We start from the raw sequence: 72,089 nt of genomic DNA, 5'->3' as shown, positions 1-72,089 counted from the left end.
TGCGCCTGTGTTTGTTTAAAAGTGTTAACGTTATATTTTAACTTTAGAAACCAAATTAGAATTATTAGGATAATTACTGAGTTAGTGGAAGAGCTTTCGTATTTGCAGCCCGTCACCCCTCTGGGGCAGAAGCCACCTAACATTCCGTAGTCACCTCTGCTGAGCAATTATTTTCAAATGTAGATAAAACTATTTGAGCCGACCTCTAGTTCATGTCACTATGTTGTTCTTTCGCGGCTTTTCCTTTGCTTGCCTTGTTGGTTTGTCCACGTTACCGCCCAGACGCCCCATTACGTCATGTATGAAAGTCTTGAGAAACCTCCGTAACACTGAGGTAGACACTCTTAGCGTAGGGGCGTCTCGGGCTCTATGAAGAGCTCTGGAGAGCCACCAGCTACACTACCACAGTTGCGCCGGGTACAGCCCCTTGTAGGGTGTAATCACAGAATTCCCTGGCCCCTTTATCCCTATTGTATTGTGTTCTTTAAAATGTATACATTATAGTGCCCGCGGGGTAGCCCAGGATGCCAAATCACACTCTTTCTGGACGCAGCACCTCCAAAATGATTTTTTTTTCCGCAGAAACCTTTGTGGGAGTATTCTCATATTTTTTAGTAACTGTGTTGGCAATATTTTTGTTATAGAGATTTTTTTATCGACAAAGGGAAAGAAGCAAGTTAATTTTTTTTGCAAACAAATTAGCATGGTTAATTCCTTATTTTAATTTATAGGCCATTGTGAGTCGAAATTGAAGTTCTATTTTTGCAAACCATTCCCTGAATTATTTTCAACAACGTCCCAAAGTTTAATGGCGATTGGTTGAAAGTCATAATAGTGCATTAAAGGGAGAGAAACATACAGACAGAGTTTCTTCCAGGCTTCTCTTTGGGGGGGGGGGGGGGGCTTAGCCCCCCCCCCCCCCGAAATTTTTTTTACCGCCCCCCCCCCCGAACCAAATGAAATGTATATATTTATATAGAAAATATATACTTTTAACAGTGTCCCCCCCTCCCCCCACCCCCGTAGAAAGTTTACCGCCCCCCGAAAATTTCAAGTGCCCCAGGAGAAAAAGTCTGGAAGAAACACTGCATACAGAGAGAGAAAGAAAGAGAGAGAGAGAGAGAGAGAGAGAGAGAGAGAGAGAGAGAGAGAGAGAACCACACACACACACATACACATACACATACACACACAAACATACACACACAAAAAAACACAAACATAAACATATTTACATTTATATATTTATAAATATATATATATATATATATATATATATATATATATATATATATATATATATATATATATATATATATATATATATATATATATATATATATATATATATATATATATATATACATATACATGTATATATATATATATATATATATATATATATATATATATATATATATATATATATATATATATATATATATATATAAGTTATTAATTAAACTGAAAAAAAAGTATAACCATTTCGCCATGTTGTTACCCTTGTATATAGTGTCCAATACTCTTGTGTGTGGACAGTGACCGGAGGTGAAAGGTGCACTGAATTTGTTGTTATTATTAGTGAAAACACTGTTGTTTTTTTTTACCACTGCACTGAACATTTTCTAGCATTAGAAATAAAGTGTAAAAAGTTACCTTGTATCAAAACTTTGAGGAGTTTAAGTTCACAAGCCTCTGAGGAAGTTTAACTTAGAAATGTCACCTCCAGTGTGTTTTGCTCAATTCTCGCTGAACTTGGTGGATTGTAACCACTGATATAGTGGGGTTATTACAATAGGGTATTGCAATATGGTAATGTGGTCACGTGGTAGGCATTGTGACGTCACAACGTGTTGCTGATCCTCAGAGGCGTAGCGAGGTGGGACACATGTCCCCGGGCGCCGACTTTAGGTGGCGCCAAAATGGGTTGGAAAAATAAATTGAAAGGTTTAGGGGGTGCAAATCGAAAGTTTGAGGGAGGATGCAAATCGAAATCTTGAGGGCGGGGGTGCAAATCGAAAGTTTGAGGGGGGGGGGGATGCAAATCGAATGTTTGAGGGGGGGGGGGGTGCAAATCGAAAGTTTGTTACCGGGCGCCGGGAAGGGTCGCTACGCCTCTGCTGTTCCTTGCAGGTGACAGGTCGTACCCTGTTGAACATTCAGGTTAGTCTTAAATTAAGACAAAATGTACCAAACACGGCGTTTTGCTAAGCTAAAACCAATCATGAACGCGCCCAATAGATGTGTGATTTGAACTGGGAAATATTCTTCATCCAAAAATAGGCTGTGACATTTTTAGCACAATTTCCATTCTGGAGAATCGCGTTTATTAACTCGTCATTTCTGGGAATGGATGGATGGATGGATGTGTGTCCGCAGCTTTAAATCGTCTTTAAGTCGTATCTCCTCCTCAACGAAGCAATATCGAGGACTAGTTCCAAAGCAAATATGTTAAGCAAGTTTCGAGGATGAACATAGGCCAAAAAAATTCCCGGAATTCCTTCCGAAATTTCCCGGAAAAGCCAAAAAACCTCGAAAAAAATGCAGTTTTTTGCCCATATCTCGGCAACCAGACCACTTAGCGACTTGAAACATTTACCAATCGATTCCTGACATAATTTAGAACAATATTGCTGAAGAAAGTTTTCAAAAATATCCTTTCGTTCGGTCACAAAAAATTAATTTCTTCTAATTTGTATTGGCTAAGATTACTAAGAATATACAAATATTTCTACCACAAGCACACCGGCTGAGGCAGTCGCTAGTGAGAGGTAACATCACGCTGCCATTGGCCAGACTCGCGCAGATCTCGCGAGGGGGCGGGGACTAGCTCTTCTCGTGTAGAGAGAAACGAAAAGGGGTGCAAACATCTACGGGTGATTCGTTCGGTCACCAAAAATTAATTAAGGAAATTGCGCTTAAATTGTCAATAGACTTTTTATTAACTTGTTTTAAAATAATTTTGCACGTGCCATATTTTTATCTGTATACCTAGAAAAAAGATAAAACCTAGATAAAAGAAAACTTTTTATTTGTGTAATTTAAATATCTACATGGTAAAATACAGATTAGGATGACAAACTGTAGCAATGACCCGAGGTACCCTATAATATACCACATATACACCGGGATTGAACAGGTTTTTATTTATGATAGGGCGGTGAGTAGACAGGAAATAACATTACAGATTATTTCAAGACATGTATTTAATTTATCTCTCTCCAACGTTGGAATTTAAATAAAATTAACACTTAGCAAGCGAATATCAGAATACATTATGCAAGATACAGATATGTAGATATACACATATCTGATCGGCATAAATAAAGAAGCTAACCGGCTTCAGAGGTGTAAAAACACCTGCGATTAAACTACTTTTCGTCGTTGACCAATATTTTTTTTTAAAAAACCTGTAAGGATGTGAATTAAGATACTCTTCTGTCCTTCAACCTTCGACTCATTGTATTGTTCAAATCTTATTTCACGAACCGTTTTGTGTTTGTTAAAATTATTTAATCGTGCCGTGTGCATTGGAAGAAGGGTTGGAAGCGGATGTTAATCATATCGATACACTAATGTGTGGTTGTGCAATCAGAAATATTATAGCACAAAAGCCGCGCCGCTTTTATATCTCAATTTCCTTCCTTCTCTAAAACATTATTCGTAATATAAAAGCTACGTAAAAGCTACGTGACATTTAATTTGACTTAATTGGTCGCCTAATTATTTGTTTATGAATTAATTAAAATTTGGACCGAATTAGTAGGCAGTTCTATCCACACGCGTCATCGCGGCCGTGTTGGGCGTGGAGCGAGAGGGCTCTACGTCAAAAGCGCGTCATCACGTTCCATAGACGCGCGATGGTCTTTATTCGGGTCAGCAGTTTAGTTCATTACCACTAGACTGCGCCATCCGATACTACTTTACTGAAACTTTAGCTGTAAACTTGACAATGGTTTTTAGTCATGTAACTATTGTAAATAAAACATGTAAAGTACTGAACAAAAAATTTATAATAAAACGTTTTAATAACAAGCTTTTATGTAATAATGCACTAAAAAGTAGAAAATAAATTATACACTACTATTTAAATAACTATAAAGAAAAGCGTGGGTCTCTTCCTAAATATTAGTAAAGGTATCCAATAGATACTAAAGGTCTTCTTTGTAATTGTTATCGTTTTAAAAAAAATGTTTAAAATTACGATCATAAAGTGTCAGAGATGCATGTCCACACGTTAATAGTATAAGTGCGATTACCTGCGACTGTTGGTTCCGTGAATATAATCCAGTTAGATAGCAGTCTTACTTCTACTGATATATAAATGTATAGAAAACATTCACACAAATATAAAATGCCTGGTGCATATTTCTTAAAGATTAAATTATCTTGTTATTAAATGTATTTTTTTTTCTTTATTTTTTTTTTAATTGCCTCAGACATGTTATTTACAGCGTCAGTTTACCTTGACATGCTCACTTTAAAATTATTGTTTTCATCATCGGCTTGTGAGGAGTGGTACAGATTTACAATAGTAATATTTCTTTTTGACAAGTGCTTTCATTCATTTAAGATGGTTTACTTATACATAATATAAGAAGTATAATTTCAATTTTATTTTAAACCTAAAACTGGAAATGTGTGATTGAATGGTGATTCACAAAAGAATATTTTTTCAATTTAAAAAATAAATAATTGGAACATTAGCTCCTACAAATTACCCGGAAGGTAATAAGAACTTCATCGATAACATAACAAAAATAATTGTATTACATTACACCGTAAATGGAAAACACAACTTTATATCTTTATCTAAAATATTATACCAACAATTACAACATATCATTATGTTTTTTGTTTGTTTCAAAATATAAAATTAATTGAAAACCAAAACTTTATTAAAGTACCCCCCTTACACATTGTCAGAAAAAAAGTCGTCTTTCTATAGTTATTGTCACAAAAATGTACAATGTTATATCAGCAAATAGGGCATTCGTTCACTATATTCTTTCCTATTTTCTCACGGTTAAAAGTTTTTAGTTTCTGTATTGAGTTCATATGCTTCCGATCGCCTTGTCTGTTTGGGTGTTTTGTCCTTTCATTTTTTTGCTTGAATGATTGTATTTTTAATTGTTTTTATTTTGTTTACAGCACGGCAGTGATTTTTTTTAAAGAAAATAATATACTTCCTTCTCCGTTTGAGCATTAAAAAAATGTATTGGCATTCAATCATCTTTTATTTTCAGTTTGACTAAGGTTAACAACCGTGGCTCTATCTCTGACGCCAGAATAGTTTAGTAGTATTAGGGTTTGGATTGCGCAATATTATTAGTACTTTATAAATTTACATGCGTTTACAATAAAGGCACTGCTGGAGACTCATGTGTGCTAACTTCTCAAGAAACTTATCACGACCTTCATAAAGACATTCATCAATACTCATTAAACTTGACGTAAAGACACATGATTAAATATAGAAATACTCGCGAAATATTTTTTTTTATAGAAATACAAGCTAGTTACAATTATAAATCTTTAGTATACGAAATTGCCTATCATATTTATGTATATGATCCATATAATTTTACACCATACTAATTCAACTAAGGATGTTTCGTGAATAAACTTTAAATTAAATTTAAAATCACGATCTTAAATACTTTTATATTCCCTATTCTAATAGTTGTGTAATAAATTAAACTTTATTATCAGTTCATGACGAGAATTGTGTAGAAGTGTGAAAATAAATATTAACATCAGAGCAAGGTTTTTGTGGATTTTGACAATCCCTTAAGAATTTATTTTTAGTCACCACTCAGCAGACTAGTCGTCAAGATTTAACATCCGCTCCCCATCCTTCTTGCAAAACAAACAGCAGGAATAGAAAACGTTCAGCAAATAAAAGCTGTTCAAAGATGGTTAAATACGATCTCAATATTTAATTACAGTTGGTGTAAAAGGAGAGAAGAGTACCTTAGTCCACTTTTAGAATAGAAAAACTTTATTTGGTTTGCTATTAACAGCAGGAAGTGTAATGTGAATGCGTTATGCAAGATTTCAGAACCCTACATTGTTATAATAGTCTTCTGAACCCTACACTGGTATATTAGTATTCTGAACCCTAGACTGGTATACCAGTCATATGAACCCTACACTAATATACTAGTCTTCTAAACCCTACACTGTTATAATAGTCTTCTGAACCCTACACTGGTATACTATTATTCTGAACCTTGCACTGGTATACTAGTATTCTGAACCCTACACTGGTATACTAGTATTCTGAACCCTACACTGTTATAATAGTCTTCTGAACCCTTCACTGGTATACTATTATTCTGAACCTTACACTGGTATACTAGTATTCTGAACCCTACACTGGTATACTAGTATTCTGAACCCTACACTGTATGACCCTACATTAGTGTGACATGGGATATGTGTGTGTGTGTAACTTGACAGCCCTATATATATATATATATATATATATATATGTATATATATATATATATATATATATATATATATATATATATATATATATATATATATATATATATATATATATATATATATATATATATATATATATGTATATACATATATATATATATATATATATATATATATATATATATATATATAATTTGTGTGTATTTATTTATATATTATTATATTATATTATTTATTTATATTCCCCCTTTTTATTGAAAATTGACATTGAACCTACATATAATCATATACATCTAGATACATGGGACATGTAACAAAAGATCCTTGTTTAAGGCGAATCACCATCCATTCCTTCATTAAAACAGATGAGACAATAATGAGAAACCACCTTACATGTCATAGTATCCCTTATTGTCTGCTCATTGTGTGTTATTGGATGTGTAGGCATATGTTTCTATATTTTATACCATTAGTTTGTAATATATTTAATTTAGCAATGTATAAATAACACATTTTAAAGAAAAGTAAACTAAGAAATAAACCGGTCTTTCACCTCCCAAAACTAAACTAACATCAGGATACCGCATGAAAGGTGTTAGGCCACTCCAACTTTAGAAAGGAGTGGTTACATTCAATCGCGTGTGTTGACATTATGTGTAATGTTTACTCCTGCCTGCTCTTCTTTCAGTTCGTAAAATTGGTAATTTTTAAGTTACCTAAGTTTAACTTGAATCTTTTATTTACATAATGGGCAGAACCGTCCCACGCCTCTCTACATCCACGTTAAAAAACGCATAAAGTCCAGTCTCAATTTCCCGGTAGCTGGGGATATTTTTAGAACAGCAGTTCTTAGACTTTTGGGAGTTACATTTGTGTATTTAATGTATTACTCAATTCTGGGCTGTGATAAGGATTTCATGATCTGGTAAAAAAAGAACCACTTGATGTTGGTGATCATGTAGGCCTATATGTAAAAAAAAAATGTTTTTTTTTTCAATAGATTTAATTCCTATAATTAATAAACCGGGAGTGATCTCCCCTAAACTTTCTCGAATATTCTTATATAACTTGGAATATAGACATGATTTTTAATTACTTAAACTTTTAAAAATAGAATAGAATCTCATAAAAAAAAGAATTGCGCACCAAGCGAACACACAAAAATGTGCATAATAGTGCGCAATATTATTAGTACTTTATAAACGTATTTGCGTTTTTTGAGAAATCGGAAATAGCGTAAATTAGTAATTCCGGTCAACGGAAATTACTCAAAATTTGACAGAAGGTAGAGAATTAGATTTGTTACTTAAATGTGAAATTTCATTTATCTATCTGAAATAGTACTCAAGTTATAGGCTTTTGAAAAATTCAAAGTAGAAAAAGTACCACTTCCGGTTATCTGAAATCGCTGAAAAGTTAACACGGATCTACAATTTTTATAAAATACTTATATATGAAATTTCAGCAACCTAGCTGTAACGGTACTCAAGTAATCGTGTTTACAATCACACACAGACACACAGACAGACAGACACACAGACATACGGACAAGATTGCAAAATTATGTTTTTCCGAAACAGTGAGATGTAAAACGTCGAGATTTGTAAAAATCTCGATTTTTTTTTTTTGCACGATTACAAGACTTTCTCTATACTTCGTATATACGAGAAAGTAAAAAGGGTATATTTAATTATGGTCCTTAACAATAAATGACGTTACATATTTAAGTAGGTAAGGGGGGGATTAAGAATATTATGACTAAGTATAACGAAGGAAAAAAAGTTATTCTATACAAATACATCATAATTAAATTAATATTTGAACATAATAAAGTTACAACAATACACACTATATAATCTTTCTCCGGCACGAAACAAATTTCTATCTTTCTAAAAGTCATATAAAGTATTTGAATAGTTTCTTTCTTGACTGTCTTCTAATCTATTTTGACATGAAACATCCTCAAAGGAGGATAAATAGCATACGTTTCCTTTCGTTTAAGTCTGCACCTCTTGAGTTGTGACTCTCATTTAGCTTAGTCGAAGTATGTTTACATAAAGCAAGCTACATTGGGTCGTCTTGGAGCCAAAGGTGAAACATTTTCCTTCAGTGACTAACTGGGATAATCTTTAAGTTGGTCCTATCTAAAAAAAAAAATAGTACTGCTACTGCTAGTGTAATCGATGGAAAACTGTTTTGTCTTTACCAAACGTATTGAGAAACCTACAAATATACAACTATTAAATATGAAAAGCACCTGCTATAATTATATTGTTTAAATTGACATTTTTCAGAATAAATACAGATCTAATTGATACAAGGTTAAAAACTGTTTATAAAAAATTTAAGTAACTTTGATTTTAAAAATCGTATTTATTTACATTGTTTTATTGTCTAGAAATGTGTTTCTAAAATGAGTAATGCAATCATAATAGCATCATATATATATATATATATATATATATATATATATATATATATATATATATATATATATATATATATATATATATATATATATATAGATAGATAGATAGATCTACATGTATATTCTATCTTACATAAATGTGCATATATTAGCAGGTCCCTCCTCAAAACAGGCAACATCAACAACATAATTAACCAAATCAAATTTAATCAATTAAACATTCACTGACGAAAAAGCAACAAATCGAATAATTTTGCATTATTTATAAATATTTTGATACATTTTAAATTATTTAAAGCAGCATATGATTTATTGAACAATGATGTGAACCTTAAACTCTACTATATATTATGCACAAAAGGAGATCACAAGGATAACAGAAACATTATTTAAACACATTTATAATTTACAAATAAAAGCAGAAAAACATTTTGTTTTGATAAGCCAATATAGAGAAAACACACTTTCTCAGCACCAGCCGTGATAAGTTCTAAAACTGAGGCGGCGGTTTTTTTTTTAATTTCATAATTAGTTTTTTAGATTATATAGACATATGTGCATGACTTAATTCGACACTATGTGATTATGTAAAATGTAATTATAATTGAGTGACGTCCCTATCTTGTGGGCAGACTCAATGTCAGATATTTTTAAGTAAGTTACTCTTTGGAATTCGGGAGTCTACTTAATTTTAACTAGGCATGTTGCAAATACGATGGGGCAATAACCATTAACGGTGTAATGATGGGACGTAGAAGCATTAACCACACCAGACCGTCGTGTATGGTGTAGTAGGCTACTTTAGAAAGTGCAAGGTTATGGTTCAGACTATAAGCCAAAAAGAAAATAGCTTGAGGAACCACGAGAAAAAAGAAGAGCAATGCAAGGGAAAGAATTTTGTATTTTTCATTGTTGATAACTACTGGTGTTGTTGTGATGTGAGGGTTGGGGTTGAGTTCTATATCTACATTGTTAAGTTGGGTGTTGTTCATTGCTGGCGTGTAGCTAGAGTTGTAGGCGGGTGGTCCCATATAACTGGAAGGTGGACATTGTTGTAGATAGTTGTTATATGGAGATGTCTGTGGTGCATAATTATATTGTGGGGCAGTTTGTGTTGGATGGCTGTTTTGTGGGGTCATCTCTGGTTGCTTGTTGTAACCGTCAATAACCGGTGCTCCTTGCGTGTTCCATTGTGACACCTGGTTAGAAAAGACCTGGTTTTGTTGTGGGGTCAGCTCTATCTGCTGTTGTGGAACGCGATCCTTCTTTATGCACGACACACAGATAGCTGTGACAAGGGCTATGACTGCGGGGACAATGGTGGATACAATACCCGCAGCTTGTAGCCTGGACATGTTGTCCAGCTCATCACATGTTTCTAAGTCCACCCCTACCATTAACAGTGGTAGTATAATCACAAGACCCAGAATCCAGGGGACGCAACTGATGGCCAACCCCCTCAGTATATCTGTTTGAGTTTTCGTTCGTTGCCTGTTAAATCTGAAGCGGTGAATATACTCTGCTGATAAAACAACGAGCCCAATGCCATGGACAAAGTTGATGAGATATGCTTGATAAACAACAGCCGTGAGCAATAAACTACAAGTTGCCTCCCCTATTGAAAAATCGTGAAACCATAACCTGGTCAATATAACCAATGAATAAAGAGCCAGGAAAATGTCACCTATGGACAACGACACAAGTAAGAGATATTTAGCGCTGTAGAAAAATTGTTTCTGGCTCCAAATTCTGAAGATCAGCGCCCCGTTGCACAGTACAATGAGGATGATGAAAATGATGTAAAGAGCTTTGGTAGTTTTAATGTAAGCATCGATATTAAGTACATCCATTGCTTTTTTTTGTTTTCTTTCTGCGCTGGGTAACTGAAATACAACAAACAATAATTTGGATTATTCGATAATTGTATATGTTTGCGTTCAAAATTCATCCTCATTAGTTCAACTAGGTGCACATAATATTGGTAAACGTAATCATTTATAAATATGATAAACGTGTCTTAATTAGTGTTTATTTCAAACAATGAACACTCACAGCATTGTTTGTCTCTACGGCTGATAATATGAAATGGTAACGAGATGTTTTAGTTAATCAAAGATAACATTGCATGGGAAAGCCAAGTAGTTTTAATACTACTGAGACATTTGTGTTTTGTTTTATCACCAGATTGTGTTGCTTTTTCACTGTTTACCTATTTATTAATGGAGGAACCGATTATATGGTTCAGGCCACAACAAGCTATTTAAGAGCATACAGAACTACAAGAGTTCATTCTATAATATAGAGCTAGTGACGGGCTTTACGGATAAAGACCTAAATCCAGTTTTGATTGGAAGATTACGACTATCTAAATTTTACTTTCAAATTGTCAAGACCACTACAGATCAATTTTATGTCAGTATAGAAAATAAAACGAAATTGCGATTATTTCTATAATAAATGTTTACATGACTACAATAAACCGGGAGTGATCTCCCCTAAACTTTCTCGGATATTCTAATATAAATCTACGAGGGATGACAACTCAGGACATAGACAATATTTGTAATCCATTTTTAATTACTTAAACTTTTTATAATAGAATGGAATCTCGTAAAAAAAGAATTGCACACCAAGGGAACGCCTAATAAAATGTGCATAATAGTGCGGGATATTATTAGTACTTTATAAATTTACGTGCGTTTTTTGAGAAATCGTAAACAGCTTAAATTAATAATTCCGGTCAAACAGAAATTACTCAAAATTTGACTGAAGGTAGAGATTTAGATCTTTTACTTACATGTGAAATTTGATTTATCTATCTGAAATAGTACTCAAGCTGTAGGCTTTTGAAAAATTCAAAGTAGAAAAAGTACCACTTCCGGATATCGGAAATCGCTCAAGAGTTGATACGGATCTACGATTTTGATAAAATACTTATGTAAGGAATTTCATCAACCTAGCTGTAACGGTACTCAAGTAATCGTGTTTACACACAGACACACAGACACAGACACACACACACACACAGACACACAGACATACGGACAATATTGCATTATTTATGTTTTTCCGTATCAGTGAGGTTTAAAACGTCAAGATTTGTAAAAATCTCGATTTTTTTTGCACGATTACAATACTTTCTCTATAGTTCGTAAATACGAGAAAGTAAAAATATAAAGCACAATTTCAAAGCTCAAATTTTAATGTAACTAAATTTATGTGCCGTGAATAAATCTTTACTATGGCATAAATACTAACATATGATGACATGTTGATCGTTTACATCAAAACATTTTATAACTATTGCAATTATAAACAAGTTTTTCGGTTGGTTTTTTTTTTTTTTTTTTGCTAATTTTTTTTTTTTTAAATTTACTTTAATTGCTAACAAAAACTTATTAAAATTGCCACCTATTAGAATTTTAAAAACATAATGTGCACTAAAAAATCCTTGATTTAAAAGTTGCTACTAAATAAATTACAAAATTTATTTTTATTTTTTAAATATTTTTTTACATTTGAATTATTATTTATTGCTTTTTATAAAATATGTTGTTTTTTTTTTTGATTAGGAAGAAATTTGAAAAATACCTTTTATCAAAACTTTTAAGGGAAAAATTTTTACAAGCTAATGAAGATGTCGAATGTTAATTCTTTGAGTAATATTTTCTCTCTTCTCTTTGTGGTTGTTGGCACAAAAACACTGACCTTATAGATGTTTTACACTATGGGCGACGTGTACACTCAGTGACGTCAATGCCTGTCACTGGCTCTACGGCTGTCACGTGGGAGGTCCGTCACAATCTGCTTAGGATTGAACTCTGGCTCAATTTATAAGGTTTGAAATCTGGGTCAAAACATGGCTGATTGTTGACGTAAGGAGGCTCATCCTGTAGGCACCTTATAGGTGTTGTGTAAAAAAAAAATACTGGGGAAATATTCTTTATCTAATAATAGAGTCAGACCTATTTTAAAATATCGACGCTTGTGACTCATTCAGTACAGTTTTATATTGAACTGAAAAAAAATATCGACTATAGACGTCATCTACGCTTTGTAATGTAATGGTTTACGTGGTAAAAATAGATTATTAGAAATAAGTACTTTTGTATTGTAAACATGTATTAAATTACCAAATGTATCCTTTATGTTCTGAGCATCAGAGTGTATCAATACGCACTCGTAACGTAATGCAGGCTAGCGTCATGGGGATTATCACGTGGTTCCTGACGTTGACCAAAGACCAAATACTATTTCAGATAGATAAATGACATTTCACATGTAAGTAAAAGATCTAATTCTCTACCTTCTGTCAAATTTTGAGTAATTTCCGTTGATCGAAAGTACTAATTTACGCTATTTCCGATTTCTCAAAAAAACGCGTGTAAATTCTCCTTTAATTTACATAGCATTTTATAAACTTCCAAATAAAACAACGTCTTTCATTACTTTCTAGTATATACAAAGTATAGAGAAAGTATTGTAATCATGCACAAAAATCACTTGAAATTTTAACAATTTTCACCGTACTACACATCAGTCCTTCATCACATCCGAAGTATAGAGGACTTATTTTAATCGGGCAAAAATTATCAATCCAGATTTATCAAAATTTAGAGGTTTTATGCGTAATCCAGTCTGAAAAACTGGGCTTTGCAATTCTGTCCGTATGTCTGTGTGTCTGTGTGTCTGTCTGTCTGTCTGTGTGTAAACACCATAACTTGAGTACCGTTACAGCTAGGTTGATGAAATTTCATATATAAGTATTTTATCAAAATCGTAGATCCGTATCAACTTTTGAGCGATTTCCGATAACCGGAAGTGGTACTTTTTCTACTTTGAATTTTTAAAAAGCCTATAACTTGAGTACTATTTCAGATAGATAAATGAAATTTCACATGTTAGTAAAAGATCTAATTCTCTACCATCTGTTTAATTTTGAGTAATTTCCATTGACCGGAAGTAGTAATTTACGCTACTTCCGATTTCTCAAAAAAACTAATGTAAATTTTTAAAGTACTAATAATATTGCGCACTATTATGCACTTTTTTATTTGGCGTTCACTTGGTGTGCGATTCTTTTGTCTACGAGATTTTATTCTATTTTTAAAACTTTAAGTATTTAAAATGGATTAAAAGTCATATCTATAGCCCGAGTTCCCATCCCCTGTTGTTTTATATCAGAATATTCGAGAAAGTTTAGGGGAGCCCGGAGATCACTCCCGGTTTATTTTTGTTTTGTTTTTGATAATAAGAGCTTAAGTTGAATAAAATGTTGTTATAACAATTTCAAGTGTTACTTGCAAATTTTAAATATATTTAGGTTATCATTTCGGACCTCGTGGTTAATGAAGCAGGTGAAGTAGAATTAACCTGCTTATTTCACTTTGGTTGAAAGGAAGAGATAGTTTTTTCCGTTCTCTGCCAAGCCGCCATTAGTTACAAATTACAGCTGGATTGAATGATGAACATGCAAAACGCTAGAGCCCGGGATCCGAACTTGAAACCTTCGTATTAGCAGTCACGCGCTTTACTGATCGACCACACTGTCCCATTTTTAAATAGATTCGCATTAACTGCTTTTTGTTTTAATTCAAATCTTTCAAGCTATAAAAATATGAAAAAAATCAGGACTGGCATATACTGCACACTCTGTGTTAAAATTTAAAAAGTTTTTAACACTATAAGTAGCTTACATCTTCCTTACAAAGGAAACAAAGATAAATAATAATAAAATTAAGGAAGGAAATCGCTGTGTCCACTTTTTGAAGTGATGATTCGTGGTAGACAGAAACTGAAACAAATGTTTTTCCTTTGTGCTTAAATGTAGGTTTTTTATAAACTACTTAGGCCAGGTGTCGGCAACCTTTTGAGACGGAAGAGCTAAAAGTTACAATTTTCAAAATGTCCCAGTTTTTAAAGAGCCATTAACATTTTTATTTCAATATATGATTATTTGATTAGGATTAGGGGAAAAAATTGATTTGTTATTTAAAATAAATAGCATTAAATATGAAATAATGTTTATTCAAATAAAATAATACTCTTGTTTCGCCAGAATTATGAAATAAGTAATCAAAAAATAAAACTATAGGACTATCCCAATCCATTTTAGAAGCTGTTAACTTTTTTTCTTTCATTCTTGACGAACATCACCGGCTAAGGAATGTGTCCCCACCGTCGTACCCAACCGTCCGGTACCCGGCTCAACAGTAGAAATCTAATAACTAAAATACTACATCACTCATGTCAAATTAATGATTATTGATCGATAGGGAAATGCATTCTGAATTAAATAGCATGCTCCATTTAACGCTATTCGTAAAAGTCGGCATTTGGGCATTTAATTGTTGCCAGGGGCTGGCTACAGAACGGCTGGGTCTAGTGCCCAAGCGGCTGTCCGTATACTTTCTATTGCACCTATTCTCACTGACAAGTTTTTTCTTCTGTGTCTGTACATTTTAATTTTTGTTATAAGTTTTGAAAATGAAATAATATAATTATTAATATTTATGCAAGGAGCTGGAGAGTCGCATCTTGACATCAAAAGAGCCGCATGCGGCTCGCGGGCAGCAGGTTGCCGACACCTGACTTAGGCCTACTTATGGTTGAAATTGTTTTTTTATTAAAAACAGTATGATTTTAAAGGCAGAAGTGGATTGAGAGTTTATTTCTAAGTATTGTTGAAGTAGATCTATTTTAAAATAAAATTATGTACACTTAGAAGCTGATTATTATTTTATATTTAAAAAATGTTTAGTTACTCAAAATAAGTGTTCGTTGTCGTCCAAAAGCTTACTAAAAAAACCTTAATATTTGTTCTTATTATTAAGCTCCGCGATGAGCATAAAGAAAAGCTAATTCGCGTTGTTATTTGTGTTACTCTTTGAAACTTTCATTATAATATATATTTTTTAAAGCAAGAAACTACATGTATTTAGTTTAATTTTATTACAATCAGTTCATAAAATTTAATGTATAATATATTTACTCTGAATAAATAGTTTAGAATGTCCAGTTAATATATCTTTCTTGTTATGTGATCTGGCACTAGATTCAAAATGGGTGGCGTAAAATACTTAATGTCTATAAAGATATGGTGTGCCTTATTTCATTCTACAGCCGAAGATTAAAACCTGATGCGGATAAAATCCATTTAGTTAATAAATTGAAAAATAAATTTGCTGTTGTTCTATATTAAAAGGCCCGTCTCGATGGAACATATTAATTTGGATGTTGGGAAATTAGTTTCATCTAAATCACTTTGGTTGAAGTTAGCATTTAATCCAAGATTCATAGTATAGCTATTGGTAAAAAAAAAACACCACCAACTTAGGCCTTGAACTGAAAGTCAATACCAATGGTATTTAAGATATAAAAACACCCGTGGACAAATGCTCGGTTATCTCCCCGTTTGTTATTGCATGTGGCACATGGTAGCATTTTCATAAATCATTAACTGGAAAATTTAAAAAGAATCGCTATATTAATAGTGGGACAAACTTGAGTTACACACAGAGACTACCTCAAATCACAAATAAGTGCTAGTCGTTTTGAGACATAGACAAATCACAGCTACAAAATTGCCTACAGAAAAACTGAAAATTCCTTGACTTATGACTTTATATTATAAATGCAAATCAGTTGACAAATCTGTTCCAGCTATTTTTACTTTCTCGTATACAAGAGGTATAGAGAAAGTCTTGTAATCGTGCAAAAAAAAAAAACTCCACGTTTTACACCTCACTGATACGGAAAAACATAATTTTGCAATCTAGTCCGTATATCTGTGTGCATGTGTGTGTGTGTGTGTTTCTGTGTGTCTGTAAGCACGATAACTTGAGTACCGTTACAGCTGGGTTGATGAAATTTCATATATAAGTATTTTATCAAAATCGTAGATCCGTATCAACTTTTGAGCAATTTCCGATAACCGGAAGTGGTACTTTTTTACTTTGAATTTTTCAAAAGCCTATAACTTGAGTACTATTTCAGATAGATAAATGAAATTTCACATGTTAGTAAATGATCTAATTCTCTACCTTCTATCAAATTGTGAGTAAATTCCGTTGACCGGAAGTACTTATTTACGCTATTTCCGATTTCTTAAAAACTAATGTAAATTTATAAAGTACCAATAATATTGCGCACTGTTATGCAAATTTTATTTGGCGTTCACTGGTGTGCAATTCTATTTTCTATGAGATTGTATTCTATTTTAAAAAGTTTAAGTATTTAAAATGGATTAAAATTCATGTCTATATCCCGAGTTCCGATCCCCTGTTCTTTAATATAAGAATATTTGAGAAAGTTTTGGGGAGATCACTCCCGGTTTATTATAATACAAGAGTGTGACGTCCGACCATCTAAACACACCCCCCTCCCCCTCATCACACATAGTCACATAATAACGGATCCCAGCCCCCCCCCCCCCCCACGAGTGTGACATCATTTATGGACGACTCTAAAATTGAGAAACTTATAGTAAAACGATCGAACACAAAAAAGACACACAGACTGAAATACGTAATACTATATAAAAACATAGTATTTTAAGGTTTAGGAAACCTAAAATATAAATGTACAATATCCACGTAGGTGGGGATATCTTTAGAACAGCATTTTTTAGATTTTTGGTAGTTACATTTGTGTATTGTATTAATCACAATATTTCAGGACTGTATAAAGCTTTCATAATCTGGTAAAAAAGAACCAAGTGATGTTGTTGAACATGTATTTGTACAGTACATTTTTTCAATATTTGTAATTAAGAATTAAGGATTTTATGACAAAGTTTAACGAATGAAAAGAATAGATTCTATAGAAATATGTTAAAATTTAATTAACATAGGAACATAAATAAACTTACAACACTACACACTATATAATATTTCTCAGAAACAGTCTTACACATTTATAAAAATAATATAAATATTTGAATATTTTCTTTCTTGACTGTCTTCTTATCTATTTCAACTTGAAATATCCACAACGCTAAATAAATACCACATCATAATTACATTAATGTCTGTACCCATTGAAGTATGATTCTGAATAGCCAAGTTCAAGTGTATTTACACTAAGCAAACTGAATTTCGTCATCCCGAAGCAAAAGATGAAATATTTGTCTTCATTGCCTACATGGGATTATCTTTCAGTTGGTCCTATCTAATAAAACAATAATACTGCTATTAGTCGAAGAAATGTTCTTTTGTCTTTACCATGCGTATTCATAATGTTTAAAACAACGATTAGATATGACAAGCACTTGCTAGAATTATATTATTTATTTTGTCATTTTTTCAGAATAATTAAAGATCTAACAAATATGAGGTGAAAAGCTATATTTAAAAAACTCAAATCAGATTTGATTTTCAAAAACATATTTATTTACAGTGAGTAATTGTCTAGCAGAGGGAGTCTAAACAGAGACTTATATACATTTTAACATCATACACACACACACACATATATATATATATATATAGCTATATATATATATATATATATATATATATATATATATATATATATATATATATATTTACATGTATATTCTTACATAAATTTGCATATATTAGCATGTTCCTCTTTAAAACAGTAAACATCAACCAACATAGTTATCCAATTCAAATTTTATGAATGAAACATCTACTGACGCAAATGCAATAAAGTGGATACTATTGAATTGCTTTAATATTCTAATACATTTTGAATTATTTAAAGCAGCACATGAGTAATTAAACAATGATGTGAACCTTAAACTCTACTATATGTTGTGCGCAAAGAGAGGTACCACGGATAACAGAAACATAGGTTAAATAAAGATACAATTTACAAATCAAAGCCGAAAATCTTTTTGTGTGTTGATCAGTCAATATAGAGAGTACACTAACTTTCTCAATAGGAGCCGTGACAAGTTTTAAAACTGTGGTGTTTATTTTTTGTTTTTTTTTCTAATTTCATTTATAGTTTGTTAAATTATGTACAGATAAGACAACACTAGACTAGGTGCAGGGGTCCTAAAACAGTGTGGCCAATTCACTGGATGGTAGATGACTTCTTCGTGTATATGCGGGTGTTAAATTTGTGTGTAATTGTAAGTATAATTGAGTGACGTCCCTATGTTGTTGGATGCCTCCATGTCAGATATTTTAAAGTAAGTGATCCTTTTGAACCTGGAGTCCATCCTAAGAGGAACTAGAGCTAACATGTTTCTGTGACCTCATTACATTTTATAATTTGCTTTTTTAATGTTTGATATACAAGAGATTACAATATTTTAACTAGCCATGTTGCAAATATAGTGGGGCAATAGCCATTAACGGTGTGAGGATGGGACGTAGTAGCATTAACCACATCAGGCCGTCGTGTATGGCGTAGTAGGCTACTTTAGGAAGTGCAAGATTATGGTTTCTGTTGATGTTCAGATTAAAGGCAAGATAGAAAATAGCTTGAGGAACCACGAGAAAAAAGAAGAGCAATGCAAGGGAAAGAATTTTGTTTTTTTCATTGTTGAGGACTAGTGGTGGTGTTGTGATGTGAGGGTTGGGGTTGAGTCTTATAACGGCATTGTTAACTTGGGTGTTGTTCATAGCTGGTGTGAAGCTGGTGTTGTAGGCGGGGGGACTCATAAAGCTGGGTGGTGGATACTGTAGTGGATAATTGGTATATTGAGCTGTCTGTGGTGGATAATTATATTGTGGAGCAGTTGATGTTAGATGGGTGTTTTGTGGGGTCATCTCTGGATGCTTATTATAACCGTTAATAACCGGTGCACCTTGCGTGTTCCATTGTGACACCTGGTTAGAAAAGACCTGGTTTTGCTGTGGGGTCAGCTCTATCTGCTGGTGTGAAACGTGATCCTTCTTTATGCATAAAACACAGATAGCTGTGACAAGGGCTATGACCGCTGGTAAAATAGTAGACACTATACCCTCAGCTTGCTGCCTGGAAATGGTGAACTGATCATCACATGTTTCCAAGTCCTTTCCTGCCAGTGAAAGTGGTAGTATAATCACAAGACCCAGAATCCACGGGACGCAACTGATGGCCAACCCCCTCAATATATCTGTTGGAGTTTTCGTTCTTTGACTGTTTGATTTACAGCGGTGAATATACTCAGCTGATAAAACAACGAGCCCAGTCCCATGGACAAAGTTGATTAGATGTGTCTGGTAAACACCAGCCGTGATCCATAAAGTACAAGTTAACTCCCCTTTTGAGAAATCTTGAAACCATATCCTGGTTGATATCACCAAAGAATAAAGAGCCAGGAAAATGTCACCTATGGACAACGACACAAGTAAGAGATATTTAGCGCTGTAGAAAAAATGTTTCTGCAACCAAATTCTGAAGATCAACGCCCCGTTGCTCAAAACAATGAGGATGATGAAAGAAATGTGAAGAGCTTTGGTAGTTGTGAGGTAAGTATCGAAGTCAAAGTCTGGGTTATACAGTACATCCATTTCTTGTTATTTGATGTCTTTGATTGCCGGATAACTGAAATACAACAAACAGTAATTACGAATATTATACAGTTGTATATGATTGCGTTCAAAATTTATCCTCATCTTCTCAACAAGGTGCACATAAAATAGCTAAGCGTGGTAGCTATCATGGTGATCATTTATGAAAAATTATAAACGCGTATTAATTCGTGTTTAACTCAAACAAACAACAAACACAGCAATGTTTGTGTCTAAAACTGATAAAATAAAATGATCACGAGATGGTTTAGTTACTCAAAGGTAACATTGAAACATTGCCTGTGAAAGCCAAGTAGTTTTAATTCTACCGAGATATTAGTGTGTTTTTTTTATCACCAGAACCTGTGGGCGCCCAGCCATATAATAATAACTGGTTAGCTCATGTTATATTTTTAGTCCACTCTGCTCGTTTTGATTAGTCGTTTTGTTTTATCAATAAGAAAAGTAAATCGTATAAAACTAGAAGTGCACTGCATAGTTAAGAAAATATGTTTCCATTTAATTGTTTCCTAGTTACTAACACAACAAATGATTATCGGGTTCAGGCCATAACAAGGTTTCTGATAGCATACATACCTACAAGAGCTAGTGAAGGTCTTTAAACATAATTCTACAGAAACAATTAAAAAGAGAAAACGCATGTATTTTGTTTGCAAGATCGCGAGTATCTATTTTTTTAAATTGCCGAGGCCACTCCAGTCGGAAATATGTCGGGAATATGTCGGAAATATGTCGGAAATATGTCGGAAATATGTCGGAAATATGTCAAAAATATGTCGGAAATATGTCGGAAATATGTCGGAAATATGTCGGAAATATGTCGGAAATATGTCGAAAAAATGTCTGAAATATGTCGGAAATATGTCGGAAATATGTCTGAAATAAGTCTGCACTATGTCAGAAATGTCGGAAATATGTCGGAAATATGTCGAAAATATGTCGGAAATATGTCGGAAATATGTTGGAAATATGTCGAAAATCTGTCGGAAATATGTCGGAAATATGTCAGAAATATGTCAGAAATATGTCGGAAATATGTCGGAAATATGTCGAAAATATGTCGGAAATATGTCGGAAATATGTCGGAAATATGTCGGAAATATGTCAGAAATATTTCAGATGATCAATTTTGGGTCAGTGTGAACAATAGATCAAAACAGATTATATTGGTAATACTACTGCTTATTAATGAATAAATATTTACATGACTACAAAAATATGAACAACAATTTCAAAGCTCAACTTTTAATGTAACGTTTTAATGTATGTGACGTGAATAAATCTTTACTATGGCATAATTACTAATATATTTTGATAAATGCCGTTTAAATTAAACATTTTCAACTAATAAAATTATAAACAGGTTTTTCGTTGTTTTTTTTTGGTAAAAATTCTAGTTCTTTTATTAACTTTAGTTGATAACGAAAACAATCAACTTGTTAAAATTACCAGCTATCAGATTTTTAAAAAAAAACATTATGTACACTAAAAAGTTAAAATAAAAATGTTGCACTAAATAAATTACATTTATTTAGATTTTTAAAAAAATATTTTTACAGTTATTAAATTATTATGTATTGTTTTGTATAAAAATTTTTTTTTTACATTTGGAAGAAATTTGAAGAAAAAAAAACAATACCTTCAATCAAAACTTTCAGGGAACAATTTTCACAAGTAAAGAACGATGTCTAATGTAAGTTCTTCCACTGATTTTTCTCTGTTCTCTCTTAGTTGTTGAACTTAAGCACTGCACGTATAGAGGTATTGCAGTAGGGGTAACGAGTATACAATGTGACGTCAATACCTGTCACGGGTTCTACGACTGTCACGTGGGAGACCCGTCACTATCTGCTGAGGACTGAGCTCTGGCTCAATTTATAAGATTTGAAATCTGGGCCAAAACTTGGCCGGTAGTTGAAGTAAGGAGGCCAATCCTGTAGGCAGCTTATAGGTAAAACATACTTGGGGAATATTTCTTATCTAATAATAGAGTCCGACCTATTTTAAAATATCGACGCTTGTGACACATTCAGTACAGTTTCATCTTAATCTAAAAAATAAATATTGACTACAGACGTCATCTGCGCTGTGTAATGTAATGGTCTACGTGGTAAAAATAGATTATTAGAGATAAGAAGTTTTGTATTGTGAGCATCTATTAAATGACTGAATGTATCCTGTATGTTCTGCGCATCAGGGTGTATCAATACGTACTCGTTACGTTATGTAGGTTAGCGTCATGGGGATTATCACGTGGTTTCTGACGTTGACCAAAGACCAACGAAATGCTTGTCCAAGTGTAAAACATCAGCGTTAGTCAGAGTATGGAAATGTTTGCCTGTCTGTTTATTAGTTGTATACTGTCATTGTTAGTTGTACTACATTTGTGAGATACAAAATGGACAAACTTATTGATAAACTATCGAACACAAGAAATTAATTGGAAGGACACACAGACAGAAATAAGCAGAACTATATAAAAACCATAGTATTTCAAGGTTGAGAAAACCTCAAATATATACACAGACAAACTGAATGTTTTTGTGCATTTTTTAAAAATTACTTCATCAACACAGCCGTAAGCGTTTGTTTTTAAACATATTGTTGGAAACAAAATGTCACAAAGAGGATATTGTGTCTAATTTTTATTTAAAAGGTATTTTTTTCGTCCGACAATATTACACTATATCTATCGATTTGTTACCACTCCCTATACCTGTTGTGAAGAATACGACATAGCTGATCATTCAGAAAGGCACAGCAACATTCAGTTTGTCTGTGCATATATTTTAGGTTTGTAGGCTGATGTGTGACGTCATTTAAAGAGGGGGGGGGGTGGGATTCAGGCTTTTTGTAATGAAGTGTGAATGAGGTGAGGAGGGGAGGTAAAATTGTCCAAAAAAAGCGTGACGTCATTTATGGATGACCCCTAAATCTATAATCATGGGTTGGTAATTCTGTCCTCTGTTTTTGTTTTTTCGCCCCTACTTAATGCTAGATCGATTAAAATATGTGTGTTTCTTCACATCTGTGTGTATCTTAAACATATACGTGCAGCTTGAAATCTATTTGTGGCTTCACATATGTGCGGGTCTTAACATCATCTGCTCTTTCTATGAAACCAGTTGGGCGTGACGTATTTGTGTATGTTCTGACATTTGTGTGGCTTCACATCTGAGCTGGCTTGTCATATGTGTGTGGCATGACATCTGTATGGGGTTTGTCATATGTGTGTGGATTAACATAGGTCTTTTCATGGTACAAGATACTACACAAAACAGTTAATTTCCCACATTTTTAATTTCCCACACTTCGCTTTATTATATGGCATAAAACGGAATACAATCGGCTGTTAGTGACTATGATGCAACTGGTTACACAATAATCGATGTAAAGACCTTGACAATACACAAAATACATCTTAAATTGTCAGTGATATATTTTGAAACATACAATAAACACTTATCAAGAAAATGTGAATTATAATTTAATAGCGTTTACCCATGCATAAAAATAAAAACTATGTATACACCTTTTTAACAATGCAATGTATGATTGAAAGGCAAATTAAATTCCAGAGGATAGATTTATAGATTTAATAACTTATACTAAACACAGCTACACACAACCCTAAAGAGACACCATCGGCGCCATGCAAATCAGTTTACATTTTCTACTAGTGTTTTTCTTTTTATCTCAATAATTTACCAGCGCTACGCATTTTTGGAGGATGATTCAATCGTCGTAAGCCTTCTCGGTTACTAAGCCAAATTCTTTTGCTACAAAAGTAAGAACCAAATTGTTGCCTTTGTTTCTTAATTAATATTTCAATTGTGCTTACATTACGCCTTTAGTAATTTGAGAGTATAGGGGAGGAAAAGTCACAGCAAGTTTTTGCCTTGAAGAACAATTTTTTTCATAGTTTTTCATTCTTTTTTATTAATTTAATTGTTTACCCTGCTTGGAGTTTACTTCCTGCTTTAACTTTCTGAACCGGAACTGAGTTCAGAATCTCATGTACTTGTTTTAATTAACAAAGTGGGAAATTCAATCAACGGAATCCTGTAAGTATATTTGCATCTTTTATTATTTTTGTGTTTTCATGCAATGTTTATTTTCTCAAGCAATAATAACGTCAGTCTGGATTAAATGTTTTTACTTTCAAAAAATTGATTTGGAACATGCAAAATATTATTCTTTTCTTTCTTGAATTTCCAAATGATTAAGTCATTATATTCCCCTAGCATTTATACTATTGTTGACAGTGAATAAAATAATAATAGGCAGGTCAAGAAGTATATAATTTTACTGAGTAATAATAACCTTTATAGTCTACTTATTACTTATGCAATCCCTAAGTTGTTTGTGTTTAAATTGTATGTTAAGCTGCACAAAACAGATGGCAACATCGAAAATGCAACTTTTGGCTACAGAACGCAGAAGAAGCGCATCTTCTCAGATGAGCGAGAAGTTGTTAACTTGGGTGTTGTTCATTGCTGGCGTAAAGCTGGTGTTGTAGGCGGCTGGGCCACCAACAACTGGTGTATCTTGAGTATTCCTTTGTGATGACTGGTTAGAAAAGACCAGCTTTTGCTGTGGAAGTAGCTGTATTTGCTGTTGTGGTATGTAATTTTTCTTTAAGCATGCTGCACAGAGGCTGTTACCACGGGTACAATGGTGGACACTATACACACAGCTTGTAATCTGGAGATGATGAACAACCATTTACATGTTTTTAAGTCCATGTATGCCATTGTCAGTGGTAGCATAATCACAAGACCCAGAACCCACGGGACGCAACTGATGGCAAACCCCTTCAGTATATCTGTTTGAGTTTTCGTTCTTTGACGGTGAATATACTCAGCTGATAAAATAACGAGCCCAGTCCCATGGACAAAGTGGATGAGATGTGTTTGATAAACACCAACCGTGATCAGAAATCTACAAGTTACCTGCCCTGGTGAGAAATCTTTAAACAAATAACTTGTTGATACGACCCGTGAATAAAGAGCCATGAAAATGTCACATATGGACAACGAGACAAGTAAGAGATATTTAGCGCTGTAGAAAAATTGTTTCTGGTTCCAAATTCTAACCATCAGCGCCCCGTTGCACAGTACAATGAGAATGTCGAAAATGATGTGAAGATCTTTGTTAGGTTTCAGGAAAGCAACATAATTAAAGCATGTATCGCCCAGCAAAGTCAATATTTGTTTATTATTAATTTATAACTTTTTTCAATTGCTCTCATAATAAAGAACTGAAACACAAAAAGTAATGAAATGAGTGCACCTATTATATAACTTTATTTTCTTTTAATTAAGACCTCTTGTATTGGGTCCCTCTGTAATTAAAATGGAACCCGTAATTGTTTCCTAACTTTTAGTGCAAGATGTGGAGCCAATGGGCTTGATAACATCGGTGCTTGACCCACTTGCCAAGTTAGAAACGAATCGGTCAGTTTGAATTGGTCAAAATTTAACTTTGAAGTTTCGCTCGATGACTAAGCACGACAGACAAAAGACATACAGAGGAAGTAAGTTAAATTAAATCTCGTAAAAATTAAAGAATATAGTTGGGTTTGTGGGTTTGTTTATCATCAGTGCATCACCACACCCGTCGCCTAATTTTGTATTAAAGTGCGGTATACTATGGATGCGAAGGGCTTATGTAATCATTCACATTTAGAATAAAACTTAAAAGAATCAAGTTTTAGCACAATTGCTTATGAAAAGGTTTTTTTTCGCCACGGTGGATGTATAAAATTTTTTTTTAAACAAGCCTTACTTACTTAAGCATTACGGAGAAATAACAAACATGGACACATTTTTAACCTTGAGTATGTTCTTCGGTTGTCACGTGTGTATTTCGTCACACTAGGCCGGGGAGATAATGTCTGGCTGAATTTACAAACTTGCGTAACAAGTGAAAAAATTCCTTAAGGTTCAAAAAGAACTGGGGAATACTTTTTAAAAAAAATAGATTTCGCAATGTTCTAAAATGTGGACTTTCCCATTTGACTCATACAAAATTGTAATATATAGATCGATATACACGGACTAAATGTTTCTTTCTTACTTTCTCGTATGTACGAAGTATAGAGGAAGTCTTGTAATTGTGCAAAAAAAAAAAAAATCGAGATTTTTACAAATCTCGACGTTTTACACCTCCCTGAGTCGGAAAAGCATAGTTTTGCAATGTTGTCTGTATGTCTGTGTGTCTGTGTGAATGTGTGTGTGTGTGTGTCTGTAAACACGATAACTTGAGTACCGTTACAGCTAGGTTGATGAAATTTCATATATAAGAATCATATCGAAATCGTAGATCAGAGTCAACTTTTGAGCGATTTCCGATAACCGGAAGTGGTCTTTTTCTACTTTGAATTTTTTTTTTAATAACTTGAGTACTATTTCAGATAGATGAATGAAATTTCACATTTAAGTAAAAGATCTAATCCTCTACCCAGGGCCGGCGCTACCTACAAGGCGAACTAGGCTGTCGCATAGGGCGCCATCCCTTGGGGGTCGCAAAAGTTTTAATCGCTATTATCAAAAGGTACCTAATAATAACTTTTATAAGGGAGTAGCGATCTATTTCGGACCCAGGACGAACTATCAATTCTGAACGCCAACCCCTAAATTAGGTCTATATAGGCCTTTATTTATTGGCGATGGTGAAAATGCAACCCCACCTACCTAATTTGGAAAGGTCGGGGCGCTATTTACCAGTCACTTTGCCTTTTTAATTTGTTGTCACATAGTTGATATTGAAAACGATTAATCAAGTTTGTAATTTAAATTTCTATTATTTTAATAGGGCTTGTAAATCTCGTTTTCTCTGACTTTGAATTAGAAATCTGTCCTGGTGTATATAGTTTTTTAATGACGGGGTGTTCAAAGTATTGTACTTGTTTGGTAAGTTTTGATGACTCGTTTAGATTTGGGAGTAACGGCGGAAGGCTGTTGCTGATATAGATTCGTAAAGTATCTAAGTGTTAAACTGTCGTATTATTTAAATATTTGGCTGTTGTGTAGTTAAATGTCTAGTGGAATCTGATTGGGAGTAGAGAAATGGAATGCCGGTGATGAAGTATCGTAGTTCTGGAGTTTTGATTATTGTGGTATTAAGGTATCGAATTATATTCACGGTTAAAGTGTAGTAGTAGGTTCAGTGAAGTCGTTGTTGATTGGGAGTACCGTTTGTAGAGCTGAAGTTAAACGAGTTGATGTCGTAGTTCTGGAGCATCTCCTAAGTTAGATGATTTCAATTCAGTACGGAACACACTACAAAGAAAGGTAGGCGTTCTCCAGTTGAAAAATCTTGTTTTTTTAGGAATCTATATTACCACGCTTAAAGTATCTATCTATAGTATATATATAATTCTCTTCTTGGATACCCTAGAAAACACCAAGCTGTAAGTGCGCCTAGCAGCACCCTCTCTTCCTCTCTAAGCATATCTCTACCACCCCCACCCCCACATGGTCTGGTGAGCTGTGGTTCACGCTAAATGTTTGCAATCGTAGATGCGGGTTTAGTGACGGTTATTGATGGCAGATAATTTAGTTTGAAACGATTTTAAACTTAAGGGGAGGTAACTAAGAAGAGGCTGCTTTCACGCGGAGGAGGGGGGGTAGGGTAAGGGTTGGGGGAAAGGAGGGTGGGGAGGAGGGTTATCGTCCTTATCGACCTACTGATAGTGTTTTAAAGGAAATATTTTCAGTAGCAGCATTGGTACTGTCGAAATCACAAATTATGAATTACTGAAAAGTAGAAAAATAAAAAATAACTAAATAACTAAATAGCGGTAAACAGCGGCGTATGATACGCGCCGGTCGGCTCTTAAATATTAGCGTACCCGTCCCCCGCGCGTTGCCGCGGGGATAGAATAAAGTCTGACGAAATATATTAGAAGGATATCACCAATGCATTACCAATCATATGTTCTTAGACGCGTCACCTTGTTTTCTAAAACTGTGTTATTTAAATGTTAACAATGCCTGAGCTTGGATAATAATTATCGGGACACGGGTTTTCCTACACTACCTCATGAAAACCTTGAGTGTATATTAATCACTCACCGAAATAATTAGTTAGAACACACTTCGGTGACCACCCATATGTCAGGGACATATAGGGGCGCTCTCAGGAGCCCCCCCCCCCACCCCCCGATTACACTACCGCAGAGGCGCAGCGTAAGGCCCCTGGCTCCTTAAAACTAACAGGCGCCATCGTGCTCATAGGATAGCCCAGCGTGCCAAATAGCATCCTGTAAACAATGATGCAGATTTCGTCATTCGCTAAAGTGACACAAATGAACAGGATTTTTTTTTTACACATACACAAATTATTTGACGTGTTTTCAACATCAGTTTGACTGATGCAATATGCTAGCGTTACTAATGGTCTATTATTAGATGCTCGGTCTCAATTTCGGCCTGGATCGTCTAATAATAGATGCTTATTGCATCATTCGCAAAGTGACGAAACTCCACAGTAGGTTCCTCATATTCAAACCGTTATTTTTTCATCTTTCGCAAGGTGACGAAACTGTACAGGATTTCCTCGCGTTACAAAGTTATTTTAGAAGCCTGTTGTAGTTTTACCGCTGAATATAGTAGTACCCCTTACTCGCTATGCAGGACTCTCGATTAACGGATGCCAAGTGCCAACTTAGTCGCTCTAAAACTCGTAAGAAACTTTAGTTTTCTTTTTCGCAGAAATATTCTCGGGAGTATTCTCATCTACTCCCTAAAGTTTCATGGCACTCGGATGAACCGCATCCGAGTTTTATTTTTTATATACCGTGTATAGAGAAAAAAAATCGCTCCCCCCCCCCCCCCCCACGGTGGTGCGCCGCCCTTGCAATATAAAAAACTATTTTTTGCAGAACCCTACCATTGAGTGATCTAATCATCTCCCCAAAGTTTCATGGTACACGGATGAACGGTGTGAAAACGAAATTTTATATACCGTATATAGAGAAAAATCGCACCCTCCCGTGGCGCCGCCCTTGCGAAATTAAAAAATATTTTTTTACATAACCCTTTCCTATAGGGTTATAACGAACTCCCCAAAGTTTCATGCCTATCGGATAAACGGTGTCACTGCAATTCACTTTTATTATTTTAATATACCGTAAAAAGAGAAAAATTGGACCCTCCCCTGGCGACGCCCTTGCGAAATTATAAATTCTTTTTTACAGAACCCTTCCCCAGAGTGTCCTAATCAAAACCCCAAAGTTTCATGCCTATCGGATGAACGGTGTCACTGCAATTCACTTTTATTATTTTTATATACCGTATATAGAGAAAAATCGCACCCTACCGTGGCGCCGCCCTTGCGAAATTAAAAATTATTTTTTTACATAACCCTTTCCTTGAGGGTTATAACGAACTCCCCAAAGTTTCATGCCTATCGGATGAACAGTGTGAAATAAAAATAGACTTTTATTTTTATATACCGTATATAGAGAAAAAACAAATCGCGCCATGCCGGGGCGCCACCCCTGCGAATTTGAAATTTTTTTTTTTGCAGAAACCTCCCCAGGAATATTCTCAACAACTTCCCAAAGTTTCACGGCGATGTGATGAGAGGTGTAGTAATGCATAAAGGACACACACACAGACACACATACATTGCTTTTTATATATATAGATGGTGACAGGACAAATGATCTCAGGACAAATGATCTCAGACAAAATATCTCAGACAAAATATCTCACGGACAAATGATCTCAGGACAAATGATCTCATGACAAATGATCTCAAGGACAAATGATCTCACGGACAAAAGATACCAGAACAAAATATATCAGGACAAATGATACCATGGACAATTGATCTCAGACAAAATATTTCAGACAAAATATCTCACATCAAAATTTTAATAGTGTATTGGATGATTTTAGTTGGTCTGAAATTTTTTTTTTTACTGTCAAATGGTTTTGCTTACTACGTTTAATATTGTTTATAGGCCTATATAATAATTGTGCGAAATGTTTACCGTATAAATTTGTCATATTGTACTAAACGTTTTAAAATTAAGAATTCTAATTTAGTATGCGAAGATTAAAGAATTTTTTTAGATAGATAGCGTAGGTGGGATTGACAAACATGAGACAATTCTACCACGTCAGGTGGACAAAACTAGATTAAAGGGGATGAAATAACAAAAAAGACACACCTTCGTATCAAGGTGGCCGCCCGCATTAATAGCAGAGACATGCCTCTAGGGAAAGACAACCACCCTCCATGGACAATACAACTAGCATCTAAGGTCCATTGTTATGCGTCGGTCCCACCTTAGTGATCAGGTGACAAATGCTTATTTAAACAATCGGCGGTCATCGCGGAGCTAAGTTTGTTTTACTGTGCATGTGAACAAAGCAGTATTGGTAGTGCTTACTCAGCTATGGCCTCATAAGTTACCTAGCAGCAATGTTTTAGGTCATTAGTTTGTGGTGAATTTGTTTATTAAAGCCAGAAGTGGAGCAGGAGTCAAAGAGATTTTAAAATGTGAAGTTAGAACATGTCGAGCTAGAGTTAACACAATACATGATCACGTAGTATTGGAGAGTTGTTATCATTACGATGTACCTGCCAGCAAAGAAAAGTATACGTTATGTTTGAGTTGATGCTGCAATAAAAACAATTAAGTTACAAACGTGAAGACCCATTCACATTTTTCAAAAATATTTAGCGTGTTCTGATCATTAATGTTATTTTATTTGTTTTATACATTATCATTTATTATACCTTTCAGGCTAAAGGAGTAAGTTTGTTTTAATTTTTATTTTTCAAATCAAATGCTATTACAAAGATTAAGTTTCATAAAACTTATGCTTTGTTCAGTTAAACAAATTAATTTTATTCCCATTTATTATGCGTTAAAAAGTAAACAAAACTACATTGACATTTAATTTTTAAAAAAGTTCAAAACAACTAAAATCATCCAATACTCTATTAAAATTTTGCTGTGAAATATTTTGTCCTTGAGATCATTTGTCCTGAGATCATTTGTCCATGATATCATTTGTCCTGATATTTTGTCTGAGATATTTTGTCTGAGATCATTTGTCCTGAGATCATTTGTCATGGAACCATATAGATAGGATGGAGTTTATAACTAACACTTACAGTAAAAAAATTTTAAATATACATTAAATACTAGTAATGTCTAAAACAGTTACCCGTGTTTGATTTATTGAAAGACATCCCTTTATTTAGGGGATCCAAAATTTATAAGTAATAGTTAAATACGAGCGCAATAAAATTAAATGTAATCCAAATTAAATAGAAGTGTGTTATAATAACGCTATCGTTTTTATACTTTCAAACAAAACATACAGTTAAGTACACAAAAAGTAAAATATATTGTTTTCACAAGATTACATACATAATATAAAAGATTTTTTGTAATTAATACTCAATAAAATTTAGAGCGTTTTATTGTGTTTTTTAAACATGTCTTAGTTACGCTTAGTTAATTTAGCAATTTTTGTGAAAGTTATTTCCCTTGAATAAAAATTTGTTATTTGGATTTTCAAATGGGAGATAATTCGTTGCCTAACTTTACATTCATTTCCAATTCCTGACCTCAGGTGTACCGCTTACATATAAGTACAACTTTAAGTTATTATTTGCTACTATACAAATTATATAGAGCTTAAGTTTTAAACAAAATAGTTTGGTAGTTTTTTTAGCATTAGGGGTCCGTAATTTTATGACGATGTGTGATGAGGAGGAGATTGGGTTCCGATGTTGCGACGTCATTTTCCATTATAAAAAAGCAATGTTAGAAAACGAATTTTAGACGTTATTTCGCGTTTTAGATAACTGTTTTAATAAATTATAATATTTTAGACAAGATTTTAGAAAAATATCGATGTTTAAAAAAAATTCAACTGCAATTTTGAGGGGGAGTTGTAGGTTGCGGTGTGACGTCATATTAGGGGGGGGGGTCTGGCTTTTTGTGAAGACGTGTGACGGAGGGGAGGGGGGAGGTAAAAATCGTCAAAAAAGCGTGACGTCATTTATGGATGACCCCCTTATCAAGTTGAAAAACATCAGTAGCCGTTGTAGATTGCAATACTTAATGTTATTATTCATACAGTCTTAGTCGTAAATTAAACATCTAATTGATTGTCTTTTTATATTTTTCACCCTCTCCTAAAGGATTCATATATAAAAATTTTAGGCTTAAATCTATAACATGTATAACCTTTTATTTTTCAAAACAAAAAAAAATCGTTACATAATCACACAATATAGGCATTTTATAATTATAACTAAAGACAGTCAAGCTTAATTTTAAAACTAGCAAGTTCCGTTTTGAAACTAACCTAGGGAGGACTGCAGTGAGTCCAACACTACAAGAACGTTTTTTTTAGTGGGTTTTTTTCCAGACTGTTTTCCCCCAGGGATGGGGGGGGGGGGGGGAAGAGGGGAAAGCACTTAAAATGTTCTAATTGGGGGGGGGGGGGGGCTATTTCGTAAAATACAAAGTAGACTCGCGGGCTTAGCAACAATTTCAATAAAATGTGATTACGCTTGCAAACTAGAATTGAATGAATTACTACAAACTTTTGAGAAGAAGGAGGCAAGTAAAATTTGATTTTGATGTCTACTTATAACGTGTATGCAATTGACAATAAATTACTATGTCACTTTTAATGGATATGTATTAGTAATTAATTTGTTTGAAAGGGGGACGTTTTAATAAGTTTTGCCTAGGGCGCTAAATAACCTAGTGCCGGCACTGCCTCTACCTACTATCAAATTTTGAGTAATTTCTGTTGACTGGAAGTAGAAATTTACGCTATTTCCGATTTCTCAAAAAAACGCATGTAAATTTATAAAGAACTAATAATATTCCGCACTATTATGCACATTTTGTTTTGGCGTTCGCTTGGTGTGCAATTATTTTTTCTACGAGATTTTATTCTATTTTAAAAAACATCAAGTATTTAAAATGGAGTTCCTATCCCCTGTTGTTTTAAATAAGAATATTCGAGAAAGTTTAGGGGAGATCACTCCTGGTTTATTTTAAATATGAGAAATTGCTGTAAAAAAATTCTTTATTCTTCAATAAATGTTAGGTGATGTTGGCGGCGGTGTCTTAACATTTTTACCGCAATTTCCATCCTGGAGAATTGCGTTTATTAACTCGTCTTTTCTGGGAATGGATGAATGGATGGATGTGTGTCCGCAGCTTTAAGTCGTATCTCCTCCTCAACGAAGCAATATCGAGGACTAGTTCCAAAAGCAATAATGTTAAGCAAGTTACGAGGATGAACATAGGCCAAAAAAATTCCGGGTTTCTTTCATGGATTTCCCGGAAAAGCCAAAAAAACCTCGAAAAAATGCATTTTTTGGCCCATATCTCGGCAACCAGACCACTTAGCGACTTGAAACATGTACCAATCGATTCCTGCCATAATTGAGAACAATATTGCCGAAGAAAGTTTTCAAAAATATCCTTTCGTTCGGTCACAAAAAAGTTTTTGAATTAATTAAAATTTGGTCCGAATTAGTAGGCATTGTATGCAACCACACCACACGCGTTTTCACGTTCAATAGCTGCGCCATCACGTTCAATGGCTGCGACGTCACGTTCGGTAGCTGGGCGCGCAATGGTTTTTAGTCATGTTACTCTATTGTAAATAAAACATGTAAAATACTGAATTTTTTTAAAATAAAAAACGTTTTAATAACTAACCAATGGTTTTACTAACCCTGCTCTTGTTTTACGCTACGACAGAGCTATTTTTAGATAACACAAGGAAATTGCGCTAAAATTGTCACTAGACTTTTTTAAATTACTTGTTTTTAATGTAAGGTATAAACACCTTGTTTTGTCGACGTGTTGCGGTGTTTATATTTTGCTTATAACACGGTGTAGGCGGCGCGGCGTCTCCCAACAGTGAGCAGAGGCGCGATTGTTTGTTTATCTTGTTCGAGCCGACCCGCGTCGTATCATTCGCCGCTATTTAGTTGTTTTATTTTCTACGTTTCAGTAATTCATAATTTGTGAATTCGACAGTACCACTGCTGTCACTGAAAATATTTGCTTTAAAACACTATCAGTAAGTCGTTAAGGATGATAACCCCCCTCCTTTCCACCAATCCCTAACCCCCCCCCCCCCCTTGAAAACAGCCTCCTCTTAGCTACCTCCCCTAAGTTTAAAAACGTTTTAAACTAAATTATCTGCCCCTAATAGCCGTCACTAAACCCGGTTCTACTATTGTAAACATTTAGCGTGAACCACAGCTCTCACCAGAATTCCCTAGAGAGGAAGAGAGGGGACTGCAAGGCGCGCTTACAGCTTGTTTTCTAACGTCTCCAAGAAGAGAATTATATATATAGATGCTTAACTTGTGTGGTGATCATTTAACAAAAGAATGAGGCGAAGTCTATGTGGCGAATTAGAAAACTTAAGGTAGTCTATTATTTCCGATCTCCATTTAATGCACCTTGTTTAGAAAAAGTGTTAAAGCGATCACTTAACAAAGAAAGTCTGATTCATTTAACAATCCAAGATTAAAGTAATTGGTTTTTGGTCCTGTTTCATAGATAGGAAAGAAAATATGTTTGTACGCTTTTTATATAGCGAATACAAATTAATTAAGAATAAGAATGTCTGCGAGTAATATATTGTATAAATTATTTTCACTATATTTTCGTTATGGCGTGTATTGTTTATCAAATTTTCAAATTTAAAGTGATTAAGAATGACTATTTGGAAAAATATATTGTTACCTTTTTTCGGGCAAACGGCGTTCGGGCAAGTGTCCATTCGAGCATTTTTTCCATTCGGGCAAGTGTCCATTCGGGTATTTGTCCCATTCGGGCAAGTGTCCATTCGAGCATTAGTCGCATTTGGGCAAGTGTCCATTCGGGCATTTGTCGCATTCGGGCAAGTGTCCATTCGGGCATTTGTCGAATTCGGGCAAGTGTCCATTCGGAAAATCGGCCTTCGGGCAAACGGCATTCGGGCAAGTGTCTTTCGAGAATTAGTCGTAGATCCAGCAGACACATGTATGCTAACATCTCAAGAAACGTATCATGACCTTCATAAAGACATTCAGCAAGACTTATTTTACCTGACACAAAGACACATGATTAAATATAGAAATACACGCGAAACCTTTTTTTTTTCTTTCAAAAATTCGCTGCAAATTTTATACACAGGTAGATCTATTAAATGGTGTATTCTTATTTCTGTGCATGATCCCTACTGTTAACAGCCTACATATTCGATTAAGGATGTTTCGTGAATATCCTTATTCTAATGCTTGTGTAATGAATTAATTATCCTTTCATTACGAGAACTGTGTATAAGTGTGAAAATAGATATAACTAACAGAACAAGGTTAAAGTGGATTGAATGCTAAAAGATTGACAATCGCGTAAGAATTTTTATAGTTGTCACTCAGCATAACAGTCGTCAAGATTTAACCTCCGCTACCTACCCTTCGGGCAAAACAAACAGCAGGAATAGAAAACGTTAGGCAAATAAAAGCTGCTCAAAGCTAGTTCAAAGCTGGTTAAATAAGATTTTAACATTTAACTGCAGTTAGTGTTGAAGGAGAGAAGAGTACCTTAGTCCACTTCTAGAAAAGAAATTTTGTTTTTGTGTCTGATATAGACGGCAGGATGAAGCAAAATGGGTGCGGTAATACATGTTTTCAGGACCCTACAGTGTTATACTATTTTTATGAACCCTACATTTTATAGTAGTCATCTGAACCCTACACTGTTATAGTAGTCATCTGAACCCTACACTGTTATAGTATTCATCTGAACCCTACACAAGTATTTTGAATCCTACTCTGGTATTCCAGTCATATGAGCCTACACTGATATAATAGTTTTCTGAACACTAAACTGTTATACCAGTCATATGAACCCTACCCTTTTCGACCCGGCATTAGTGTGAGATGGAATGTTTATGTATTAGTTGTGTTTGGCCCTACATTAGTGTGACGTGAAATCTGTATGTTTCTTACTTGACAGGCCTATATAAATATATATATATATATATTCCCCCTTTTATTGAAAGTGGACATTTAACATAATATCCTTATTTTAAAGCTAACTACCATCCATTTCTTTACCAAAATAAAGAAGAAAATAATGACAATCTACCTTACATGTTACTATATCATTTATTTTCTGCTCACAGTATGTTATTTAATGTGGAACATATTTTCCTATATTTTATACAAATAGCGTGTAATATATTTAGTTTAGAAATGTAGGCCTACAATAAACACATATCAAAGAAAAGTAAACTAAGAAATAAACCGGTCTTTCATCTCTCAAAACTAAACTAACTTCAGAATACCGCGTGGAAGGTGCTAGACTATTCCAGCTTTAGAAAGGAGTGGTTAAATTCGATCGCTTTTGTTGACATTACGTGTAATGTTTACTCCTACTTCTTACAATTCGTTTACTATTTAGGTATGTAGGGAATGTTTTAAAGGATAAGTGAATAAATTCGTCCTATTAAAGGTATGTAGGAAATGTTGAAGAGGATAGGTGGGTAGATTTATCCGATAAAGATGTGTAGGGGACACTAGGGTAGGTGGGTAAAATTTTAAGATTAGAATGTGTTTTAAATGCGTATTGTCCTTTACACATATATTTATTTATTTAGTATCACTACTCAAACTGTGAGAAAAATAATCAATGTCACTCAAATAAACAAAACGACTATTTAAATTGCAGCAATTAAAAACCAAAATGTTTAATTTCATAATTTATGAACGATTTAAAACAACAAATAAGTTAAAATATAACTGAAAATCAATGAAACCCTAAAATATAGGACATAATAATACGCTTAAAAATACACGCAAAGAGAGGATAACAGTGCGGTTAAACACGTAAGTAAAAATGAAAGACGTAAGTCGCAGAACTTAGAATATATTGCTCTGGTTGTTTTGATTAGACAATATTGATTGTACACACAATTTTATTAGTGTTCTTGCGCTATTCAAAAAAGTAGGTGCTTTCAAGTTCAAACATCAATTCACACATATGACAACACACATATAGGGGAGGGGTTTAAATTATTGGGAGGGTTAGCTACAATTAGTGAGAGTTAGGTTTCAAATGGTAAACTACAGATATAACTTTAATTTTTAATTTTTAAATTCCTAAGAACTTTTTAAGAGGAAGGTAGTCGAACTCTTAAACTGGTCATTTAAGGAGGGAGAAGGGGGCGGGGTTGAGATGCTTCTGTTAGATATTTTAGAATAAAGTTGCCTTTTCGAAAGTGAGCAAGGGGAAGTGAGGTAGAGTTCACCTGTTTCTATCGCTTCAGTTGGTATTATAATCTGCTGTAATGTATGAGTATTTGAATTACGCATGTCTCAAATACGATTGGTTGATAGCTAATAATGGTGTGATGACGGAACGTAGGTACGCTAACCACATCAGGCCGTCGTGTATGCCGGTGTAAACGACGACAGGAAGGAAGAGGTCAGAGTTCTCCAAGAGGTTTAGGTCATAGGTCACGTAGAATATAGCTTGTGGTAACACTAGGAAAAAGAACAGAAATGCAAGGGAAAGAATTGTGTTTTTTTCATAGTTGCGTCCCTTGACGACATAGTTAAATTGTGTGTTGTTCATTGCTGGCGTACTGGGAGGTGGATATTGTTGTGGATAATTGTTATAAGGTGCTGTCTGTGGTGGGTAATTATACTGTGGGGTACTTTGAGGTGTATAGTCATTTTGCTGGTCTTGATGCTTGTGGTAACCAACACACACAGGTGCATCTTGTGTTTCCCATTGTGACGACTGGATAGAAAAGGCCTGGTTTTGCTGTGGGGTCAGCTCTATCTGCTGTTGTGGAATGAGATCCTTCTTAACGCATGATGCACAGATAGCTGTAACAATGGCTATGACCGCGGGTAGAATAAAGGACAAAATATACACAGCGTGAAGCCTGGAGATTTCGTACCACCCGTTACAAGTGTCAAAGTCGATTCCAACTATCGCCAGTGGTAGTATAATCGCTAGACCAAGCATCCAAGGGATGCAACTGATGAACATCCCGCTTAATATATCTGTTTGAGTTTTCGTTCTTTGTCTGTTTGATCTACAGCGGTGAATATACTCAGCTGATAAAGTAACGAGCCCAGTCCCATGGACAAAATTAAGAAGGAAGGTTTTGTAAACGGCAGCAGTGATTGTTAAACGGCAGCCTGCTTCTCTTTGTGATAAATCTTGAAACAGTACCCAAGTTTGTATCACCAATGAATAAAGAGCCAGGAAAATGTCACCTATGGACAACGACACCAGTAAGAGATATTTAGCGCTGTAGAAAAATTGTTTCTGGCTCCAAATTCTGAAGATCAGCGCCCCGTTGCTAAGTACAATGAGGATTATGAAAACGATGTGAAGAGCTTTGGTAGTTTTAACGTAAGCATCATCGTCAAAGTATATGTTGAATGGTATCGCCATTGCTATTTGTTAACAGTCTGTGTTGAACAACTGAAATAATAACCATACAATAAATGTGATTATATCATCAGTGTATATGGTTGCACATTAAAATCAGCCACTTCAGCTTCATAACATAATATTGTGAAAATAGTTTATCGCTATTATCGTGATTATAAATGAAGCAGATAAAAGTAGGTTTTCACACATGTCAAAAGAAAACAAATAGCGCATACACATTTTAAAACATATACAATAAAACGATCGAGTGATGTACTATGACTGTTAAATCAAGTAGTTCTTATACCATAGAATCATGTATGTTGAGTTATTTTCACCAGAATGAAACGGGTGTTACTATATTGTATTTTAAACCGATGGGGGTTCATAGTACACCTCCACACATTCCTTCTCTATCCCGTTCGCTTTGATCGCTTTTTATTCGGCCATTTCGTATTTAAAAATAATTAAACATCTTAACTCGAAGAGCAATTAATACTTGAATAAATATAATGAAATATGTTATCATTTAACTGTATTCTGGGTGGACTCAGAGACGGTCTACTGACTTGAACCCGGATTCGAACTCGAGACTTACCGGTTAGCAGTCCAGCTCACGTTAGTGTAAGTAAAGGCGGCTTGCCATAGAGCTGACCATACTATCTTTTCCTATGCCGAGGTCACAGAAACAAGTGAACTCTACTTCAGTAGCCACGTAGAACTTCATGTTTGAACAGGAGCTTTACTTAACTGTGTTCTAGTTATGACAACTAATGATCTGGTTCCAGTGTACGTAGTAGAGTGACTGTATGTTTCTACGGGCGTTTGTTAGCGCAGACAGAGCCTGAAGGGCTGTACAAATTAAAGGCTAATTGTAATTCTATAGATACATCTTGACGCATATGTTTTATCTCCATAACCGCGATCTATTTCTAGTTGGCCTATCTGTAATATTTTAGATTAAATAGTTACTGTGGTCATTTCACTCAAAAGATCATAATATGTCCAATCTATGAAGTATCGGAACCGTTTGTTTCTTAATTACCTTATTTCAATATGCTTCTTCGTGATTATTTTTTCTTAGTAGATAAAACGAAAATATGACTAAAAAGACAACTTTTTCAATTGTATATTCCTTGATTTGATTAACGTTTTCCTAATTACGTAATAATAATCAATTACCCATCGATTGTCAAATACAATTCAAATATTGAACATATTTTTTTACGTACCAAAATGTTTTAGGTTCCACTTGTAAATCTCTACTATTGTATTTTATGTGTCTGATTTATTTGCGGTAGGCCTAATTGTAAATGAAATAAATCCACCTATTAAAATTGTCGCGGACAAAAATTGTAAATTTATTTTATACTATTTTAAACAAACCAAAATAAAGGTATCCCTATCTAAAATGTAGTATGTGTTTAACATTTCGAAAAATGTAATTACATTTTGAGTATTATACCGTTAAATAAAACCTCTCATCAAATTAGAAAGAATTTTTTTTAAATACCTTCAATCAAAACTTTCAGGTAACTTCGTCGTCACTTCTCTTTGAGGTAATGGAGAGATATTACAATATAGGCAAGTGGTGAAATGTGTGACGTCACTACCTGGTGTAACACCTTCGTTTGTCTTGTATTAGATCCGTCACAAAGTGCTGAGAAATGAGCTACGACTTAATTTATTACTGTACCTAAGTCGCTCATCAATTGCATATTGGTGAAACAAAGGCATATCCTAATCAGTGTTTAAAAATAATTGTGAAATATTTTCGTCTAAAAATAGACTCCGTCCTATTTTTTAGTCTTTACGCATGTGACGCATGCATTATCAGTGTATCTTGGTTTAAAATAACTTTAAGTCGGCCAAAGACTTGATAAGAGTTGTGTAATGTAGATATCTTCATGGTAAAAATAAGTTTAGAACTATTGACTAAATTCTTTTGTATTGAAAACATGAAGATCTAATTTTAAAATAATTCAAGTTCTCTGCAAGACAGTTTATCAAATCGTAACATTTACATTGTGTAAGCTAGCGTCATAGAGATGATCACGTGTCTAATGATGTAGAAAACATCTCAACTAAAGGCTGGTCCTGACGTCAAACAACAAAATCTGACGTCACGGTATGGACACATTTTTCCTACCCATGCATTTTGTGTATCTAATATATAAAGCTCAGTTCTGTAACGTGTGGCAAAAAAAAGTTTGTCGTTGACAGTTCTACGGATTTAAGTGTTAGATTTTTTATCGTGCTCATAGTCTAAATTTACGAGTCAAAAAATTACCATTGAAAGTCTTTAAAAACAATGTTCACTCTATTTACTTAGAAGAATAATTTTCAATTATGAACGCGACATAAAATGTTTAAAAAGTGTATCGACGTTTATAAAATTTCTAAAATTGTGTCGGAAATGTATTAACTGCACAGTTACTCCCCTTTAATAAAAAAAATTCTTAAAAAGAAAGAATTTACATTTTATTACTTTGTTTTTGGTGTTAAGAAATAAAAAAAAATTACATAATTAGCGGGGATTGATTAAGTGCAATGTCGTTAGGTATTTTTAACACTGCCTTTTATTTATTCTATACACTGAACATACTGTTCAATAATTTTTTTTTTTTTAAATCAATAACATTTAATAAGCCAGGTCCTACAAATCCTATATGTTTATTTCTTTCCATTTACGGATAAGCTTGGAGTATTATCATTTTTGTTCACTAAATTGAAACAGGCGCGTCCGCCGGCGCCCTTGCACGGTTCGATTTGGCACCCTGGGCTATCATGTGAGCGCTATGCTGCATAATTTTGTTTTTAACAGTGCGATAGACTATGGATAAGAAAGGTTACTATAGTCTTTAAGTGAATCAAATCCGGGCGTCCTCCGGCACCCCGACAGGGTGCTATTTGGCGCCCCGGGCCTTCCGGTGTACGCTATGGTATATACGTTCGCGTGAGTTCAAAAGACTATGAATAAGTTATGTACTATAGTCGTTTACTAAGTTCAATCAGGCGGTGACGTCATGGTGCGTCCTCTGGCGCCCAGACAGGGTGCTATTTGGGGTCCCGGGCCTCCCGTGTTCGGTTTCGCGCCTACGTTCATTAAAGTGAGTGCAAAAGACTATGAATAAGTTGGGGTACTATAGTCGTTTATTAGGCTGAAACAGGCGATTCAGCCCCGTGAGCACTTTGCGTTTATATTCGCGTTAGTGTTTTCTTTGTGTTTAGGTTGGGTTTGCGTTAGTGGTTGCGTTTTGATTTGGTTCGTTTTTGTTCTTTCTTTTTTCGATTTCGTTTGTGTTTTATTTTCATTGGGTTTGTGTTTGTGTTTGAGGTTGGTTTTGTGTTTGGATTTGGTTTGTTTTCTTTTGTTTTTTCTTTTGTGTTTTTTTCTTTGGGTTTGTGGTTGGTTTTGCGTTTGGATTTGGTTTGTTTTCGTTTGCTTTTTCGTTTGTGTTTTTTCTTTGGGTTTGTGTTTGTGTTTGTGGTTGGTTTTGTGTTTGGATTTGGTTTGTTTTCGTTTGCTTTTTTCTTTGTGTTCGTATTGGTGTTTGTGGCTGTGGTTGGTTTGTTGTAAGTTTTTGTTTTTGTTTGTATTTGTAATTGTGTTAGCGTTATGTTTGCGTTTTGTTGTTTTGGTTTTGGTTGGTTGTGGTTTGGGTGGGCAATGCCGGGTTTATGATGATTACTAAACACACAGGTGATGGTCTTTAACAGAAGGGTTTTTCACAGAAGCCAGAGCAGGGCCTGGCCGGGACGGCTAGTCTAGTATATAAAGCTCAGTTCTGTAACGTGTGGCAAAAAAAAGTTTGTCGTTGACACTTCTACGGATTTAAGTGTTAGATTTTTTATCGTGCTCAAAGTCTAAATTTACGAGACGAAAAATTACCATTGAAAGTCTTTAAAAACAATTTTCATTTTATTTACTTAGAAGAATAATTTTCAATTATGAACGCGACATAAAATGTTTAAAAAGTGTATCGACGTTTATAAAATTTCTAAAATTGTGTCGGAAATGTATTGACTGCAAAGTTACTTCCCTTTAATGAAAAATAAATCCTTAAGTAAGAAGAGAGAATTAACATTTTATTACTTTGTTTTTGGTGTTAAGAAAAAAAAAATAATTACACAATTAGCGGGGATTGATTAAGGGCAATGTCGTTAGGTATTTTTAACACTGCCTTTTATTTATTCTATACACTGAACATACTGTTCAATAATTATTATTTTTTTTTTAAATCAATAACATTTAATAAGCCAGGTCCTACAAATCATATACGTTTATTTCTTTCCATTTACGGATCAGCTTGGAGTATTATCATTTTTGTTCACTAAATTGAAACAGGCGCGTCCGCCGGCGCCCCTGCACGGTTTGATTTGGCACCCTGGGCTATCATGTGAGCGCTATGCTGCATAATTTTGTTTTAAACAGTGCGATAGACTATGGATAAGAAAGGTTACTATAGTCTTTAAGTGAATCAAATCCGGGCGTCCTCCGGCACCCCGACAGGGTGCTATTTGGCGCCCCGGGCCTTCCGGTGTACGCTATGGTATATACGTTCGCGTGAGTTCAAAAGACTATGAATAAGTTATGTACTATAGTCGTTTACTAAGTTCAATCAGGCGGTGACGTCATGGTGCGTCCTCTGGCGCCCAGACAGGGTGCTTTTTGGGGTCCCGGGCCTCCCGTGTTCGGTTTCGCGCCTACGTTCATTAAAGTGAGTGCAAAAGACTATGAATAAGTTGGGGTACTATAGTCGTTTATTAAGTTGAAGTAGGCGATTCAGCCCCGTGAGCACTTTGCGTTTATATTCGCGTTAGTGTTTTCTTTGTGTTTAGGTTGGGTTTGCGTTAGTGGTTGCGTTTTGATTTGGTTCGTTTTTGTTCTTTCTTTTTTCGTTTTCGTTTGTATTTTATTTTCATTGGGTTTGTGTTTGTATTTGTGTTTGAGGTTGGTTTTGCGTTTGGATTTGGTTTGTTTTCGTTTGTTTTTTCTTTTGTGTTTTTTTTCTTTGGGTTTGTGGTTGGTTTTGCGTTTGTATTTGGTTTGTTTTCGTTTGCTTTTTCGTTTGTTTTTTTCTTTGGGTTTGTGTTTGTGGTTGGTTTTGTGTTTGGATTTGGTTTGTTTTCGTTTGCTTTTTTCTTTGTGTTCGTATTGGTGTTTGTGGTTGTGGTTGGTTTGTTGTAAGTTTTTGTTTTCGTTTGTATTTGTAATTGTGTTAGCGTTATGTTTGCGTTTTGTTGTTTTGGTTTTGGTTGGTTGTGGTTTGGGTGGGCAATGCCGGGTTTATGATGATTACTAAACACACAGGTGATGGTCTTTAACAGAAGGGTTTTTCACAGAAGCTAGAGCAGGGCCTTGCCGGGACGGCTAGTACAGTATATAGTCATTGATACTTGCAGTTACCCTAGTGAGATACAGAATGGGAAAACGTAAAGTCACACAAGCATATGTTGAAAACTATGTGAAATACACAATGGCAAAAATAAACATAGATAGGGAAAACGATTTAGCGGGACTTTTATTTTCTGTAGTATAGATTTTTTTTTATAACTGCAAAATAACAATATCCCATTATTACCACCCCATACTTTTTATAGTCTTTTAACCCCAATGAATCCCTGTTTCTTAGACCCGAACTGCCGTCCTATCCCATTGGAACATCCATTTATGACGTCCATTCATGATAGGAGAGGGGGTGGGAGAATAGCACTGGTCGTGTTTTGCAGAATGGACGAGGGGGGGGGGGGTTGCTTAGCGGTACCTTTCACGCATCAAATATAATTTTAGAATACCACAACAAAATAAAGCAACTAAAATACACATATTTTTAAAACCCGTAGGATGGGTTCGTGTTTACATCTGTATATCTACTCCATTTGAGATGATAAAACGTATTTTTAGTACTGAGGAATTAATTTAATCAGCACAGCTGAAAATGCATTGTATAAATCTTACGAAATGCGGTATCATTACATTGTTTTCTAGCTATTAATTCATCTTATTTTCTGTTTCCAGTTATATTTTTACAAGCACTGTGTGCTAATGTATGGGCCAGTGAAGATTTTTACACAAAAAAAATCGAAATATAATTGTATAGATAAATTTTGGCTGAGATAAAAATACCACAAGTGTATTATGGCCTTGACCTACTTCTAGCTGGACAATCTATAATCAAGCTACGTCAATTGAAAGATTTGTCCAATGTGAGGTCAGCATTGACGGCTGTCACAGTAAACATAATCAGCTGATATACTTCTGAATATATCATTTATGAAGGACACACGACTTCAAAAATATAGAGCATATTGCAATGATCAAATTCTAAAGTAATTAAAAAAACAATAAACGCGAATATTAAAAAATGTGACTTTCTTCACATCTGAGTGTAGCTTTATATGTGTGTGGCGTCATATATATGTGACTTCACGCCTATGTCTGGCTTTACATCTGTCTATATTGACAATCTGCTATATTACGGACCTTGATACTACTGGTAACACAACAATATGTTAGGGACCTTGATACTACTGGTAACACAACAATTTGCTATGTTAGGGACTTTGATACTACTGGTAACACAATAATATGTTAGGGACCTTGATACTACTGGTAACACAACAATTTGCTATGTTAGGGACTTTGATACTACTGGTAACACAATAATATGTTAGGGACCTTGATACTACTGGTAACCCAACAATTTGCTATGTTAGGGACTTTGATACTACTGGTAACACAATAATATGTTAGGGACCTTGATACTACTGGTAACACAATAATATGTTAGGGACCTTGATACTACTGGTAACACAATAATATGTTATGGACCTTGATACTACTGGTAACACAATAATATGTTAGGGACCTTGATACTACTGGTAACACAACAATTTGCTATGTTAGGGACTTTGATACTACTGGTACACAATAATATGTTAGGGACCTTGATACTACTGGTAACACAACAATTTGCTATGTTAGGGACTTTGATACTACTGGTAACACAACAATTTGCTATGTTAGGGACTTTGATACTACTGGTAACACAACAATTTGCTATGTTAGGGACTTTGATACTACTGGTAACACAATAATATGTTAGGGACTTTGATACTACTGGTAACACAATAATATGTTAGGGACCTTGATACTACTGGTAACACAATAATATGTTATGGACCTTGATACTACTGGTAACACAATAATATGTTAGGGACTTTGATACTATTGGTAACACAACAATTTGCTATGTTAGGGACTTTGATACTACTGGTAACACAACAATTTGCTATGTTAGGGACTTTGATACTACTGGTAACACAACAATTTGCTATGTTAGGGACTTTGATCTTGACCATTGGTTCTTATATTTTAAAATATGCAACGAAAACTTGTCATGAAAAATTAACAGTAATTTAATTATGTCTACCCATGCATACCAATAAAAACTATGTACACCCTTGTGACGTATCTTATAATCTATACGTGCTTCAAAGACCAAGTTCGACTCTACAGTTAGTAGGCCTAAGTTCAACTTGAATTTTTTTTTTCACAGAATGGGTAGAGCCGCCCCAGACCTCTTTGCACCCACGTTAAAAAATGTCATACTAGATTCTAGTCCAGTCTCAATATCCAGGTAGCTGGGGATATTTCTAGATCAGCAGTTCTTAGACTTTTGGGAGTTGCATTTGTGTATTGTATGTATCACATTAATTCAGGACTGTATAAAGCTTTCATAATCTGGTCAGAAAGAACCAAATGATATTGGTGAACATGTATTTGTACAGTACATTTTTTCAATAGTTGTAATTATTGCAATTAGAAAGAGAAACTTTGGTTAGGTTTTTTGACAATAAAAAACGTTACATATCTAAGTAAATAAGGCGGGGTAGGGTTGTTGTTTGAGAATTTTATGACTAAGTAATACGAAGGAGACGCGATTCAATAGAAATACATCAAAATTTAATTAACATTGGAACATAAATAAACTTACAAAACACTACACACTATATAATATTTCTCAGGCAAAAAACAAAGACAGTATTTTACATTTCTAAATGTTATATGAAAATGTTTTTCTTGACTGTCTTCTTATGTATTTCAACATGAAATATCCACAAGGCATTAAAAATAACTTAACATAATTCTCCTTTCGTCAAAGTCTGCACCCCTTGAAGTATGACTTACAATGAGGTTAGTCGAAGTGTGTTTACCCTAAGCAAACTACATTCTGTCATCTTGGGGCCAAAGATGAAAAATGTGCCTTTTAGTAACTACCTGGGATAATCTTTAAGTTGGTCCTATTTGAAAAATAAAAAAAACTGCTATTGCTAGTGTAATCGACGAAAAAAATTTCTGTCTTTACTATGCGTCATCAGAAAATTGAAAAACTACTACGGTATATATGACAAGCACTTGCTATAATTGTAGTATTTACATTGTCGTTTTCCAGAAAAAATAAAGATCTAATCAATACGAGGTGAAAACTGTATATAAAAAATTCAACTACAGTTGATTTTAAAAAAACATATTTATTTACATTGTTTTATTGTCTAGAAATATGTATGTAAATAGAGACATATATATCATATATATATATATATATATATATATATATATATATATATATATATATATATATATATATATATTGCATATATAAGCATGTCCCTCCTCAAAACAAGCAACAATGACTAATATAATTAATCAAATCAAATTTAATCAATTAAATATTCAATGGCGTAAAAGCAATGAATCGTATACAATTGCTTTATTTATAAATATTTTATACATTTTGAATGATTGAAAGCAGCATATGAGTCATTGAACAATGATTTGAAATCTTAGACTATATATTATGCGCAAATGGAAATCACACGGATAACAGAAACAGCGGTTAAACAAAGATATAATTTACAAATCAAAGCAGAAAATCATTTTGTGTTTTGATCAGTCAATATAGAGAGTACACACACTTTCTCAGTGGGAGCCATAATACGTTTTAAAACTGAGGCGGTGGTTGTTTTTTTTTCTAATTTTATTATTAGTTTGTTAGATTATGTATACAGTTGACATCACAAATCTAGGAGGAGGGGCTCCAAAACAATGTGGTCAAATCACCGGGTAGGAGATGATTTAATTCGCCACTCTATGATTATATGGTTATTAAAAGTTGGTGTAAAATTTAATTATAATTGAAGTAATGTCCCTATATTTTGGTCTGCCTCCATGTCAGATATATCTAAGTTGCCTTTTTGAACCTGGGAGTCCATCCTAACTAGAGCTCAAATGTTTCTGTGACCATATTGCAATTTTATAATTTGCTTTTTTAAATGTTTGATATACAAGAGATTACAATAGTGTAACTAGGCATGCTGCAAATATGATGGGGCAATTACCATTAACGGTGTGAAGATTGGACGTAGTAGCATTAACCACATCAGACCGTCGTGTATGGAGTAGTAGGCTACTTTAGGAAGTGCAAAGTTATGGTTTATGTCCATGTTGAGGTCATAGGCCAGATAGAAAATAACTTGAGGAACCACGAGAAAAAAGAAGAGCAAGGCAAGGGAAAGGATTTTGTTTTTTTCATTGTTGATAACTACTGGTGTTGTTGTGATGTGAGGGTTGGGGTTGAGTCCTATAACTACATTGTTAACTTGGGTGTTGTTCATAGCTGGGGTGTAGGTGGGCGGACTAATATAGCTGGGTGGTGGATACTGTTGTGGATAATTGGTATATGGAGCTGTCTGTGGTGGATAATTATATTGTGGAGCAGTAGGTGTTGGATGGGTGTTTTGTGGGGTCATCTCTGGTTGCTTGTTGTAACCGTCAATAACCGGTGCACCTTGCGTGTTCCATTGTGACACCTGGTTAGAAAAGACCTGGTTTTGCTGTGGGGTCAGCTCTATCTGCTGTTGTGGAACGTGATCCTTCTTTATACATGAAACACAGATAGCTGTGACAAGGGCTATGACCGCGGGTAGAATGGTGGATACAATACCCGCAGCTTGAAGCCTGGAAATGGGGAACACCCCTTTGCATGTTTCCATGTCCATGTATGCCATTGTCAGTGGTAGTATAATCACAAGACCCAGAATCCACGGGACGCAACTGATGGCAAACCCCCTCAGTATATCTGTTTGAGTTTTCGTTCTTTGACTGTTTGATCTACAGCGGTGCATATACTCTGCTGATAAAACAACGAGCCCAGTCCCATGGACAAAGTTGATGAGATGTGTTTGATAAACACCAACCGTGAGCAATAAACTACAAGTTAACTCCCCTATGGCGAAATCTTGAAACAGTGTTCTGGTTGATACCACCATTGAAAAAAGAGCCAGGAAAATGTCACCTATGGACAATGACACCAGTAAGAGATATTTAGCGCTGTAGAAAAATTGTTTCTGTCTCCAAATTCTGAAGATCAACGCCCCGTTGCACAGTACTATGACGATGATGAAAACGATGTGAAGAGCTTTGGTAGTTTTAATGTAAGCATCGAAGTCAAAGTCTGGGGTATTCAGTAAATCCATTGCTTGGTGTTTGTTTTCTTTCTTTGCCGGATAACCTAAATACAACAAACAGTAATTATGAATACTATATAATTGTAAATGATTGCGTTCAAAATTCATCCACATCTGCTCAACACGGTGAATATAAAATTGTTAAACGACGTAGCTATCATGGTGATCATTTATACATTTGATAAACGTGTTTCGTTAAATGTTTAACTCCAACAAACAACACACACAGCAGTGTTTGTGTCTGAAACTGATAAGATAAAACGGTCACTTGATGTTTTAGTTAATCAAAGGTAACATTGGCACATTGCCTGGGAAAGCCAAGTAGTTTTAATTCTACTGAGATATGTGTGGGTTGTTTTTTTATCACTAGACCCAATGGGCGCCCAGACATTTAATCTTAGCTGGTTTGCTCAAGTTACATGTTTAGCCCACTCTCCTCGTTTTGATTAGTCGTTTTGTTTTATCAATACGAAAAAAAAAGTAAATCGTATAAGATTAGAAGTGCACTGCATAGTAAAGTAAACTTCAGGAAGTATGTTGTTATTTGTTTCCTAGTTACTATCACAACTGATTATCTGGTTCAAGCCATAACAAACTTTTTGTTAGCGTACAGACCTACAAGAGTTCACTCTATCACCTAGAGATAGTGAAGGTCTTTATGCATAAAGACTTAAACATAGTTCTACAGAAAAAATTAAAAAGAGAAAACGCATGTATTTTGTTTGCAAGACCGTGAGTATCATAATTTTAAAATTATAGAGCCCACTCCTGTCAGAAATATATCAGATGATCAATTTTGGATCAGTGTTCAAAATAGAACAAAATAGCGAGTATATTGGTAATACTAATGCTTTTTAACAAACAAATATTTACATAACTACAAAAATATAAACAACAATTTCAAAGCTTTAATTCTGATGTAACTAATTTATGTGACGTGAATAAAACTTTACTGTGGCATAAATCCTAACATGTGTTGATAAACTTCGTTTATATTTTATAACTAATAAAATTATAAACAGGTTTTTCAGTGTTTTTTTTAAAGAATATTCTTCAGTCTTTTTTTATTTACTTGAATTGATTACCACTTATAAGATTAAACAAAAAAAAACATTATGTACACTTAAAAAAATTAAAATTAAAATGTACTGAATAAATTACAAAATTTATTTCGATTTTGTAATATATTTTTACAGTTCAACTATTATGTATTGTTTTATATAAAATATTTCTTTTTTACATTAGGAAGAATTTTTTAAAAATAAAATACCTTCAATGAAAACTTTCGGTAACAATTTTCACAAATAACGGACGATGTAAAATGGTAGTTCCTCCAGTTATTTTTCTCTGTTCTCTCTCAGTTGTTGGAACTAGCACGGAGCTTATAGAGGTGTTGCACTAAGAATAGCGAGTACACTCTATGACGTCAATGCCTGTCACGGGTTCTACGGCTGTCACGTGGGAGACCCGTCACCATCTGCTGAGGACTGAGCTCTGGTTCAATTTATAAGGCTTGCAATCTGGGTCAAAACATGGCCGGTTGTTGACGTATAGAAGCCAATCCTGTAGGCACCTTATCGGAGTTGTGTACAAAATAATACTGGGGAAATATACGTTGTCTAATAATAGAGTCCGACCTATTTTAAAATATCGACGCTTGTGACTCATTCAGTAGATTTATCTTAATCTAAAAAATACATATCGACTATAGACGTCATCTGCGTTGTGTAATGTAATGGTTTACGTGGTAAAAATAGATTGTTAGAGATAAGTACTTTTGTATTGTAAACATGTATTAAATGACCAAATGGATCCTGTATGTTGTGCGCACAACATTTATCTACACGTTACCTCATGTAGAGTAGCGCCATTTGGATTATCACGTGGGTCCTGACTTCGACTAAAGCCTAACCAAATGCTTGTCTAATTTTAAAACATCAGCGTTGGTCAGAGTATGGACATATTTGCAAGTCAGTTTATTAGTTATGAGCTCATTGTTACTTGTACTACACGTGTGAAATACAAAATGAACAAACGTATTGATAAACGATCGAACACAACAAGAAATTAATCGGAAAGACACACAAACCGAAATAAGCAGTACTATATATAAACCATAGTATTTCAAGCTTGAGAAAAACCTAAAACAGATGCATAGACAATCTAAATGTTTCGTGCACTTATATTTAAATCAAATTTATCAGCACTGTCGTATGCAATTTTTTTTTAAAATATACTGTTGGAAACATAAAGTATCACAAACAGGAAATTGCGTTTAATTTTGTATTGTTGAAATATTTCTTAACGTCCGGTAATATTAGCCTTTCATCTATCTATTTGTCCCCGCTCCCATGGCTGAATGACTTTCAGCACAACAAATACGATCAGGTTAAATTGACAGGTAAAGCAAATCCGGGTCATGTCTTCAGTGCAGATCGCTGATAAAGTGTTAATCTATAATCACCAGTTGATAATTTCGGCTTTCCAATGTTTTTATTTCCTCGCCCCTACTTAAGGAAAGATCGATTGGCTACTAGATCAAAATATGTGTGTTACTTCACATCTGTGTGTAGCTCAAACATATAGGTGCTGCTTAAAAAATCTATTTTGGCTTGGCATATGTGAGTGGCTTAACATTATCTGTGATTTCTGTGAAGTCAGTGGGGCGTGACGTATTTGTACGGTTTAGCACATGTGTATGCCCTGGCATGTGTGTGGCTAGATATCTGTGTGTGTGACTTGACATTGGGTGTGGATTGACATCTGTTTATGACTTGACATTTTTTGGAGGGCTTGCAATTAGTGACCATAATAGTACTGGTTACACCATAATCTAAGTTAGGGACCCTAATAGTTCACAAAAATAATTTTAACTTTTGATTCATATATTTTGAATCATGCAAAGAACACTGATCAAGGAAATGTAAAATATAACTTAATAACGTTTAGCCATGCAAACAAAAATTATGTATAAAACTTTTTAACCGATGCAATTTTAGACTGAAAGGCAAATGTGATTCCAGTTTAAGAATGCCATTTTTGCAATACCATTTCTATGTGTACAGATTGTGTAATACCGTTCCCTGCCCTCGTTCCAACCTCACCAGTATTTGTCAATAAGGCCAAATTTCAATGACAGGTTAGTGTGGATATATTTAACGGTTGGGACGATAATATCCAGGTCATAGATTGATAGCAGTTCACAAAAGTCAATAGTTTCTTCAAAAGATGTCGAAATGTGTAGGTTAAGCTACAAGTTAAGTGGAAAAACAGGTTTAGCTAAGTATGTTATGGTGTAGTTGACTCGGGTGTAGTAGATTTTACTACATTTGTTTTTTATGTAGTAGGCTTAAATGTAGTAGGTTCTGGTGTAGTAGGCTCTGATATAGTAGATTTTAGTACATTAGTTTCTTATGTAGTAGGCTTTTGTGTAGTAGGTTCTGGTGTAGTAGGCTCTGATATAGTAGATTTTACTACATTAGTTTCTTATGTAGTAGGTTTTTGTGTAGTGGGTTCTGGTATTGTAGGTTCTGTTGTAGGTTTTACTACAATCGTTTCTTAGGTTTTTGTGCAGTGGGTTCTGCTGTAGTAGGTTCTACTACAATGGGTTCTTGTGCAGTAGGTTATTGTATAATGGGTTATTGTGTAGTAGGTTCTGGTGTTGTAGGTTGTACCGTTGACGATATACTATAGTATGTTCTGGTGTAGTAAACTTAATGTTTTTATTGCGTGAAATTATTAACCTTAAAGAAACCATTAAAAACTTTTTCAAAGTATAGTAAAACATGAGCACTTTGTTTAGTTTAGTCTTAAAGTTGGTGATCTCAACAAAAGCCTTCTGTAACTCTCATAGATTTGAAGCCCGTGATTTAGTCAGTATTCTGGTCATAAAACGAAAATATTTACTCTAAATACTAGAAATAGCCCTTAAATATATATATTCCATATAGGCCTACTAAACAAAGCATCTAAATATTTGGTCCGTATGTCAAACAAAGCCCTAAAAATGAGTCCTTATGGTAAGACACATAACTAAATATTAAGTCCATGTGCTTGAAACGTCATACATGTTAAGTTCCCATTCGGGACACAAGTCGAGATTGTAATTTAGGTTTATTTTAAACTGTAAACAAATAAGTTTCTATAGCTATATTTAATCATACTGATTTATTCTTGTATTTGCATGTGTAATACTGATATTATTTAAGAGCTGCGATCGTATAAAGAGCAAGCTGTCTGTTTAATGCGCCGGCCACATCTGTTATTCAGTTGACTTAAACTCCAGTGGTCTCCAAGCTACGGCCCGCGGGCCTGATGCGGCCCGCGTAGTCCTCTCATCCGGCCAGCGGAGATTTTTTTGTCCAAGGAAAAATCGTTTGTTGGTGATTGTTGAGGAACTTTGCCCAGAAAAATCAAAGACATGCCTGGAAGAAACTGGCCCCCGAACTGAAATTTGATAGTTAATGAGGCCCTCAGACTGAAAAGTTTGGAGACCCTTGGTGTAGAAGACAGGTCATTCAGGGGATTTAAATTTCCATTCAGGGGATTTAAATTTCGGTCACCCGAACACTAATCGTTTCAGCCATCAACAGCAACAATTAAGGAAATAATAAAGGTTACATTCAAATTTTTACTAATAGACGTCACATTCTTGATTGGGAATCATTATTAAAATAATTGATGCGAATGAGTGATGCTTATACGTAGAAAAACGTCACACAAATAAATAGCTGATTAAACCATGTACAATCGAGGCTAGAAAAGCATAACAAGATGTTGTCGTCATTTAAAATCTGCATCGATTGTACATTACCTGTCTGAAGTCCTGAAATTCAAGGTAACCATGTGTAACATTTTAATGCTTGGTGATTGGAAAAAAACGAAATGCTAACAGTACGTTGACTTGATATACATATTATTTTGGCTCGTCTTTAGAATTGTGATTGTAATTAGACACAGATTTAACTAAGCTCTCAAGCGTCTACAAACGTACAATAACCATTATAATTATTGATCCTTAGCAGGCTTAGAGACTGCAGGGACAGCAAAGTTTTTTAATGGTGTGAAGCAAAAAGTGATCGATATTGTGATAAAATGCAGAAGTGGTCAGTTTTGTGATAAGATACAAAAAGTGGTCAGTTTGGCGATTAGATATAAAAACAACAAATACAGAACTACTCGTTTGTTCCCTATTAGAATGACATATATTTTCCCCTTTACATTGGTGTGTACTTCTACTTTACAATACATGTACACTGTACAACCAAAGACATAGTCCATGAAATACACAAATCTTTCTCTAATAGCCAGCAGCATCAATGATGAGAGCGTACATTAACACCACTTAAAAAAAGGACATTAAGAGCCATCTTTCCTGAGCCGCACAAAGACAAACCGGTTCAATAAGTAAAGATTATTGATCTCCTGCAGTCACATACCGAGTTCGGTACAAGGTAAGGCATTTTTACATTGACGGTTTATAGTCTCTAAAACTAACATCTATGAGTATATTTTCTAAAAATCGTAGTGAATTTCAGTGATGAAACATGTTGTCATATTGACATATGCTGAATTTAATTGAAGAGATTAGCACCATGACAATCAGCAGATTTTCTCAGACATAAGGAATGTTAGTTCGGTTGATTTCTTGCTCGCTTACTTAGGGTCCTACCTCACTGCCTAACGCATATATATATATATATATATATATATATATATATATATATATATATATATATATATATATAAAGAGTAATTATATAAATATATATAAAGAGAAGTTTACAAAAATCTCCGAACATTACAAACGTAACATAATAGTTTTGTCACAACAAATTTGCAGCAAGTGAAATTTGTGATCCCGCAATTGAACCTAAAAGGCAAGGATCTTTACAATGCATATCAGTTCACTGAAACTGGCAGATTAAAACATCAAGTGTCTCCCGTTTTTGACACACATTTCCCACCTTAATAGGATTTAAAGCTAAAGTAAGTTATGTCCCCTTTCAAACAGTCTTAAGTCCGACCGAGATTCGAACTTAAGACCTTCGGGCTAACACTTCAGCGCTCTAACACCCGGCTTTACTTTTCACAAGCTGCATTAGCAGAGCTTCATAACTGTGTCAATCTGACCATCAACATAACTGTGTCAATCTAACTATCAACATAACTGTGACCATCTGACCATCAACATAACTGTGACCATCTGACCATTATCATAACTGTGTCATCTGACCATCATCATAACTGTGTCATCTGACCATCAACTTAACTGTGTCATCTGACTATCAACATAACTGTGTCATCTGACCATTAACATAACTGTGACCATCTGACCATCAAAAAAGCTTTGACCATTTCATATCGATTTTTAGTATAATAAAAAATAGTAATTTTGTATCAGTGAAAATAATGTAATATGATGTTTAGTAATTTAACAATATTCTACTCAACAATCTATTCATTAAACGATGTTTTAAATGCCAACAAACTTAGCCTTTGTAATTTAGTAAATGAACAATACCAAATAATTGCTTTTGAAAATTAAGAACATCAACTCCTTTTCAATTCCTTTTAGCACAGTTTCTTAAATACCGTCCCCTGAATTTTAATTTATCAGAGTCACCATACTACCACTTACGAAAGAGAAAAATTACATTTTAATTTTAGTTTTTTTTTATTATTTATTGAGATATATAAGTCTACTATACGTCTTAAAAATATATACATACATGTTTAGTTGTTATTGTATGGTTTAAGTCAGGGGTCTCCAAACTTTTTAGTCCGAGGGCCGCATTAACTATCAAATTTCAGTTCGTGGGCCAATTTTTTTCTAGGCATGTCGTGATTTTTCGGAGCAAAGTTCCTCAGCAATCACCAACAAACGTTTTTTCCGTGGACAAAAAAATCTCCGCAGGACGGATGGGAGGACCTCACGGGCCGCATCCGGCCCGCGGGTCGTAGTTTGGCGACCCCTGTTATAAAACCATAATGATTTTAAATATTATAAATGAGCCGACCCGCGGCGTATCATACGCCACTATTTAGTTGTTTTATTTTCTACTTTTCAGTAATTCATAATTTGTGAATTCGACAGTACCAATGCTGCCACTGAAAATATTTGCTTTAAAATAATATCAGTGTTGGTCGTTAAGGCCGATAACCCCCCCCCCCCACCCTCATTTCCCCCAACCCCTACCCTACCCCCCCCCATCCCCCCCCCCCCCCCCCCCCCCGTGAAAGCAGCCTCCTCTTAATTACCTTCCCTAACTTTAAAATAGTTTCAAACTCAATTATCTGCCCATAATAGGCGTCACTAAACCCGGCTCTATGATTGTAAACATTGAGCGTGAACCACAGCTTACCAGAACATGTGGAGGGGGGAGGTTGATTTATGCCTAGTGAAGAAGAGAGGGGACTGCAAGGCGCGCTTACAGCTTGTATTCTAGGGTCTCCAAGAAGAGAATTATATATATAGATATGCTACAAAAAATTGTTACGACTCTCAACAATTAAATCATAATATTTCTTAAAAGATTTTGTGAATTTTTTTCTGTGATTATATTTGTGTGACTTTTTTCCGACAAATATTTTCCTTCGTGACTTTTTTGCTGTGACTTTTTTCCTTGCAAAAACTGTGACTTTTGTCTGTGCTTTTTTTCCTGTGACTTTTTTCCTGTTCACCGGTTAACTTATTAGATTCCAGATAAATTAGTCCCTCCTTGTCATAAGGTTTATTTTAAAGCTAAATGCCCTTATGTTAACAGAAAAATGTTAAAATTGGAATGTTTACTGGTAAAAATGTCCAAGTGATCAGTAACAAACAATGGAATTCAATTAGACACAGATTTAAAAAGTTATTAGAACTAGTAGAACGGGACAAACTTGAGGCAGATATAGCGCCCGTTTAGTACAGGTACGTTTCTCCGTTTTTGTCGTACATGTCTGCTCTATTGGCTTTGGTATTAAAAGATAACAATGAAAGAAACATTTCCGTAACATCAATAATTATTCTAACATTTGGAGTTTACAATACGTTGGATTTGGGGGGGGCGGGAGGGAGGTGTGTGTGGATTGTTGACGTCAGGAGCAGTGGTGCGCAGCCTACCTGTGGCGGTGTTTCTATTTATAGCTTGTGAGTTAGTGTGTGAATTGGTCATGTCGTTTTCGTAAGATCAGGTCCAGTGAACTGAGTGAACTGGTCAAAAGAAGACGGGTTATTGTAGTGATGTGTACAAAGGTGTGAATGTGGGACGGATCACTTTGTGTTTGTGTGTGTACGGTAGTATTGTAGCGCGGGGACATGTATGTTGACACGTATTTTGTTGTACAAAGTGAAAGAGGGTAACAAAGGAAGCGACTGCTCGAATGACAGCTGGTGTGTTTTGGGTGAGAGAAATGAGGTGTGTTGCGATGAATGTAGATGGCAGTTGGAGGTCACGTTTGGTTGTGAGGAGTACAAGATATTTAAACAGACTTGTTGTACTCTGACCACAACAAATGATGTTTGTGTGTCCTTATACCTGTGTCGTAAAGTCAAACACAGTTATGTCGGTTGTAAAAATTTTATAAAATTTACTAGTCGCTGAGATTTGTTAATATTCAGTTTTTTTAAATAGCTTTGATTATTCCGTCGATCTAAAATGGGGTGTCAATGATTTTTTTTTATCTTCATCGTTTAAGAATTTTTGTATGCTTTGTGTACTTGTCTTGTATGTCCTTGTTTATCGTTCTACTTGTGCAGTGGCGTGAAGTAATCCGTAAATATTGATTGTGTTTTATCCAGGTCAGTCGTCACTGTGCTGTTACTGTGTGGTGTGGGAGCATTTCCCCGCCCAGAAGTTCTATTCAACTTCTAATTTGTGCTCATGTGTATTTATGTTCTTGTATTTCTGAAAATTATTTCACTTATGGGTCTATTTGCTCTCTATTGACGATAGTTCCGAGAAGTGAAGTAAGTTTCATTTGATTTAGAGTTCTACGTGGTCCATAATCTATATATATAATTCTCTTCTGGGAGACGCTAGAAAACAAGCTGCAAGCGCCTCCTTGCAGTCCCCTCTCTTTCTCTCTATCACTATCACTACCACCCCCACCCACCCCCACATGGTCTGGTGAGCTGTGGTCACGCTAAATGTTTACAAATCGTGGAGCCGGGTTTAGTGACGGCTATTAGGGGCAGATAATTTAGTTTGAAACGATTTTAAACTTACAGGAGGTAACTAAGAGGAGGCTGCTTTCACGGGGGGGGGGGGGGGGGGGAGGTGTAGGGTCGGGGTTAGGGGAAAGGGGGGGTAGTGTTATAAAGCAAATATTTTCAGTAGCAGCATTGGTGCTGTCGAATTCACAAATTATGAATTACTGAAAAGTAAATCAACTAAATAGCGGTGTATGATACGCCGCGGGTCGGCTCGTTATTTTTAAACTACGAGTGTTCCCACTGTTGTGTTTTGTTTGATCTGTGTACTGACTGCGTGTAAAACTGGATTGTGTATTTTTTTCTTCTAGCTAGTTCGTCTAGTAATAGTGAGTTATTGAGTTTCCAGTAAGTGCTACGTTTTGTTTTGAATAAGTTGGTTCATTATTGCTTAGAGTTGTCATTACTGCTGAGTGATGGCTGTGTTGTAGTGTTGGAAATATTTGTTCCGCACTATTTATATTCATGTTTGTTGGAGCGTATATTATGTCCTATCAGTATATGTTCTCTATCGTTGCTTTATTGTGGGTGGTTTGACATGTGTTGGGGTAAAGTGTCCTCTAAGTATTGGCTTGTTTGAAGGTAGTTTTAATTTTGTTAATGATGTCTGCTTTTTGTGTCTTTGGTTAGCGTACTCGAATAGTGTCTTCAAGTCCTATAATTGCGAGTCTGTTTTAAGACTGGTTTCGATTTCTTTATATTTATCAACTATTTTTAGTATGTAATGGGCATTGTGGTTGCTGTTTGTGATTCTGTAGGTTCTGTTGTATATTTAAGTAAAATTGGGATTTACTTGTATGAAATATGTGTATCGTTATTGTTGGTTATACGAGAGAACCAATGTAGTTAAAGCAAGTACACCAGTTTGAAAAAAAAAGATCGGCTACGTCTTTGCACCAGAACAGATATATAGATATAATAAATACCAAACACAACCAAACGTGACATGCAAGTCAGTTTCAATTTCCACTAGTGTATTCCTTTATAGTTCCAAAACATATTACCAGCCCCACACATTTTTGAAGGATGGTTCACTATGTCGCAAGCCATCACCCACTCCAACCAGAATTCATTTGCTACAAAATTAAGAACAAAATTGTTGCCTTTGCTTATTAATCAATAATTTTATTGGGCTAACATAACATCTGTAGTAATTTGAGGGAATACATTTGTATATTTTGTGTATTACTCAATTCTAGGTTGAGATAAAGTTTTCAGGATCTGGTTAGAAAGAACAGAGTGATGTTACATACATTGTAATGTGTATAACTGTAATTATTACAAATAAAAAGTAGATTTAATATAAGAATATAAATAAACTTACAACACTGCGCATTATATAATCTTTCTCCGATTGGATATGACAAGCACTTGCAAAAAGCTCAATTCTATTATTTACATTGCGATTTTTTTAGAATAAATATCAAATCAATAAGCACTGAAAAGCTATATTTAAATTTTTTTTTTAAAAAGTACATTTAATTTAAAAACGAAATGAGTAATTGAACAATTAAGTGAAACCCTAAACTATATATATTATTCGCAAAGGGAGATAGCACGGATAACAGAAACAACGATTAAACACGGATTTAATGTACAAATCAGATTGAACGGTCATAAGATAATTTTGTTTTGAATAATCAACATAAACAGTACACACACGTTCTAGGTATGTGCTGTTATACATTTTAAAATTGAGGCGATGTTTTTTATTCTAATTTTAATTATCATATAATATGAAAGTGAAGACAGTATTTTAATTAAGCATATTGTAAATAGGATGGGGTAATAGCAATTAACGGTGTGAAAATTGGACGTAGAAGCGAAAACCATTTTAGTCCACCGCTTATGGTGAAGTAAGCTAATTGAGAAAGTACTTGTGCATCGCCTATTTTGATGGTCGGATCAAAGGCTAAATGGAAAATAACTCGAGGAATCACGAGAAAAAAGAAGAGCAATGCAAGGTAAAGGATTTTGTTTTTTTCATTGTTGATGACTATTGGTGTTGTTGTGATGTGAGGGTTGGGGTTGAGTCGTAATACGACATTGTTAACTTGGGTGTTGTCAATAATCACTGCTGGCGTCAAGGGGGCGTTGTAGGCGGATGGTTTCATATTACTGGGTATTGGAGATTGTGGTGGATAGTTATTAAATTGGGTCATTTCTGGATGGACATTGAAACCGTTCTTAACCGGTGCACCTTGCGTGTTCCATTGTGATGACTGGTTAGAAAAGACCTGGTTTTGCTGTGGGATCAGCTCTATCTGCTGTTGTGGAACGTGATTCTTTTTTATGCACGACACACAGATAGCTGTGACAAGGGCTATAACCGCTGGTACAATAGTGGACACAATACATGCAGCTTGAAGCCTGGAAATGGATATTTGTTTACATGTTTCGAAGTCCTTCCCTGTCATTAACAGTGGTAGTATAATCACAAGAGCCAGAACCCACGGGACGCAACTGATGGCCAACCCACGTAATATATCTGTTTGAGTTTTCGTTCTTTGACTGTTTAATCTACAACGGTGAATATACTCAGCTGATAAAACAACGAGGCCAATGCCATGGACAAAGTTGATGAGATGTGATTGGTAAACACCGGCCGTGACCAATAAACTACAAAAATCTAAAAAAAGTGTCCTGGATGATATCATCAATGAATAAAGAGCCAGGAAAATGTCACCTATGGACAACGAGACAAGTAAGAGATATTTAGCGCTGTAGAAAAAATGTTTCTGGCTCCAAATTGTGAAGATCAGCGCCCCGTTGCTAAGTACAATGAAGATGATGAAAATGATGTGAAGAGCTTTGGTAGTTTTCAAGTAATCATCTAAGTTAAAGTATGTGTAATAGGGTACATCCATTGCTTGTTGTTGGTATTTTTTCTGTGTTGAATAACTGAAATAAAACAATAATTGGGATCATTAAATATTGTTTATATGAGTGCGTACAAAAATATCCATCAATAGGTAGACCAACAGATGGTAAACGATGTAGTTATCATCGTGACCAAATATAAAGCTGAGAAAACTTGTCTTTCGCCATGTTAAACACACATAACACAAACTGTATTGTGTATGAAACTGATAGCAAAAAATGTTGACGTGATGCTTTAGTTAGTCATAGGTAAAATTGCCTTGTTAAACCAACAAGTTTTAATTCTACTGAGACAATTTTCTTTGTTATTTTCACCAAACCCCATTGTCACCCTGCCATTTAATCAAAACTGGATAGCTCATGTTACAATTTTTTTGTCCTATTCTATTCGCCTTGGTTAACTGTTTTGTTTTACCAATAAGAAAAAAAAAGTAAATCATTATAATTAGAAGTGCAATCGAGAAACGTGTAAAATACGGTCTAACATAATAAATTAACGTGAAAACACAGAAACCAAAAGCAGTACAATATACAACACACAGTTATTTCAAAGTATAGAGAACGTAAAACATACACAGTTGTATAGATATTATAAATGTTTCTTGCATTTATGTAAAATTAAATTAATTTAAAAGCGCTGTCGTCAGTGTTTTTGTTTTAAACATAAATCATCTCCAGCCGTCTACTTGTGTTAGGCTGAAAACTTTTTAACGCCCGGCAACGTTGGACCTCTATCTTTCTAATTTGTTACCATCCTCGATCCTGTTGTGACGTATAAGAAAATTTCATTTAATTTAATAATCTGTATAATATATATAGTAGACAAATCTTGTGCAGTATGTAAGGGAGGAGGGGGTGAAAAGTCACAAATTTAACGTTTTAGGAACTGGAGACAAGAAATGTGAAACTTTAACAATGCCAACGTACCAGATACTAGTTCCACATTTCAGATAACTGTATGCAGAACCGTTTGAAATAGCTCTTCACCCTTTTGTCCGTGACAGACTTGCAAAATGTTGATTTAGAATTGTGACATTTTACCCAAGTGCGGGGTCACATGCTGGGGATGAAAAGTCACACATTTTCAAACGTTATATGGTTGAATCAATTTGATCCCAAAAAACGTTTTTTGCTGTTGAAAATAATGACCCTCAACAATCATATATATTAATGAATCTTTAGATCATTTATATATATATATATATATATATATATATATATATATATATATATATATATATATATATATATATATATATATATATATATATATATATATTAATAATATTTTTTATGAATTAATCAAAATTGTGCCCAAATTAGTAGGCTGTCGCAACAAACTATTTCGCACTGTTAGACACGCGTCATCACGTTCAGTAGGTGCGCAATGGTTTTTAGTCATGCAAGTCTATTGTAAATTTAAAACAATTAAGGTACTGAAAAAATCATAAAATATGTTTTAATAGCAAGCTTTTATGTAATATTGCACTAAAAAGCAGATAATAAAATTATAAAGTACTATTTAAATAACTATATAGAAAAGCGTGGGTCTCTTCCTAAATATTAGTAAAGGTATCCAATTGATAATAAAGTGACCCACGCTTTTCTTTATAGTTATTTAAATAGTAGTGTATTATTTATTTTCTACTTTTTTATTTCATTATTACATAAAAGCTTGTTATTAAAACGTTTTTTATGCTTTTTTTATTATTACAAGCTTACTTGAGGCTAATGTGTACTCTTCTTCGATTATCTCAGCTTCAACGTGAGAGATCAGAATATATACTTTTATTTGATTGCATTATTCTATATCTTGCCTGGATCAATGTATTAAAGAAAAATAATATCACGAAATCTTGTATCGCTATCCGATCAATAAAGTAGCAAAAGCGGTTGGTTGGAAGGCGATTCTCTTTGCAGAAATTTTAAGAGTTATAAAGATTAGCATGTTTTACCAAAGAGATAATTATTTTATTACTTGTTTCATAACAAGTCCTAATACTGCTCTTTTCATGTAGTTTAGGCCACTTGACCCACTAAACGAGGTAGAAATTGTACAACACAACCACTGCTACTTCTTTGTTACTTTGTTCAACCTAACTGGTTATTTAAAACTATAATATGCTACTATTGAAATTGTTCTATAGACACGACCAAAAGTAGACTAATACACATGCACCTTCTACAAACTACGCTCTAAAGTTCTTAATGAGCTGTCTGTGTAGGCCAATTGCTATACAAAGTTCTTGACCCCCTCACACTCTCTAACTCTAAAAAAAAAAAAGAAGAGAAAAAGAAAAAAATAATCACAGGTCTCAATATCTCAAAAAGACAACAGTTTTGAACATTGCATTAGTCGTTGACTGGGTTGTGTGTTGAAGCGCTTCGAGTGTGTTCAATTCTTAACTTTGTACGGAGGAGAGCGTATTTGGAGCATCGATCCAGCAAATCCCCCAACCCCGTAATGTATTACCAAGTCCTCGTAGCAAACCCTAACGGCATTTTTTTTAGCTTTCATGGAATTTCAACGTCATCAATTGAAGTAGAAAAAAATTATAGCGCTGATGTCTTTTCTAGAATTATATTTGTTATGTGTGTTATCATGGATGCGTGGTGGTCGAAATGGTGATCTGAAACTGGATGGAACTAGGCATGTTGTTGACTCGTCTGGTATTATAACACAACAAGCTTCTCAGCAAAGTAACAATGCATACATTTTAACATTAAAAAAACTACGTCCGTACAAAAGATGGGTATGCTCGGATTAAACAAATACGATTCAATTTTTTAAAGCACAAAAAACGTTTTAATAACAAGCTTGTATGTAATAATACACTAAAACAGAGAAAATAAATGAGTTTCTTTCAATATAATAATGAACTTTTGTTTAAATTTAACGTATGACGTTACAAGAGGCTGATAATAAAAGATAATAAGCTACAACTTATATTATTATTTATTGATTATAACAGATAAAATAAAATAAAATATACCTCTTTAAATATATGACATCGTTTTAATGACATCTTAAAACTTAAGGAGGATACGTCAATAATGCCTTCAATATTTGAATACCGTCATCATCTTTCATGAAATTATCTTAAATAGAGATCAAACATAATTAGTTACTCTTAGTTTTTAAATTCGCAGCCTAGACACCGCCCTATTCTTTTTTAAAATGATCACCACACATGTTAAACAAAACAAAATAAATCAAGCAAATGTGCATCTGGTCAATGTGCGAGACGCAACATAAGCGCTCTATAACCACCGAAACACGTCGGCTAAACAAGGTGTTCAAAACATTAATCAAGAGAATGTTAAGACACCTCCGCCAACATCACCTTACATTTATTAAAGAATAATGAAGAGGTTTTTTTCACAGCAATTTCTCAATTAAATATATATATATATATATATATATATATATATATATATATATATATATATATATATATATATATATATATATATATATATATATATATATATAAAAGCTACATTTCTAAAAATATAAATAAATGTTTTATAAGCTTAGAGTTATGTAGTTTACCGTAATGTTAAACTTGAATTGTTGAAGAATGTCTATTTTTGCATTGTAGTGTATGATATAATGTTAACAGTTTTTTTTCGGACTAACGACCTTCGGGACAGTGTCTTTCGGTGTTTTGCGCATTTGGGTAAGTGTTCATTTGGGCGTTTGTCGATATCGGAAAAGTGTCCATTCGGGAAATCGGTATTCGGGCAAACGGCATTCGGGAAAATGTCTTTCGGGAATTTGCCGTAGACCCCAAAAGAAGCCGTTTTTGGTGACAATGTGCCTTTTATTATACAACTAGATAGACATTCCTAACAGTAATTATAGTCAAGACTGTATGTGAGAAGTTGGGGAATGAAAATGATTACTATACATCCACAGTCTTGAGCCAGGGTGCAATGACAACATAGAGGGGAGATAACCAACAAGGGGAAAAAAATTAATGAGTGCACATAACTTACCCGTCTTTAATGTCTTTGATAAGATGCAAAATAGTCTGGCATTCTTCCTTATCCACGACACATTTTGGCCCCCAAGTCACTCTCTGGAGATAAAGAAAGCCAAACTAACAGATAATGTAAACAGGAGATTCAGAGCAACATAACAAATGAGAAGCAAGTAAAGGTTGAATCTTTGTTTAATTATGGTGCAAGGTCCTTCTTCAAGATGTTAAAAGTTAAGTAAAGTTTTCGGTTTGTTTAATGTAACTGGAATATTAATGGATTAGTTCTACTGTTATTGGTATGTAGGGATAAGATCACTAGCTCTTGTCTTGTTTTTTCTGCACATTATCTTATTTTAACATTTTTCGGGCAATCGGCCTTTGGGCAAGTGGGTTTCGGGCATTTGTCGCATTCGGGCATTTGTCGCATTCGGGCAAGTGTCTATTCGGACATTTGTCGCATTCGGGCAAGGGTTCATGCGGGAAATGAGTCTTCGGACAAGTGTCTTTTGGGAACACGTCCGGCTCCCGTATCCAATACTAACTGTAGAGCTACAATACTGACATGATAACCATGTATACAAAGTTGATACCAGTAGCTGCTTGTATGAAGGAAGGCTGAAGAAGTTCAAGCTGTTTAGTTAAAACCAATATATCTTAGCTTATTATACTAAACTCACTTTTATGACGTACCACTGGTTCAAATATACAAAGCCCATAATTTGCCAGTGAAATATATACCAATTGTACTAGATGAGAGGGATGTAAATTTGGTTTATGATGTATTACGCTAAAATGGAGTTTTACCCAGACTGCAACCCACTGATCACTGCAAATTTGTAAAATTGTTTACTCAGGCCTAACTCTTACGGTCACCTGAACCTTGTCATTTCCAGAAAATGTATTTAACAAAAATACAAACTACAGCACAATAATTAAATAATCCAAAGTTCACAGAGCACTACATATCCAATCAGATGTTCTATTAATATATTCCTACGGACACCTGTGGATTCTTCTATTCGGCACCATGTTTGAAGTTTAATTATAAATACACCATCCGGGTGCTGGGGATGAATCATGTTCCGGTAAAAAATAATGGTTCGAAGTGTTCCAAAATGCGAATCGATTTTCCGAAGAGAGTGGGAGCTAAAAATAAAATATAAATATCAAGGGCAATAACAATGGATTTTCAATTTTTTAATAATTTCATCGGTTATCTAAGCGTGGGTTTTTTCTAAGATTTTTTTATACGTAGAATGAATTTTAATTCATTTGCCGCAATACATTCCAATTTCTTGAAAACGTCTTTCTAACTGTAGATACTAACTGTATTCACAGAACAGTGCGCTCCAGCGAAATTAAATTGCAGATATTTTTTTTAATTAGAGTGAAATAAAACGTATTACGATTTGTGTCAATTTCATGAATGAATTACGATTTCAAGAGTAGGCTAGAATTAGCAACAACTAAAAGCCTTAAAGTCGATTGTCTACTTGGCGAATAAGCAATGACCAACAACATTGACCCAACGTCTGAAAGTGCAACCTACATTCGATTTTTTGTAAAGTAAATTAATTTTTTTATCACTTTTATCAACTTGGTTATTATTGACTTGCTTTTAGTCCTCTTTGCTCGTTGACGAACAAAGGGCTGCACCATTTACTTCCATTTCGTCCGATACCCGGTTAATTATGCGGCCTCCCAGGACATTCCTGTTGGCTTCAATTCTTCTAGAAAACTCCGCTCCATGTCTGTCTTGGGTGCAATCTCTTTCGCTTTCACTGGAGGTTCCACTCAATGGCCTGGCGAATCACATATATTGTGTATTCTCCTCTCTGCCTCCCGATTTGCTGATTTTGCTGCCAAGTTAGACAAACTCTTCAACATCATCTACTTGTCTTCCTTCTATTGTTACTGGGGCCTCCTGGGTATTGTTGATTCTCATTACTTCTTTCTTTTCATTGTTGATCATGATGCCTATACGCTGAGTGATGGCTCCGAACTTTCTCTTCCAAATCTTGTAGTCGGTGCGAGAGGAAGGCAAGATTATCTTCATAAATGGCATGATTACTGAATACTGACATAATGTTAAATTAATGTTTTTTGCTTTTTTAAAAAAATATTCTTGAGCCTTTTTACTTTCTCGTATACGAAGTATAGAGGAAGTACTTCACTCGTTAAAAAAAAAATCAAGATTTTTACAAATCTCGATGTTTTACACCTCCATGATTCGGAAAAAAACCTTAGTTTTGCAATTTTGTCCGTGTGTCTGTGTGTGTGTGTGTGTATATGTGTATGCGTTTCTGTGAACAAGATAACTTGAGTACCGTTACAGCTAGGTTGATAAAAATATATATATAAGTATTATGACAAATTTGTTGTTCTGTTTCAACCTTTCAGCGATTTCCGAAAACCGGAAGTGGATTTTATTCTACTTTAAATTTTCAAAAGTCTATAACTTGAGTACTGTTTCAGTATATGTAAGTAGCAGATCTTTCTTTGCTTTCTTTCTAATCTTGAGAAATTTCCGTTGACCGGAAGTAGAAATTTACAATATTTCCGATTTTTCAAAAATCGCATGTGAATTTATCAAGTACTAAAATGTTCCGCACTATTATACACATATTGTTTGGCGTTTACTTGGTGCGCAATTCTTTTTTTCTACGAGATTCTATTCTATTTTTTAAAAGTTTAAGTAACTAAAAATGGATTAAAATCAAGTCTTTACCCCGAGTTGCCATCCCCTGTAGTGTGATATTTGAATATTCGAGAAAGTTTAGGACAGACCCCTGTCGGTTTATTTTTCTTTACTTTAATCGCTATCGAAAGAAACAATTATTAAGTTGATAAATAAATACATTACAAAATGTATTTTGATTATAAAATATATTTTTTATAGTTGAATTACTATTTATTATTCTGTTCAAAAATAAATTTTAACATACGAAAGCAATTTGAAAATCAAAATACCTCCAATCAAATCTTTAAGGGAAAAATTTTAACAAGTTAATGAAGATGCCGAATTTTAATCGCCACATGGATGTTTTCTCTCTCTTTCTCGCTGCCCCCCCCCTCCCCCTCTCCCTTCTCTATTTTTTATGAATTAAGCACCAGGCTTATAGAAGTCTTACACTACGGGCAACGAGCACAAACTGTGAGGTCAATACCTGCCGTGGGTTCTGTCGCTGTCTCGCGGGAGATCTGTCACACACTGCTGGGGAATGAGGTCATGCTAAATTTAAAAGGTTAGCAATCTGGGTCAAGAAATCGCCATTGGTTAACGACAGGTCCAATCGTTGTTTTGGAAACAAAACTCGGGAAATATTCGTTATCTAAATATAGATTCCGACCTACTTTAAAATTGTGACTCTTGTAACTTACTCAGTATAGTTTTATTTTGATGTAAAAAATAAATATCCCCTATAAACGTCATCGCGCTACGTAATGTAAATGTCTTCGTGGTAAAAATAGATTGTTAGCGATACTTTTATATTGTAAGTGTGTATTAAATGACCAAATGGATCATGAATGTTCTGCGCAACACATAGATCTACACGTTAACTCATGTCTACGTGGTAGCATAGTATAAAAATATAGTTTAAAAAGGGTACATTATCTAACAATACCTAAGTACAGGGGCGTAGCGAGGGGGGGGTGCGGACCGTACCGGGTGACACCATTTAGGGGGGTGATACCAAGGCAAAATATAGCAAAATATATAAAGAAAAACTTGAGGGGGGTGCAAATCGAAAACTTGAAAGTTTGCCCCCGAGAACGGTCGCTACGCCTCTGGGGGTGACACCATTAAGTGCCGCACCGTGTGACACCCGACCTCGCTACGCCACTGCCTAAGTACAAGTGAAAGAAAAAGGAAGCTCATCTTTAGGGAAATAGGGGGGGGGGGATAAATACCAGTATTATTGTTAATTCTAGGAGAGAATTTTTTTTTTAATATTCACAAATTGATTTTAACGTAAAATATTTTCAAAAAATAAAAAATAAAGTAGGTTCTGTAGTTGCAGTTTCTGGTGTAGTAAAATCGTCTATAGTTGTTTTGTGTACTAGGTTCGTATGTAGAAGGTTCTTGTTTAGTTGTATTATATAATATATGTATTGTATAATATTTTTTTATTGATAAGCAGATGAAGTTCTTTCTTTTTATGACGTAGCTCCATCAGTGCTTTAATTAAGTTATTAAAAGCGTCACAACTAAATTAAAGACTTTAAAGACATGGTTGAGGAAAACACAACTACAAGCCTAAAGATTGGGTCTGTACGCCTTTTAAAAAACAACCCGTCGCTATTGCTTTCCTTCATCTTCCTTTGTGCAACACATTGCTACCTACCACGCCGTCTTTAGTTAATAGAAAGATCATACATATTTAGTTCTCGTTCGGGAACACAAGTCCAGATTGTAATTTAAGTTTATGTTAAACTGTAAACAAATAAGGTTCTATAGCTGTAGTTAAGCATGCTGATTTATTCTTGTATTTGCATGGTGTAATACAGATATTATTTAAGAGCTGCGATCGTATCAAGAGCAAGCTGTCTGTGTAATGTATCGACTACATCTGTTATGCAGTTGACTTGAACCAGTCAATAACAACTAAACATGTATGCAAATATTTTCAAAACGTATAATAGACATATATATCTCGATAAATAAAATAAGAAAACGTAAATGCGATTTTTGTCTTTCGTTATGGTGGTATAGTAAAGCTGACAAAACAAAAATTCAGGGGACTGTATTTAAGAAAATGTGCTAAATGAATTGAAAAAGAGTTGATGTTCTTTATTTTCAAAATTCTTTTAGGTAAAAACAAAAAAAAACGAAATGTTCATTTACTAAATTACAAAGGCTAAGTTTGTTGGTTTTTGAAATAAATTGAACATCGTTTAATGAGTAGATTGTTGGTTTTTTTTTTTTTTTTACCGATCAGAAATATAAACTTATAATTGGAAAACTACACAACAGTCTTATATTTTCTACATACTATATAAACAAAGTAGTATTAGATTTCACTGTGAAAGGTGTACCAAAACTCTAAATCATAAAAATATAGGCTAATATTACACATTGATGTTCTTTATTTTAAAAAACAATTTAGTTAAAAACGAAAAACGAAATGTTCATTTACTAAATTACAAAAGCTAATGTGTATAATATATATTAATATATATATATATATATATATATATATATATATATATATATATATATATATATATATATATATAATATATATATATATATATATATATATATATATATATATATATATATATATACACTATGCATACTTAATATAGTATAAAATTTTTTTAAAAAGTTATAATAATTCTTACTACTAAACTTATCGGCAAGAAAATATGTCTCACCAAGAATATCCACAAACTTTGGCGCATGATACCACACTATCAACAATGTTCTTTCTTCTTACATATCAACTTTACATAGTGAATAAAAGTATCCATTTATTACCTGCATCTGTTTAACCTTTCTATGTACTTCTCCAACGTCACCACAAGTCTGTGACGCATTTGTGTGACGCAGCAACCAGCGCTGTGACGATGGGCCGTAGTAGAGTCAGCCACATCAAGTCGTCTGCCACAATGACTCGCGTCATGGGCTGACGGGCGTCACCAGGATTCAGACTTTGGTCGTGTAGCAGGAAATAGCCGGCCCGGGGGGTCACAAGACAGCAGTAGAGTAGCGTCAAGGAGAGCAGGGTATGGGTTTCTGTGTAATGAGGGCCTGTCCTGCTGGAGGGGGTTATATCATGGTCGGCTGGAGAAGCCGCTGGACACACTTCATGACAACACAGTCTGATGTTTAGATTGTTGACCGATAGGTCTGGTGTGGTTTCCAGTTTTTCTCTATAGCTCCAACTTCCTTTGTCTCGTTTCTCTTGTATATATTTTAACATATACAACATATTATTCGTTTGTTGAGTTGTATCGTCTGTTTTTACACATATGACGTAGAGTATTGATAACATAGCCAACAAGCCGGTGCTAGAGTTGATAAAACCAACTGGGCTCTCATCAGATCCGGAGTGTAACCAAAGTTGTACAGGTAGCAGGTAGCTGTGGGGACGGTGATTGGCAGCACCAGGACTAGCCCGACACCCCAGGGAAGGCAACTCACAACAACCCCTTTAACAACCGACGTAAGAGTTGTCGTTACTTGATGACGTCGCCAGATTACCTCGGCTGATAACATGATTAAACCAATGCCGTAGATGGCGTTGGCCAGGTAATTTCTGTACACTGTTGCAGGTAACATAAAACTACAGGTAGATTCACCAGGCAGGTACTCACGGAACGTTGTGTATCGGACAGCGACTAGAGTGGCCACGCCCAACAGGACGTCCCCACAACACATGGAGACCAGAATCAGACATTTTGGTCTGTGCAGGTAATGTGTCACTCGCGTGAGTTTTATAATTAAAAACACATTGGTGATTACAATCAATCCTGCAAAAATTGTCAGCAATATTTTAACGAATTTTTGGTATACAATGAAATCTCTCCAATAACTCATGACTGTTGTACCAGTTGTAAAATCCAGAAATGTTGAACGAATATGAAGTTGTTAAACGATCTGAGCTCTGCTTTTGGTCACTTTTTTGTTGACGATCAAAAAGTCTTAAACTTCTGTTGATAATAAACAAGGCAG

General features: G+C 34.6%; 4 protein-coding genes across 5 annotated transcripts; all 4 read right to left on the bottom strand.

Moving 5' to 3' along the window:
• Window positions 1-9,015: 9,015 nt before the first annotated feature.
• On the bottom strand, window positions 9,016-12,680 carry LOC131956435 (uncharacterized). The gene is made up of 2 exons (XM_059320869.1): window positions 12,590-12,680; window positions 9,016-10,764 (listed from the first exon to the last, which is right to left on the bottom strand). The coding sequence occupies exon 2, from the start codon at window positions 10,729-10,731 to the stop codon at window positions 9,577-9,579; it is 1,155 nt and encodes a 384-aa protein (XP_059176852.1). The 5' UTR covers window positions 10,732-10,764; window positions 12,590-12,680; the 3' UTR covers window positions 9,016-9,576.
• A 6,057-nt stretch (window positions 12,681-18,737) lies between these two features.
• LOC131956442 (uncharacterized) lies at window positions 18,738-22,148 on the bottom strand. The gene is made up of 2 exons (XM_059320880.1): window positions 22,010-22,148; window positions 18,738-20,383 (listed from the first exon to the last, which is right to left on the bottom strand). The coding sequence occupies exon 2, from the start codon at window positions 20,347-20,349 to the stop codon at window positions 19,168-19,170; it is 1,182 nt and encodes a 393-aa protein (XP_059176863.1). The 5' UTR covers window positions 20,350-20,383; window positions 22,010-22,148; the 3' UTR covers window positions 18,738-19,167.
• Window positions 22,149-37,707: 15,559 nt separating this feature from the next.
• On the bottom strand, window positions 37,708-40,535 carry LOC131956437 (uncharacterized). 2 transcript variants are annotated; one of them, XM_059320874.1, is made up of 3 exons: window positions 40,332-40,535; window positions 40,051-40,121; window positions 37,708-38,869 (listed from the first exon to the last, which is right to left on the bottom strand). In XM_059320874.1, the coding sequence occupies exon 3, from the start codon at window positions 38,837-38,839 to the stop codon at window positions 37,736-37,738; it is 1,104 nt and encodes a 367-aa protein (XP_059176857.1). In that variant the 5' UTR covers window positions 38,840-38,869; window positions 40,051-40,121; window positions 40,332-40,535; the 3' UTR covers window positions 37,708-37,735. The 2 variants fall into 2 exon arrangements, with proteins under 2 accessions (XP_059176857.1, XP_059176856.1); XM_059320873.1 differs by lacking the exon at window positions 40,051-40,121.
• Window positions 40,536-46,786: 6,251 nt separating this feature from the next.
• LOC131956440 (uncharacterized) lies at window positions 46,787-50,834 on the bottom strand. Its single transcript, XM_059320877.1, has 2 exons — window positions 50,622-50,834; window positions 46,787-49,395 (listed from the first exon to the last, which is right to left on the bottom strand). Exon 2 carries the CDS (start codon window positions 49,358-49,360, stop codon window positions 48,191-48,193), a length of 1,170 nt encoding a protein of 389 aa, XP_059176860.1. The 5' UTR covers window positions 49,361-49,395; window positions 50,622-50,834; the 3' UTR covers window positions 46,787-48,190.
• Between the last annotated feature and the right edge of the window lie 21,255 nt (window positions 50,835-72,089).

The sequence above is a fragment of the Physella acuta genome, unplaced genomic scaffold (genome assembly GCF_028476545.2).
Source record: "Physella acuta isolate Inbredline_101_S28 unplaced genomic scaffold, ASM2847654v3 ptg001149l, whole genome shotgun sequence".
NCBI classification, from domain to species: domain Eukaryota; kingdom Metazoa; phylum Mollusca; class Gastropoda; family Physidae; genus Physella; species Physella acuta.
The sequence above is the reverse complement of the archived record's forward strand: the minus strand, read 5'-3'. Positions and strand labels throughout refer to the sequence as shown.

Bases quoted from the DNA above. Each gene is read 5' to 3' on its own strand.
- LOC131956435 (XM_059320869.1), bottom strand. From the start codon at position 10,731: ATGGATGTACTTAATATCGATGCTTACATTAAAACTACCAAAGCTCTT.
- LOC131956442 (XM_059320880.1), bottom strand. From the start codon at position 20,349: ATGGATGTACTGTATAACCCAGACTTTGACTTCGATACTTACCTCACA.
- LOC131956437 (XM_059320874.1), bottom strand. From the start codon at position 38,839: ATGGCGATACCATTCAACATATACTTTGACGATGATGCTTACGTTAAA.
- LOC131956440 (XM_059320877.1), bottom strand. From the start codon at position 49,360: ATGGATTTACTGAATACCCCAGACTTTGACTTCGATGCTTACATTAAA.